This window comes from Pelophylax lessonae (assembly GCF_965119305.1).
Source record: "Pelophylax lessonae genome assembly, chromosome: 13".
NCBI classification, from domain to species: domain Eukaryota; kingdom Metazoa; phylum Chordata; class Amphibia; order Anura; family Ranidae; genus Pelophylax; species Pelophylax lessonae.
This window is the reverse complement of record NC_138780.1, coordinates 138,500,013-138,572,101: the sequence shown is the minus strand read 5'-3', so window position 1 is coordinate 138,572,101 and position 72,089 is coordinate 138,500,013. Positions and strand designations below refer to the sequence as shown.

The 72,089-nt window shown below is 43.2% G+C and overlaps 1 protein-coding gene across 1 annotated transcript; it reads right to left on the bottom strand.

The window, feature by feature from the left end:
* Positions 1-39,279: 39,279 nt before the first annotated feature.
* On the bottom strand, positions 39,280-71,889 carry PSMA3 (proteasome 20S subunit alpha 3). The gene is made up of 11 exons (XM_082242824.1): positions 71,757-71,889; positions 64,591-64,673; positions 62,336-62,459; positions 54,031-54,132; positions 53,859-53,932; positions 52,712-52,784; positions 52,157-52,222; positions 44,383-44,429; positions 42,368-42,435; positions 39,518-39,582; positions 39,280-39,433 (listed from the first exon to the last, which is right to left on the bottom strand). Exons 1-11 carry the CDS (start codon positions 71,775-71,777, stop codon positions 39,389-39,391), a joined length of 768 nt encoding a protein of 255 aa, XP_082098950.1. The 5' UTR covers positions 71,778-71,889; the 3' UTR covers positions 39,280-39,388.
* Between the last annotated feature and the right edge of the window lie 200 nt (positions 71,890-72,089).

The window sequence follows — 72,089 nt, the reverse complement described above, 5'->3', positions numbered from 1 at the left end:
ACTTTGGGGGTAGATTTACTAAAGGCGGATAGGCTGTTCACTTTGTAAGGGAATTAAGGGAAGCTTATTGAGAGTGGGGAAATTTTACTTTGCAAAGAATACATAGTCGTGCAAGGAAAATTAAAAAAAAAAAAAAAAAAACCTTTTTTTGGAAGTAAGGGAAGCCAAGTGAGAGTGGGGAAATGTTACTTTGCAAAGAATACACAGTTGTGCAAGGAAAATTAAAAAAGAAACAAAATATTTTTTGCTTGTACATGATTGGATGATGGAAGTCAGAGTTACCTCATGCACTTAGCTGTGGGGAAACTTCTCTTGCAAAGTAAACAGTGTATATGCCTTTAGTAATTCAGCCACCGTATGTGCAGATACTGCAGCACGAATCGCCAGGATTCCTTTGGTGAAGCTGAGATCTGCTGCTATGAAGCTGCTGCTGCCAAACAACTGAACTGTGATGCTGGAAAGAAGTAAATTATTAACAGCCAATTCCTGCTTTATTTTTTTTTCCATCCTTCACATTGAGTCCCGGTTCACGCTGATGCAATGCAGGAAACTCTGTGAATCAGTGCCGGTTACCGCATCTCACCAGAATCGTACAGTGGTTCACACTGAGATCTGCGAATCGCTGGGGGTGTCATTGTAAAGTTAATGACACCCCAGGTTGTTTCGCAGATCGCAGTGCGAACTGTGAAATGGTGTAGGAATCGGATCGCATAGGTGTGAACACCCATACGATCCGATTCTAGTGCGAACCAAAAGAGTGTCCTGCACCATTTTGGTGTGAATGCGATGCGATTTCAGCCATACATTGTGTATGGCTGAAATCACATTGCACAGACATCGCATGTGATCTGCACAGCAATGCAGTGTGAATCACATGCGATGTCTGGCATCGCACTAATGGGAATCGGCAGTGAGGGACCCTGCTTGGTGAAAGCATGGACAGCATGGCTTCAAACCAATGGTAGGATTCTAGTACAGTTTTTTACATGTTTTTTTTGAGTGATTTAACCACAACCATTTTCATACACAATGTCTAGTGTGAGATTGTTTTCCTGCAGACACTATAACCAGGTCTGAAATTAAAGTGGTATTAAACCCAAAACCAAAAAAGTAAAATATTGCAGCTTACCAGTCATTGGATGGGGTGGCTGCATTCGTTTTCTTTTTATAGGCTTTTCCCCTCTGTTTTCACTCGGTGATCTGGCCAGTAACATACCTCCTGTATTACGCCCCCACTCTGGATAATACCTCCTGTATTAGAGTGCCCCCACTCTGGATAATACCTCCTGTATTAGAGTGCCCCCACTCTGGATAATACCTCCTGTATTAGAGTGCCCCCACTCTGGATAAAGGTGCACAGCAGCATTGTTAATCGGGGGGGAGGGGAGTCTTAGAAATACTAGCAGATTTAGATACACTAACAAATTGGAGCCAAAGTCCAGCTCACAGTTGCTGCAGTTACACAAAAAGTTCTTTTGGGAGCTTCTACATTGTAAGCACCCCTGTCAGTGGTAAATTGTTTGTCTCAAAAATCCTAACTAAGGCCCCTTTCACACACGGAGTCCGTCAGGCGGACTTTGTTTTTCTCAGCAGGGGATCGACCCATGCGCATCACATTTGTCGTGCTATTTGACAGGTCGCAGTCTTTTGCCGGCAATGGCACCATTTTATTTGGTGCAATGCCCACTTTGCAGCGCCGCACCGATTTGTAAAAGTAGTTCCTGCACTATTTTTGGCGATTTTGGGTGCGACTTCAGTAGACCTCAGTAGACACGTCTTTCAAGTCGAACCCGAAGTCGCACAATTTCAAAGCTGTGTTTAATGTGAACGAGGGGTAAAACTTGGTGTCAGCAGGACACAGCATACTACAAATGAGAACCTCCCCACACTGGGGTTCCCACCTCATACCTTTAAACCAGGACGCCCGTTATCCTGTTCTGGCCCGGAAGGATTTTCCCCCTTAATAACCAGGCAATTTTTTGCCATTCGGCACTGCATTACTTTAAAGGAAAATGGGGCAGTCGTGCGTCACTGTACCAAAATAAAATTGATGTCCTTTTTTCCCAGAAATAGAGCTTTCTTTTGGTGGTATTTGATCACCTGTGCCTGTCCGGTTTTTATTTTTTGCACTATAAACAAAAAAAAGAGCGACAATTCTGGAAAAAAAATAACAATTTTTCACATTCTGCTATATAACATTCCCCAGAAAAAATTTTAATCAAATGTTTTAATCCTTTTAGGCCAATTTATATTCTACATATTTTTGGTAAAAAAAAAAAAAAATCGCAATAAGCTTATTTTGATTGGTTTGCGCAAAAGTTATCGCACCTACAAACTAGGAGAAAGATTTATGTCTTTTTTTTTTTTTTTTTTTTTACTAGTAATGGCGGTGAGCTGCAGCTTTTAGCGGGACTGCGACATTGCGGCGGACAGATCGGTCCCCTAACTCAGTGGTCCTCAACCCTGGTCCTCAGGGCCCACTAACAGGCCAGGTTTGCAAGATAACTGAAATACATCCCAGGTGATATCATTTTCTGCTCAGTGATTGCAGTATTCTAGTCTGCATCTCCCCAAGGTAATACTTAAAATCTGGCCTGTTAGTGGGCCCTGAGGACCAGAGTTGAGGATCACTGCTCTAACTGACATTTTTTACACTATTGGGGGGACCAGTGACATTACTACAGTAATCAGTGCTAAAAATGTACTGTAATAATGACATTGGCAGGGAAGGGGTTAACCTAAGGGTGATCAAAGGGTTAAATGTGAGCCTAGGGGAGTGTTTACTAGCTTTAGGGGGAGGGGCTTGTGAAATTCTCATAGAGATCTGTGATCCTATATAGAAGATATCATTTCAGAGAGAACGGTCAGCTGGGTTTACAACAGCTGACCGTTTATTCTCTCTCAGCGGGGAGAAGTGGCGGGTGGCAAAATCGTGGCCACCGGCCCCGTGCATCGGCATCCCCGCTGCCTAGTAGGGGTGGGAGCGCGGCGCCCCCCCAGCGCCATGCATGACAGACGTAGTACTACGTCGGTTCGCACAGCCGAGCCAGCCTGCTGCAGTAAAACTGCGTCGGGCGGTCGGCAAGTGGTTAATTACACAGGTTCTGTGGCTGATTAAGGTGGTAATTAAACTCGCTTAGTTCCTTATGTGCATTATATCAGCCTCAGAACCTGTGTAATGAATATGTGTCCTGGTTTAAAGGGATGACGTGGCAACCCTACCCCACACCTGCCAGGGTTCAGCTATTGTAGTTTCAGAGCGGCTCTTAAAGCATTGCTATGGAAATAATTGCTTTGTCACTACAGGGGGGCCGTTACAACTCCGCCCATCTGACTGCTTCCAGACGCATGACTAGCAGTAATCTTCAATACAGCGGGGAACATTTACATGCACAGACTGAAAACCCAGAAATTTCCGGGTGAAGGTTTTTAGATGTATGTGTATTTTGAGGCGTGTATATGACCAAGCCTTGTGTGCTTTCTTTTGCAAAGAATTAGCATTATCTTTGTAAAGTGGAAATATTGCCTGGTTTATGACGTGTTGTAGTTTTGTCTCTGTCTTGTGTACTATTCTCAGACTACACATAGAGGGATTGGATCATCAGAGCTGCTACTGGAAGGAGGTAAACACGGGGTCATGGGAGGATTCTTGTATACAGACAGAGAACAGCTGATTACTTGTGCCTCGTGCTGGAAGGTTGTCCTTCCTGTTCTTACTCACAAGTCATAGAAGCAGCTGGGTTTGTCTACGTGCGTGCAAGACACCACTATGTGTTCAGGCAATCAACACTGCAAATGTTACATGTACTTATATAATACCAACAGTTTGCACAGATCTTTTTTTATATATCTATTGTACATTCACATCAGTCCCTGCCCGCAAGGAGCTTACAATCTAAGGTTGCTAACTCACATTCATTCATACATACACATACTAGGGTCAAGTTAAACCCTATTACCTACCAACATATCTGTGGAGTGTGGGAGGAAACCCACGCAGGCAAAGGAAGAACATGCAAATTCCAGGCAGGTGGTGTCATGGTTGGGATTTGAACCGCCAGACCCTAGTGTTGCCATGTGCAACTGCTAACCATTTAGCCCCTATACTATCTAACTAATTTAAAACTCGTAGGCAAAGGATCAAAGTTGGGAGGAAATAATTTGTACCCGTTTGCGGGTGATATACGGACATAATGCTTGTCAATGGGATTGCGGATGACCATCCGCTGACATCCGATTTTCGTCCTTTCTGTTCCGTTTTTTGGAACGGAAGAGAACCCTATTTTTTCTCCGTTAAAAAAACGGAACTGATGCAAAATCGGATGTCAGCGGTGTCATCCGCTGACATCCGCAATCCCCATAGACTAACATTATGTCCGTATATCATCCGCAAACGGATGGGATGATATGCGGACATACGGAGCAGATGACACAAGTGTCATCCGTGTCCGTAAAAAAAAAAAAGTGCCGCAGCGGACAAAAAAAAAACGGAGCGGCCGTGTGAAAGAGGCCATCCTCCTTCAGTTCTGACCTCAAGTCGCTTGAGGGACAGTGTCAATTGAAAAATCTTTCTTTTTTTTTTTTTTCTTTCTTTTTTTTTTTTTTTTTAAAGGAGTGTCAAGGAAACATCACAAGAGGCGAAGGGTGAGTTAAGGCTCCGTACACACAATACGAAATTCGGAAGGAAAATTTCGTCCAACGAACAATCTGCCGATTTTCGGATCGTTAGTATGGTGCTTTCGACAGCCGATTACGGATTTTCGGTCGACAAAAACTGGCTGTGCAGGCTATAAAATTTTCATCCTACGTGAACACAACGTCCGATTTTCGTTTAGTTAGTACAGTTTTCGTCCAAAAAAAATCGTAAGAGCAAGACTAGGCATGCTCAGAAACGAAAGAACACATACAAAGCAATCCAACACATGACATCGCTTCTGAAGTTGAATTCTGTCGTACGAGAATTGTCGTATGAAAGTGACCTCTTCATTTTCCACATGAGACTAGCATGCCACAAAAAAACGGACAACAGATCGTTCGATAATCTGATCATGTGTATGAGGCTTTAAGCTGGATACACACCATACAACTTTTGTTGTTAGATTTCCTTTAGATTTACCTTCAACCTTGTAATGTAAGGGCCTGCCTGGTTGCATACAAACTGAAAGTGTTTAGGTTTGACCTCATATTATATGGTTTTGGTAAATCCAAAGGAAAAAGTCTAAAGATAATTTTACTGTGTGTATCCAGCTTTTGTCTGCTAATCAGTCTGTCTCACGTCTGACAGTCTGTTTCTTAAAATGAAAAGTAAAATTTAGTCCTACGAACGATCTGCCAATTTTCAGATCGTTAGTATAGTGCTTTGGACAGCTGATTACAAATTTTCGGACAAAAACTGGATGTGCAGGCTATAAAATTGTTATCAAAAATTGTAAATGAACACATTGTCCGATTTTCGTTTGAATTAGTACAGTTTTTGTCTGTAAAAAATTGTAAGAGCAAGACTACGCATGCTCGGAAACGAAAGAATACATACCCTTCAAATTCTTCAACCTCTGAAGTTAAATTCTGTCATACGAGAATATATTTTTGATACTCACACCAATCAGCGTGCAAAAATCACAATTGGGAGGAATAGTGCCCCATCATTGGTGTCTGTGAGAGCAATAGTGCCCCATTGTTGGTGTCAGTGGGAGGAATAGTGCCCCATCATTGGTGTCAGTGGGAGGAATAGTGCCCCATCATTGGTATCAGTGGGAGGAATAGTGTCCCATCATTCAGCTTCGGGTGTGGCTGCTGGAAGGTTCTCTGGCTGTGTGTCTGTTGCTGCTCCAGGTGATCTGTGTAAGAGGGTGTGAGGTGAAATCCCTCCCAGCTCTCCTGGCCCCCTTCTGGGGAAGCCATGGAGGCCAGCAGGGCCTCTCCTGCTGGAGGCTCTCAGACATCCCCTGGGCGGATGGATGGCACCCCTGCTCCTGTGCAGCCCGTGGTTGGTGATCTCTCTGCACCTGGTGAGGATGAAGATGCTGGATCCATTCGGGAGCGAGTGGTGGCCGGGATCAAAGTCCTCAATAAGGAGAGAGACAAGCTCTACAAGCTTAGAGCGGATTTAAAGCGCCTGAGAAAGCAGCGTGAAGGCTTGTTCAGCAAGAACCGTGGATCCATGGATTCAGAGGTCCAATTAGCGAAAGTCCGTGTGGATCATCAAGAAACTATCGTGGCCATGATGGAAGGCAGGGATGGTCCCTTCAGGGAGAAGTTTTGCAATGAACGGAGGTTTGCAAAGATGGAGGTGGAGGAGGAGACCCCCGGTTCTGACCCCCTTCCCCCTCAAGGTGAGGTAAGCAGCCCATTGCCATCTCAGGGCTCAGGAGGCATGTTGAAAGTTATACAGGTAATGGAGTCTCCAATGCAGGAAGATCAGCTGGTGTTTGGTGATGTGGAGGACTTACCTGAGAGTGTGCCTGATAAAGTAAAGTATATAAAGCCCCAGCTTACAGATAAAACAGTTTTTGTGCCTTTTAGCACCTTGCCTAGTGATGGGTTTCCTAATGACACTCAGGGTGATTCCCCTATGCTCAGCAATGTTGTGCCTGCTGCTGATGTCTCTAAACAGGAAAAGTTGTGTTTAAAAAATGACATTTCTGCTGAAGAACCACAAAACCCAGAAGAGCCGATTAACCCCCCTTCTGCTGAGCTTAAAACTATTTCAGTCACTGTTGAACAGGACTCTACAGCGCAGCAGCAGGAAACATCTGGTACTGCATCAGAAACAGTTATCCCTAATAACATTGCAGGCATGGTGGATCCCACCATTATATGTGGAACTGATAATGCTGCTTGTTTAGGCCAAGCTGGTAAAAATAATAATAGTAGTGTACCTGATAATGTGACATCAGTGTGGGGTCTTGGCCCTAAAAAACCTACATTTGCACAGGTGGTAAGCTGTGCTCCTGGCAATATCACCAAGCCAGGGTTACAATCAAGGAGGAGCTCTGCTTCTAATCAGGGTTTTCCCTCGCGGGCTGCCACTATGAGCACCATTGGATCTGGTATTGGATCTATGGCTTCTGCTGGGGGTCCAAGGCGGAACGTAGTCCTCCTTAAATGGGAAGGTGGTGCAGTCCCTCTAGCAAGGCGTATGGTGGTGGACCTGATCTTAGATATGGGTTTTGGGGCTAATGACCTATATGCCCTGATACATGTGGCTGGAAGCCGGGAATACACAGTTAGTTTCACCAGACCAGAGGGTCTTGACTTGTTCTGGGAACGATATATGGCTCGGTGCAGGTCAAGACCCGAATGGGAAGGTCTGGTGCCAGTGGCAGTTTCCCAAAGGTCAACAGTGAAGAAAATTACTATTGTCCTTACAAATGAGAGTGTTCCTGCTCGGGACTTAGAGGTCTGGTTGAGAAATTATGGGGATGTTTTGACCAGGCCGGATAAAATTCATGATGAGCGTGGCATCTAGACCAGGGGGTTGGTCGGTAACGGTCAGGTTGGCTAGGGATGGGAATGTTGTCCGTCACCTGCCCTCCTCTGCTTTTATAGGGAGGGATAGGATGACTATTTTTTATCCCGGTCAGCCAAAACTGTGTCACCGCTGTGGAGAAAAGGGGCATTTTAGCTCCTCTTGTTCAGCACTGATCTGTTCAGTGTGTCGGGGACAGGGTCATGTGGCCAGGGACTGCACCCAGGCGATAAGGTGCAACCTGTGCCTGCGCCTTGGCCACCCCTACAGCCGATGTCCTGAAGCCTGGCATAATATGGATAGAGAGGTGATAGATGATCTGTTAAGGCTGGACAGGATGGAGGATGAGGCCCCTGTTGTACCACCCTCCTCTGCGGTGACTGACCCCCCTGGTCTTGTGCAGGATCCCTCCCTAGTCCCTGTGCCCACCCCTCCTGTATCTGTAAGTTTTCCTTCTGTGTCTGTCTCTGTGTCCCCCCAGCCTACTGTACCGGCTCCTCTTGTGTCAGAATCTGCCAAGTCTGTGCCCCCTGAGTCAGTTATTCCCGATCAGTCTTCCCTTCCTAAGTGTGACCTTAAAGAAGCCCCCCACCCACCAGGAGTGGTAGAGGGTACCAAAAAGGGTGCTGCTGCGGCTTCCTCTGTAAAGAAGTCTTCTGTGAAGACTTCAAAGAAGAAGAAGAAAACAAGAGATAAAAGCATCTCTGAATCTGACCTTCAGTACCTGGAGGAGAGAAGGAAGGTTGTGAGGCGGAAGAGACAGACGGTGAGGACGGAACAGGGACAGGATGCCTCAGTGACTGTCTCCAACCGTTCTAGGGCTTCTGCTTGGGATATCTCCTCATCTGGGGATTCTTCTGAGCAGAATTCAGATATTGAAATGGAGTTGGAGGAGGCTTCAAGAAAGAGAGAGGCTTCTGGTGATGAGCAGCAGAGGGGAGCTAAGAAGCAATCCACCCAATAACCCAAATGGCGGTTCCCCCTCCGTTAAAAGTGGTGACAATAAATGTCGCCAGCATTAAGTCAGTAAGAGCTCGTTCTATGGCCTTCTTTTTGTTCAGCCAATTAGATGCTGAAATTTTATTTTTGCAGGAGACTAGGCTCACCTCCTTGGCAGATATTCATATGGCCAAGAGAGAGTGGAGGTATGGTCCATCCTACTGGTCTCTTGCGGCCGAGCCTTACGGCGGGGTGGCGGTGTTGTTTAAAACCGGCATGGTAACTGTCCGGCGGGTTATTGAGGTGGAGATTGGGAGATGTATGGTCTTAGACGTTCTTGTGGGAGGGCAGGACCTGCGCCTAATTAATATTTATGGGCCGCACACAAAGTGGGACAGGAAATGCCTTTTTACAAGGATCAAGCCATTTCTTTTTACATCCCGGCAAGTGGTTTTTGGAGGTGACTTTAATACTGTGACTAGGCCCAAGGACAGGAAGGACTTCAATGACCGGCTGGGATATGATAGCGTTTTTTTAAATAGTATGGTTAGGGATGCTGGTCTTGTGGATGTGCACATTAAGCACCTCCCGGATGACACAGGGTTCACCTTTCATCGAGGTAATAGTCAGAGTAGGATAGATAGGTTTTTTTTGAAGGAGGCCTCTGCTTTCTCACCCCCAGTGGTGCAGGCGGTGGAGTTCTCTGATCACTGTATGCTATCTGTGGTCTTGAATGCTTCAGATTTCCCTCAGAGGGGCAAAGGCATCTGGAGATTAAATTCGACTCTCCTTGAGGAAGAACATGTTAGACAATCCTTTGAGGAATTCTTTCAGGCACAGGTGACCATCCTGGACTTTTGTAGCAGCAAGGCTGAGTGGTGGGAGCTGACCAAAAAGAGGATTGCTGGATTCTTCAGGGGCCTAGCCAATAAAAAACATTTTAATAGATACATGACCTACCAACGTTTGCGGAGGAAGCTGGATATTCTTGTCTCGAGAGGAGGAGATCCTGGGGCAATCTCTGAAGTGAAAATCCTCCTCAGGAAGTGTCAATATGACCGGCATACCTCTTTGGTTCTGGAGCGGGACTATGGGAAATACCACTCGCCTGACCCTTACCAGAACTGCAAACAGGGTGTAGCTGTTAAGATGGTCGTTGGCCTTAAGGATAGTACAGGTTCCTTGACAAAATCCAGGTCAGGGATCCTGGAGGTCGTGAGGTCTTTTTATGCTGAACTTCTTGGGAGGAAAGAGCTTGACCGAGACAAGATGGAAAGCTTTTTGGACTCTATTCCAGGTCTAAATGGTGGAGATGTCCCTTTGATGAATTTGACAGAAGAGATCACAGTTGAAGAGGTGACGAGGGCAATTGAACAGCTTGCCATCAAGAAGTCACCTGGACCGGATGGTCTGATGGCTGAGTTTTACAAAGCCTTTAAGTCTATTCTGGCCCCACATTTGGTAGAGATTTTTAACAGTTGTCTTGCTGAGGGGGGTGCTTCCCACTTCCATGAGACACTCAGCTGTGATTCTTCTTTCAAAAGGTAAAGATCCTTCGATGATTGAGAATTGGCGCCCCATCAGCCTTCTCAATGTCGATAGAAAGGTGCTGGCGAAGATACTTTTCTGGCGCCTATCGGCAGTAGCAGAGTCTTTGCTTTCTCGCCATCAGCACTGTTCGATCCAGGGTAGGAGCACCTTCACAGCGGTTTTAGCTGTCCGGGAGGCCTTGGAGCAGTGCAGGGCTGCAGGCTGGGGAAAGTATCTACTGGCATTGGATCAGGCAAAGGCTTTCGATCGTGTCAACCATGAGTACCTGTGGTTGCTCTTTAGTAAGTACGGTCTGCCGGGTGGTTTTGTCGATTGGTTAAAAGTTTTGTATAAGGGGGCAGAAAGCTTCCCTCTTGTTAATGGTTGGGTTGGACAGTCCTTTGAGGTTGGTTCTGGGGTGCGCCAGGGTTGTCCGCTGAGTCCCCTGCTCTATGTGTTTGCAATCGACCCCTTCATCAGGAGGCTAGAGAGCAGCATGTTGTGTGGGGTACCAGTGGGAATCCCGGGTGAGCCGCCTTTGAGGGTTGTTGCCTATGCGGATGATGTGTCAGTGATTGTCACTGGGACAGATGAAGCGGAGGAGGTGGTCTCTCTGACATCACGGTACTCTGAAGCATCAGGCTCCAAGATCAATCAGGAAAAGAGTGAAGTTTTTTGGATGGGAAAGGAAGGTGAGGGGTTTGATCTCCCGGACACTTTTCCAGTGCCCCAGGAAAAAATTAAGATATTAGGCATTGAATTTGGACCTGGCGATTATGGCCTCAAAAACTGGGAAAGCAGGCTGGAAGTTGCCAATACTAAGGTGGTCAGCTGGAAGAGATGGAAGTTATCTCTGAGGGAAAGGGTTGATCTGATTAAGACCTGATACCGATCTTCTTGTATGTCAGCCCTGTCTGCATCTTGCCAGTGTCTCTCTATGCTAGGATCTATAGTGTGTTCTTCCAGATGCTGTGGGGGAACAGACTGAACCCCATCAAGAGGAATGTCACCTATCTATCCAGGAGGGAGGGTGGCTTAGGTATGGTCAACCCCGTTCTTTTCTTTTCACTGCTATTTCTCAAGTTTAACATTGGTAGTATGCTTGCAGTGAAACCTCCTGGATGGGCAGGCATGTTTAGATCTTGGTTTAGGCCTTTTCTGCGACTTTGGGAAGAAGGTGGCCAAGTGAAGAATCTCAGGGGTCATCGTGGTCAGCTCCCAGCCTATGTCGCTCCGTGTCTGAAGTTGCTGCGGCAGTGGCGACTGTCGGCTGAAGATCTCAGATCCGCTCCGAGGAAAGTCCTTATGAGCCGAGTCTTGAGCGAAGTCTTTCATGACCCACTGGCCTTAAGGGATTGCCCAGGCCCAATTTTGAGGGAAGGGTTAAGATTGATTAATTTGGCTAGAGTCCCCCTTAAATTCAGGGATCTGGCCTGGTTGTGCTTCCACGGGAGGCTCTATGTTCGGGGCAATTTGAAATTCCGCAGTGGGATGGATCGTGGTTGTCCTCGGGAGGAATGTGCAGGTGAGGAGGAGACTATGGACCATTTTCTGCTTCGTTGCCCTTTTAACATAGAGGTATACAAACAGGTTGGGCGGGCCCTCGGTGTTCCTTTCCTCTCCAGGCTGGGTTATGCTGAGTGGGTGTACGGAGCATTCAATACTGGTGGGGGCTTTTGTTTGGATACACTTTTTTTAGTTAGTTTAGTAGTCCGTTATTACACATGGAACGCACGGTGTCAGGTCACCCTTCGGCGTAAAATCCTTCCTGTTCAGGTGGTGGTGTGTGACATTCTGCATGAGGTGGGGAAGATTCGGGCGCTTGAGAGAGACAAGTGGGGTCAGAGGGCTTGGCTGAAGGTGTGGAGGGGTTTCAAGCCTCCCTGACTGCCAGGAGTCTCTTTCCCGGGTGTGGCTTTCTGTCTCTTATCACCCTAGATTTTTTCTTAATGCTCAGTTTTTGATAAATGGCTGCATACATAGGTGATGGGTTGTGCCTCTTAGGCCCTCTCTGCTGCTTTATGTAAATAGTTTTCTAAGAATGTTGGAAGTGGATTATGTATATATTGTATATATTCTGCACATGGATGTGAATTCCTTTGTTTTTTTTTTTTTTTTGTTGGAATATTGTACTATAGTTCTGTTTTTTACTTTTGTATAAAATATGTTGCTTGATTCTTTTCAATAAAAGATCAATAGTGCCCCATCATTGGTGTCAGTGGGAGGAATAGTGCCCCATCATTGGTGTCTGTGAGAGCAATACTGCCCCATCATTGGTGTCTGTGAGAGCAATACTGCCCTATCATTGGTGTCTGTGAGAGCAATAGTGCCCCATCATTGGTGTCTGTGAGAGCAATACTGCCCCATTATTGGTGTCTGTGAGAGCAATACTGCCCCATCATTGGTGTCCGTAAAAGCAACAGTGCCCCATCATTGGTGTCTGTGAGAGGAATAGCGTCCCCTTTATTAGTGTCCGCAAGACAAATAGTGCCTCATCATTGGTGTCCGTGAGAGCAACAGTGCCCCATCATTGGTGTATGTGAGAGGAATAGCGTCCCCTTATTAGTGTCCGCAAGACAAATAGTACCTCATCATTGGTGTCCGTGAGAGCAACAGTGCCCCATCATTGGTGTATGTGAGAGGAATAGCGTCCCCTTATTAGTGTCCGCAAGACAAATAGTGCCTCATCATTGGTGGAATTGCATCCCCTTATTGGTGTTCATGAGAAAAAAAGTGCCCCATCATCGGTGTTCATAAGAGGAATAGTGCCCCATCATCGGTGTCTGTGAGAAAAATAGCGCCCCTTTATTGGTGTCCACAAGAGCAGTAGCTCCCCTTACACGAGTTGCATATAGTGCCCCCTTATTGGTGTTAATGGGAGGAATAGTGCCATCCTTTTTGGTGTCCAGGAGAGGAATAGTGCCCCGTCATCGTGTCTATGAAAGGAATAGCGTCCCATCATTGGTGTTCATGAGAGGAATAGCGCCCTAGCATCTGTATCGTTGAGAGGAATAGTGCCCCATCTTCGGTGTCCATGAGAGGAATAGTGCCCCATTATTGGTGTCAGTGAGATGAATAGTACCCCATTATTGGTGTCAGTGGGAGGAATAGTGCCCCATCATTGGTGTCAGTGAGATGAATAGTACCCCATTATTGGTGTCAGTGGGAGGAATAGTGCCCCATTATTGGTGTCAGTGGAAGGAAACATTGTCCTATCATTGGTGTCAGTTGGGGGGAATAGTGGCCCATCATTGGTTTTAGTGGAAGGAATATTGCCCTATCATTGATGTTAGTGGAAAGAGTAGTGTCCCAAGGGCTGGATACAGCCCCAGGCTGCAGTTTGCAGACCACTGGTCTAAGAAAATGTTCTACAGAGGAATACTTGCCCTGTTACCCACAACCCTTCACAGCCGGTGCTCCTCCTCTGCATTGTTCAGGTGACATCATCATGGAAGCAGCCATGGGACAGGAGCAGAGCAGTGGCTTTGTAGGACTAGTTGTGAATCCCACAAATGGGAGTGGAAGCCTGTAGGACCCAGGAATATGGTGAGTAGTACTATATTTTATGTCCCTTTAGACTTTTAATATAGGGAGATGGAGGGGGCACCCAAATATGATTTCATTAGCTGACCAGAATTCAAGTTTAAAGCCCAAGTCCGTGCTTAAATAAAATACCTAGTATCTTTATTTTCCTGCTCCAAGTGCTACTCTAGTTCATACCTGTTCCTCTCTACATATCTGTAAATATTTTGCATGGCCTCCACAGTCCTCCTAGTCTTCCATCCAGAGGCAGCCTGTAGACAGAGTAAAGCAGTGCACACATTTCACACAGCAGTGACAAAGTATGTTGCTGCCAGAAGCTGAAAGCAAAACGTGATGACTGCGATGACACCAGAGCATATGCCTGTAAACTGAAAAGGCCATAGGAGCAGCTGCCCTTATGGTCCAGACTCCAGACGAGTACAGAGAGTGGGGCCATGACCAGGTCCCTAACATTTGGATTGAGTGCTGCTAGGTGTCCTGAAGAGGACTGTGAACACAGGTTGCCTGCACCTCATGTAGGCATTACCAATTAGGACTTGGGAAAATCTGTATTACACACAGTTGGGCTCATGCACTTAATGGGTTATGAATCCTCACACAATAAATCATGTGCAGATGTTAATAGGTAAACAGGAATTTGTTTTTTATGATTGGATAATTGAAGCAATTGTTCACACACTGTATTGTGACTCCTTTAGTAAATCAGTCCGGGTGGCCAAAGGTAAGTGTACTTTATATGGTTCTTCCCAAGGACACAGGTGAATGATTTTATTTATTTTTAAAAGCAAATTTGTTCTTTCAACTCCAGTCCCCCACCATCATGTCCCTAGTACCAGGGCTGGTGCAAGGATTTTTGTCTACTAATGCAAAAGTGCATTTTGCCACCGCCAGTGTGTAATGACATTATTGCAGGTTAAATGACATTATTGCAACGGTTTATGAAATGCTAAATTTCAGCAAAAACTACACTAAAGTTAATTTTCGGGCACATAAACATGATCTGTGTTCTATCAGCTACTTCATCGGGAACTGATCCCGGGGATTGACAGCTCAGGACCAGGAAGTGATGTCATACACCTCATTTCCTGGTCTGTGTACAGGAGGGAAGGCCGGGAGTATGTTAAAAGCACATGTCTGCAGCACTTAAAAATCTGAATCCCCAGCAAGTGGTTGGAGCTTCAGATTTTACCACCTCCCCATCCTGGCACCCTAAGGACCTGCCTAGTACTTACCTTTTACTTTGCTCCCCACTGCTCATTTCATTTTTTGCTCCCAGTGGCTGAACGGAGAAGTGGGAGAGATAAGGATAAGTAATTCTAAGTGACTGGAGAAGTCTACATTATAGTGAACCATTTGCTTTGCATGAGCAAACACAGGTTTATGCTAAAGTGGAACTCAAGCCAAAATATTTTATTTTGGATAGCATGGGGAAGGTTGGAACATCTGTCTGGTTTTTACTGCTGTCTGTGTCTCGATTGGTGAGACTTCCTCCTTATGGGTCAAGGAGTGAAAGAAAGTCTTCCCAGCATGAAACAGCAATCAAAACCTGAAAAACTCTTTAAGCATTTTGCTTATCCAAACCGGGAGTAGAGTGCTTATATTTGGGACTTAACCACTTGCCGACCACCTGCCGCCTATATACAGCAGCAGGTTGGCAGGTTCCCGCGAATCTCCGTACCTGTACAGGTGTCCGCGGGAGCGATCCTGGGGCCGCGTGCCCACTTGCCAACAGGGAAGCCGATCGACAGGGCTGGCAGCCCCGATTGCCGCCGGGCACCCGCGAACGCTCCCTGTGATGAGAGATCAGCAGTCTGCTGTTGTAAACAGAGCGGACCATTGTTCTCTCAGCAATCAATGCAGAGCTTCTGTGTTTCTCCTATTTAGAAACACAGCTCTCTGTATTGATTCCACAAGCCCACCCCCACGGTTAGAAAAACCCCCTAGGCTCACACTTAACCCTTTGATAGACCCTGGGTTAACTCCTTCCCTGCCAGTGTCATTATTACAGTAACAGTGCATATTTATAGCATTGATTACTGTAGTAATGTCACTGGTCCCCCCAAAAATGTCAAACAACCAAATTACCCAAATGCTCACTTTGATGGGGATGACAGGCGTGCCGCTCTCCTCAGGCCAGAAACTCCTGGGAGTGTGACTCCCGAAACACGTCAGCGGTCCAAATACAGGGACATGTTCATTTCCACATGTGGTGGATTCTCTATATGCGATTCTTGTTCATGTCTGGGAGTATGTCTTTGGCATTTTAATAAACTTTTTTTAAAGGTGTCTACGGGTAATGCACTAGGTCAGGGGTATTGAATTAAAATTTACAAAGGTCCAGTCAGTAAAATATTTTTCCAGCAGAGGTCCAAATCACATGTTTATGTGATAACCGCCCTGTATCCTCGCAACCAATCACCTGCTTGTTAATTTGTGTGGCCCCCGCCCTCTGTCTATAGCTGTTATGCCTCCAGCTGTTGGCTCTGTGAGACTGGCAGTGGTGATGGCAGTGGGCAGAACGACTCTAAAGGGTGGGGCCGCAGGGGTTCGGATGAGACATTAACTGGGTCCGGATCCGGACCGCGGTCTGCCATTTAGTGATGCCTGCACTAGGTGTTTGCGCCTCCTTTTTTCTTTCATGTCAAAAATGTCAGTTAGGGGTCTGATCTGTTCGCCACAACGCCGCAGTCCCACAAAAAATTGCTGACTGCCGCCATTACTAGTAAAAAAATATATATATAAAATTACATAAATCTTTCCTCTAGTTTTTGCGCATACCAAACAAAATACGCTTATTGGGATTTTTTTTTACCAAAAATATGTAGCAGAATACCAATTGACCTAAAATTATCAAAAAATTCGATTTTTAAGTTTTTTTTTCTTGTGGAATGTTATATAGCAGAAAGTGAAAAAAAAATGTTTTTTTCAGAATTGTTGCTGTTTTTGTTTATAGCGCAAAAAATAAAAATCACACAGGTGATCAAATACCACCAAAAGAAAGCTCTAATTGTGGGGGGGGGGGAAAAAAGGACATCAATTTTATTTGGGTACAGCGTTGCACGACCGCTCAATTGTCTGTTAAAATAACGCAGTGCCGAAATGCAAAAAAATGGTCGGGTCATTAGGAGGGAAAATCTTCCGGTCCTGAAGTGGTTAAGATTCTTTGTCTTTTGACTTTGTGTTTTATTAGTTGTTTTGTAGTGCTGCCACGTGCCAGCAAGCATTTCCTGTGCTGATGTGACTTTACAGCTAATGTTGGTATGTGGTTTGACCAGCAGTTACACAGAATATGATTTTCACATGTGAAGTGCTGTTTAGTGTTGCACTCATGCAGGGTGTATTCCCTAGACACCTCTGGGCACTATAGAGTAGAGTAGAGTAGAACTATGCACTTCAATAGCATCCACATGCTGCATTTGCTGTTTTCTGCTCAGCATTCCATGGGGAACCACGTGACCTGCACACAGTTTAGCCACAAGGTTCTCTGTTCAGTTCTAACATAGGACATGATCTTTATGTAGTTTGCTTGTGTCTCTGCCAGATTCTTTTTCCACAAACACAACAGTGCCATGTGTAACTGGTCCTACCACTATAGAAACAAAGAAAAAAGACAGCAATGTTTTGCTGCATGAAAATAAGAATTGTCAAAGGAATGCTTAGAAGTTTTGTATTTATTTTATTTTTATATTACTGTCAGGACTACATTTTTATTGTAGTCAGAGAATTATGACTTTTTTGCATAATAACCACTTCCAGTCCAGGACAATTCTGGCATTCCTCTCCTACATGGAAAAAACATCATTTTTTTGGTAGAAAAATTATATATATATTTTTTAAAGCAGAAGCCCTAGAGAATAAAATGGTGAACATTGCATATTTTGCACATCGGTTTTTCAAAAGCAACTTTTTGGACAAAATACACTTAATGAATTTGAATGCATAAAAAAAAAAAAACACAATATAATACCCAATTAATAAAATGTAAAAGATTATGATACGCCAAGTAAAAAGATACCAAACATGTCATGCTTTAAAATTGCATCTGCCCGCGGACGGCGCCAATTTACGGTACCTAAAATTCTCCATAGGCAACGCTTTAAAAGCTGTTTTAAGTTACCAGTTTAGAGTGACAGATAAGGTCTGGTGCTAAAATTATTGCTCTCACGCTGACATTCGCAGCGATACCTCACTTGTGTGGTGTGATCGCCGTTTACATATGCGTGCAAGACCTATGAGCGTGTTCGCATGAGCACGGAGGGAATGGGGGCACAATAACATTTTTTTGTTATTTCCAATTTTTTTGTTATTGCTGTAACTTTTATTTTTTTTTTTAATCAACTTTGTTGCTGTTACAAGGAATGACAAAACATCTCTTGTAATAGCATGGGCCGTGACAGGTTCTCTTTATGGAGAGATCTGGGGTCTGTTAGACCCTAGATCTCCCCTCTGGCCTCCAATGCAGCTGATTCGGACACAGATCAATCTGATCGGCTGCTTTACTTGGCCGTTAACAGCCAGGTTAACAAGGAACCAAAACTGGATGTGACAAAATCCTCATTGCTTCTGGTTTCTGATGTCACACAGATGTTCCCCCCCACTGTGTGCTCAGTGCTGAATGCCACCAATTGCATCCTTACCGGGCTCCCTGATAGCATAGGAGAGCCTGGTAAAGGTGGCAGTGGAATGGGGTTGGGACTGCCTTCCGCCGCCCGAAAAGTAATCCAGTAGATTTTTTTAGGATAACTTTTACTTTGTTGGGGATTGCCGGTCCTTAAAAGCAATATCTCGATCATTGCTGCAGCTGCACTGATGACTGTGATATCACCCAAGGACCTTTATAAACGTACAGCGGACAGGAAGTGGTTAAGGATCCATGCAGGCCATGAAGTCACTATGACCAGCCTGGGTTCACACAGGAGCAGTGAGGGAACTGCCATGCGATTCGGACAGGAATCGCACCACATACCTGTTCAAATCACAGTGCAATTTGAGCCCATTCATTTTGTATGGGCTGAAATCGCACTGCAAAGGTAAACCAACAAATAAAATTGGGCCCCCAGGTGCTTTTTGCCATAATGTGCTGTTATCACCTTCATATCATAATATGGCACAGTTACCTAGTGAAGCCAACTCCCACTTCATCAGCATTTCATCTTCTCCAGGGTTTGGAGTTTTTAGCCTCTTGCTGGGCTGGGCCGGGCCTGGATGATGTACCTTACATGTAGAGACTGTACACTGAGCTGTGCATATACTGCTCACTGTACAGTAAAATGTCCTGACAGGTAGGTAGAAGCATCTATGGCAGAAGAAATTTAAGCCCTGCACACACAGGCCGAATGTCGGGCGACATCGGCCGGTTCAATAAAACTCGTCTGACATTCGGCCTTCGCGTATGATAGCTGGTCTGAATGAAGCGGGCTGAGCATGCTGGAAAACCAGCAATCGACCAGCTCCTGATAAGTGCTCTGTCAGAGGGTGCCTCCTGTCAGAACACAGCAGCTCAGCGGGGGAGATCGCTGTACTAATGTCAGATCGTTAGTACAGCGGCTTCAACCGGAGCTGTCATTTTTTTTTTTTGGGTTAAACAAAAAAAAAATGTTAGTGTGTGCATGTCAGAGCACAAACCAAGCCATGAAGTCCAAGGAATTGTCTGTAGACCTCTGAGACAGGATTGTATCGAGGCACAGATCTGGGGAAGCGTACAGAAACATTTCTGCAGCATTGAAAGTCCCAATGAGCACAGTGGCCTCCATCATCCGTAAGTGGAAAACCACCAGGACTCTTCCTAGAGCAGGCCACCAAGCCAAACTGAGCAATCGGGGAATAAGAGCCTTAGTCAGGGAGGTGACCAAGAACCCGATGGTCACTCTGACAGAACTGGAAAGGGGAGAACATTCCTGCAGAACAACCATCTCTGCAGCACTCCACCAATCAGGCTTGTATGGTACAGTGACCAGACTGAAGCCACTCCTCGGTAAAAGGCAAATGACCGCCCACCTGAAATTTGCCAAAAGGCACCTGAAGGACTCTCAGACAATGATAAACAAAATTCCCTGGTCTGATGAAATCTGTAAAAAAGATCTCGTGAACCGAACAGTTTGTTGTTTACCGGGCGCCCGAGTTCGGCACATCGCAGATCTGGCAGACAGATTGTTGGGCGGGGCTGGGGATGACCCAGCGGTCATGGTGCATGTGGGCACTAATGACAAAGTTAAAGGTAGGTGGAGGATCCTTAAGAACGATTTCAGGGACTTAGGTAATAGATTGAGGAAAAGGACCTCCAAGGTGGTTTTCTCTGAAATACTGCCGGTACCTCGAGCCACACAGGAGAGGCAGAAGGAGCTTAGGGAAGTTAACAAGTGGCTGAGGAATTGGTGTAGGAAGGAGGGGTTTGGGTTCCTGGAGAACTGGGCTGACTTCTCAGTCGGCTACCGGCTCTTTAGTAAGGATGGGCTGCACCTTAATGGGGACGGTACAGCTCTTTTGGGGAGAAAGATGGCCACCGAGTTGGAGGGGCTTTTAAACTAGGAGACGGGGGGGAGGGCTCAGAAGTAGAATCAGTCAGGAGGGAGCAGAGGACTGAAGGCAGTTGTAGGGTCAACAGCGACAGTAGGTCAACAACATCAATTGGCGGGTCTGTGCGGGAGAACAGCAGACCAAACAGAAATAAACAAAACCGCCAATCACGTTTAACTTCCGTAAAACTAAGAGGGGTATATGCTAATGCCAGGAGCCTAGCTAATAAGATGGATGAGTTGGAAATGTTAGTACATGAGGAAGACATAGACCTTGTGGGAATAGCGGAGACTTGGTTCGACCCCTCACATGACTGGCTGGCCAATATCCAAGGGTATTCGGTGTACCGGAAGGACAGGGTTGGTAAAAGAGGGGGAGGGGTATGTCTCTATGTCAAGAACAATATAAAGGTGCTAGAAAGGAGTGACATTACGGATGGGATGAGCATGGATTTAGAATCTGTGTGGGTTGAACTCGATAGGGAAGAAGATAAGGGAAAAGTAGTTGTGGGGGTTTGCTATAGGCCACCTAACCAAGGGGAGGAGGTAGAGCTGGAATTTTTAGCACTAATAGGTAAAGCGGCAAAACTAGGATCAGTCATCATATTGGGGGACTTCAATTATCCCGACATTGACTGGGAAGAGGGGACTGCACACTCGCATAAGGCCCGGCTATTCACGGAAACCTTACAGGATAACTACATGTCGCAGTTGGTGGATTCCCCTACTAGAGAGAATGCTATCCTGGATCTATTGATCACTAATGACCCAGACATAATCTCGGAGGTAGGAGTCCAGGACAACCTGGGCTCTAGCGATCACAGGATGATCACATTTAGTATAAATAACAATATAAAAAGGCAAGTGGGGAACATAAGAACCCTAAACTTCAGAAGGGCAGACTTTCCAAAATTGTACTCATTGATGGAAAGGGTAAACTGGGACCAAACCCTGGGATCACTGACCACAGAGGAAAAATGGGAATGCTTTAGAACAATATTAAGCAAAGGCATCTTGCAGTGCATTCCTATGGGGAATAAATTTAGAAGAGACAAAGCCAAACCTGGCTGGCTAAACCGTAGCGTTAAAAAACTTATTAGGGGAAAAAAATTGGCCTTCAAGAAATATAAATCAGAGGGCACAGTATCGGCCTTCCAGCAATACAAGGAGGAAAATAAGAAGTGTAAACACGAAATCAAGATGGCTAAAATCAACTTTGAGAGACAAATAGCGGAGGATAGTAAAAAAAACCCAAAGAAATTCTTTAAATATATCAACAGCAAAAAAACTAGGGCAGTGCATATTGCACACATAATTAACGATGATGGGAGGATGGTTACAGAGGACACTGAAAAAGCAACCGTGCTGAATTCTTTTTTCTCGTCAGTTTTTACGCAGGAAAAGGAAGGGTACACTGACCATGACTGTATGGTTAGTAGTAATACACAGGACTTGCCACTATGGCTAACAGAGGGGGAAATCAGGGAAAGACTGGATAAACTTAACACAAACAAATCACCAGGCCCGGATGGCGTACATCCGAGAGTGCTCAAGGAACTCAGTATGGTTATATCTAGACCACTGTTCCTGATCTTTGCTGACAGTATTAGGACAGGAGATGTACCAGGGGATTGGAGGAAGGCTAACGTGATTCCGATATTCAAAAAGGGCCAGAGACATATCCCGGGAAATTATAGGCCTGTCAGTCTGACATCAATAATATGTAAACTTTTGGAGGGGATGATAAGGGACTATATCGTAGAGTATGCTAAAGACAACAACATCATCAGTAGTAACCAGCACGGGTTTACAAATGGGCGTTCTTGTCAAACCAATCTCTTAGCATTCTACGAGGAAGTGAGCTGTGAGCTAGATAGGGGGAGACCAGTGGATGTGGTGTACTTGGATTTCGCTAAGGCGTTTGATACAGTTCCCCACAAGCGCTTAATTTATAAAATAAGGTCTGCAGGTATCGACAGCAGGGTTTGCTCTTGGATACGGAATTGGCTAAAAGGCCGTGTCCAAAGGGTAGTAATAAACAGCGCATACTCAGACTGGTCTGAGGTAGTAAGCGGGGTGCCCCAGGGCTCAGTCCTGGGACCAACCTTGTTCAATTTATTCATAAACAGCATTGAGGAAGGGATCAGTAGTTCGTTATCAGTTTTTGCAGATGACACAAAATTGGCCAGGGCAATAACTGCACAGCATGAAGCAGATATCCTACAGAATGACCTGGACAAAATTACGGAGTGGGCAACGACATGGCAAATGAGGTTTAATGTGGAGAAGTGTAAGGTTTTGCACTTGGGGACCAAAAACATAAAAACACAATACACGTTAGGAGGGGAACCCTTGGGGGAATCAAAAATGGAGAAAGATTTGGGAGTCTTAGTTGATGATAGATTAGGCAACAGCATGCAATGCCAAGCGGCAGCTTCCAAAGCCAACAGAATATTAGCATGCATAAAGAAAGGGATGTATTCCAGAGATAAGATTATAATCCTTCCACTTTATAAAACTCTGGTCCGACCGCATCTGGAGTATTCTGTCCAGTTCTGGTCGCCAGTCCTCAGGAGGGATGTGTTGGAGCTGGAGAAAGTCCAGAGAAGGGCAACTAAACTGATTAGGGGGTTGGAGGACCTTACCTATGAAGAGCGGCTGCAATCGCTCGATTTATTTTCCCTGGAGAAAAGACGTCTGAGAGGGGACATGATAGCAATTTATAAATATCTTAATGGGGATCTCAGCTTAGAAGAAAAGCTGTTCATTCGAAGGAATTACATGAGGACTCGAGGACATACAATGCGATTAGAGGAGAAGCGTTTTAACCTCAGGCAACGTGGGGGGTTCTTTACTGTTAGGGCTACAAGATTGTGGAATTGTCTACCACAAGAGGTGGTTTCTGCGGGTAGTATGGTGACTTTCAAAAGACTCTTAGACTTACATCTCAAGGATCAGGAGATTGAGGGCTATGTTAGATGATTACAGTCACACACACCTACACAGGTTGAACTGGATGGACTATTGTCTTTATTCAACCTCGCCTACTATGTAACTATGTAACTATGAAACAAAAGATTGAACAATTTGGCCTGAACAGCAAGCTCCATGTCTGGAGGAAACCAGGCAACACTCATCACCTGGCCAATACCATCCCTACAGTGAAGCATGGCGGTGGTAGCATCATGCTGTGGGGATGTTTTTTAGTGGCAGGAACTGGGAGACTAGTCAGGATCGAGGGAAAGATAAATGCTGCAATTTACAGAGACATCTTTGATGAAAACCTGCTCCAGAGCGCTCTGGGCCTCAGACTGGGGCAAAGGTTCATCTTACAACTATGCACACAGCCAAGATAACAAAGAAGTAGCTACACTCCGAGACAACTCTGTGAATGTCCTTGAGTGGCCCAGTCAGAGCCCAGATTTGAATCCGATTGAACATCTCTGGATAGATCATAAATTGGCTGTGCACTAACGTTTCCCATCCAACCTGATGGAGCCTGAGAGGTCCTGCAAAGAAGAATGGGAGAAACTGCCCAAAAGTAGATGTGCCAAGCTTGTAGCATCATACTTAAAAATACCCGAGGCTGTAATTGGTGCCAAAGGTGCTTCAACGATGTATTGAGCAATGGCTGTGAATACTTACTGTATGTACATGGGATTTTTTTGATTTTAATAAATTTGCAAAGATTTCAAACCAACTTCTTTCACGCTGTCATTATGGGGTATTGTTTGTAGAATTTTGAGGAAAATATTGAATTTAATCCATTTTGGAATAAGGCTGTAACATAACAAAATATGGAAAAAGTTAAGCACTGTGAATACTTTCCGGATGCACTGTACATGCAACTTTAGATTTACCATAACTATGTATTCTCAAATTATAGAAAATGTCCAATCCAATTGTATCCCGGCCGGCAGGCCCCCCAGCACTGCAACATTGTTGATATAATATATTGTACAATCAGATTCTTTCATAAAAAAAGCCTGCCTGTTGGAACTTTATAATAAACAGACTTCAGCTGTTCATTCTTTCATTCTTGTGTCATGGTCTGTGATGTCAAGAGTGTGGCAAGTGCGTCCTTTTCTGAAATATTTTGTGTTGATCGGTGTTCCTCTTTTTCACATTAGAAGGTTGGGAAGTAATGTCATCGGTACACCAAAACTGCTCACTTTGCTATTGATGGTTTCAGGGCGCTGCTATCTCCTTGCTCCTTCAGGAATTGCCTTTCATTATACCAGGAACAATTGAGTACTGTCCGTGATACTTTTTTTATTTGCACTAACATACAATTTTTCACGACAAGCTTTCGGGGTATGTCCCCTTCATCAAGGTCCATAGCCGAAAGCTTGTCCTAAAAAAATGTATATAAATATATGTAGCACTGCCCCCTTGAGAGCTGCTGGATTTCCACACTTGAAGGTTCCCCTGGGTTACCCGTAGCAACTGCATGCAGAATCTTAACACTTTACTTCCTTGGCTCAGTCAATGAACAGTCTAGGGGTTGTTTTTGTTGTTTTATTTGATATTGGGATGGGAGAGTGGGATACTCCAACACTTGAACTAATCACAATGCTGAGGACTTCTGTCTGAGAATGCGGCCACTAGATGAATCTGAAGTGATGTTCCTTAGGCCCCCCCTTCCTGGTCAGGCCCTTATGCCTCATACACACGTTCAGATAATCGTACGACGTATCGTTCGAGTAAAGTAGCATGCTACAAAATGTTGAATTCAACCTGTATACTAACCATGTGATTTCTGTCGTACGATTGTGTGAAAGCAACCTGAATGCGTAGCTACGTCTTAGGTAAAATTAGGTAAAAAATATAAAAACCAGGCTTGATCATTATAGCTGGATTTTACTATTACTGACCGAGCGTTCGGGAAAACATTGGGAATAGGCTGCAATATTATTGTCGGGTCGTAACACCATTGTTTACATTCTCCAATCCCCTTCCGCGTTATTTTGGTGTTTCCGATCATGCGCGGTCTTTGTCGAACGATCTTTAGCGGACGCATAGTGTACTGATTACACGATTGTCATTCGCTAGGCTATCATACGACAGGAGTTTTGTCCTGTTTGTCCCTTCGGATTTTGTTGGACGAACTGTTGTGATCGGCTGTCGAAAGCTGTGTACTAACGATCAGATTATCGTGCAACCAGGTCGAAAGCGAGTTTTTTCGTATGATTATCTTAACGTGTGTACGAGGCATTAGGCACGATCCGCTGTACTCACAATACTGCTTTCCAGATTCTCCAGTGCCTCAACTCCTCAAGTCAGCTCTCCTGGACCTCTGGGTTCAACTCCACACCTCTGGCTTACCAGGCTGACTGCCTGTGACCAAGTGCTGCAGAGGAGGAGGCAGCCGCCACCCTCCTTCCGGGACTCTGCTTACCAGCCAAAGACCTTGAGCACACACGCCCCTGGCTTTTTATACTACACCCCACAATGCACCGAGACAGCAGTCTGTGCCAAATGCCAATCCCTTGGGCTGTATCAAAGCCTGTGTCCTCATTGGCCAGGTTTCCTCCACTGTCCAATGTGCCTCCCCATTGGGCACAGTGGGGGACACTCCCTCAGACCATATGAATCACACACTGGGCACATTATGCAGACCTAACTCACAGATCCTGCTCTCTGTTAAAGTGGTTGTAAACCCTCTCTTGTACCTATAGGTAAGCCTTTATTAAGGCTGACCTATAGGTACTGTAGGGGATATTTACTTTTAATGCAGCAGATGATGTCATCGGAGCATGCACTCTGAAGGAACTGCCACCCGTGTGCTGTTCCTTCGGAGCCCTGTGCTGTGAACTGCGGCTCCCGCACGCATGCGTGTGAGTGATGTAATCGCGGCTCCAGCCAATCGGATGGCCGAAGGACGCGAACCAGGAAGCAGGATGACCGAACATGTTGGCAGTCCTGTCGCTGAGCAGGCGGCACTGCGGGGGCTTTGTTGTAAAGTATTTCATAATGAGCTAGTATATTATGCCTTTGCCTTAAGGCTCTTTCACACGGTCCGCCTCCGTAGGCGGATCCGTGCTGCTCAGCGGGGATCGATCCCCGCTGAGCCGGCGGATGACAGCTCCGTCTCCGCTTGCAGTGCAGAGAGGGAGGTGTCACAGCTCCCGCTGCTCTCTATGGGGGATCGCATGAGAGCGGACCGCCTGTCCGCTCTCATCCGATCCCTGAACAGATGGAAAAATAGGGTTTCCATCTGTCCAGATTTCACAGACAGGATCGGATACGGATGGCAGCGCTGACATCCGCTGCCCCATAGAGCTGCATGGAGGATCCGATCAGATCCGCCTAAAAAACTGACAGGCGGATCTGATCGGATCGCTGTGTGAAAGAGCCCTTACAGGGGTTTTTTTTTTCATTTTTTTAGGAAGTGTTTGCTTCCTCTTTAAGCAGAGAGAATATAGAATTGACCTACTGCTCTTCTGAGCCAAAAACTATACTCACTCTCTAGCTTCTACATATAATATAGGTGCATATATTTATTTCCTTTGATCTTTTGTATACATTCAAAGATTGTGTCGGCTGTTTCTTTGATATTTAACTAGTTGAAGCCTAGAGCAGTATACTTATACATACATATATATATATATATATATATATATATATACATATATATATATATATATATATATATATATATATATATATATATATATATATAGTTCCTAAAAAATTGTATATTAGTGCAAATAAAAAAAGGTATCGCGGACAGTACTCAATTGTCTCTGTCACAAGTACAGTAATACGGCTACGATCACCCTAAGCGTTATAGCAGGAAAATAGAGGTCTGCTGCCAGTCACAGATCTTCATGGCTCTGGTTGTGGTTGTCAAACCGAAGCTCCAGATGATCTGACAATGTTCTTTTCCCTGAAGTAAATGGTGCATGAAACATGAAAAGGAGCTCAGCAGTGGATATTGAGTCAGTGTGTAATAGGGAGGGAGTCACACATCATTCATTAGTTTACAAGCTATAAAGTGTGCTACAGGCAGTGTCTCTGCTCTCAGTGCTTTTAGAGTTCAGCTCCTGTAATATGAAGCTACCATTCACTGGAGAGAGATCTGGTTGCAGAGAGAGGGTGTGTCTGAGCTGAAAACACAGAAAATAGTTTGAGGGCAAACACGCTGAGCTATGCATAATTGTGACGCATGACATGCTTGTACTCAATACAAAACAAATCTATTGCTTCATGAAGGAAGGTTGTATTCCCCTTGCTCTTGTTTGATCACATGGCTCTTGCCTGCAGATTTGCTTTCACAAGTAATCGCTCAGTACTTTGCTGCATTTCTATTGCCACAGAACAAAAGCAATATTCTTACTTGCCTCCCATGTTCTTTGTAAATAAATGCTAAAAAACTAAATAACCAGCTCATTAAAACCCCATGGCTGTCAGAATTGATGTCTTGTAAAGAGACTTGAATCTAAGCTATTGGAAATTTAGAACAATGAGCTACTGGTTCAAGCGCTGAACTTTCTGAGCTCACTGCAGCCACATCCCAGTGGTTACATAGCACACATATGCATGTGTAGATAAGCAAAGGAAACTGCTTGTTGTATTTGGCTACATTAGGGTTTTTTTTAAGGAGGGCCTTCCCTATTTTAAAAAAATGCATTTCAAAGCACAGAAAATTTAGCAATGTGCTTGGGAACTAGAACATCTGACTACTGCAGGAGATTCTCCAGGACAGCCCTGCCTCCTGCAAATCATAGCTCTCCCCTCTTCTGGGAATGTCTAATTACTGCCTGCCCTGCCCCTCACTTCTCTACTTTAAATTCTATGTAGCAGCCAGGGGAGGAGTGAAGGGGAATACAATAGAGCAGTGGTCGCCAACCAGTGGCCCATGGACCACTGATGGTCCACGAGAAAATGGTGGTGGTCCCGAGGGCTTCTACTGAAAAATCAACATTGTGGTGGATGTATACCACGCAATGTTGTTTCCAGTGTTGATCTCAATGTGCGCTGATAGTCAATACGGATACCTGATACCTCCTCTGTAGTTCTGGCTCCTGTGAACTTTTGGCACTTTTCCACTGCAAGTACCGGCTCGGCTCTACTCGGCCCTGCTTGCTTTTCCACTGCTGGTACCGCATGGTACGCTGTTGGAACGGTTCGGTACGGTTTGCTTTTCCACTGTTTATAGTACTGATAAGTAGTGGGCAGGATTACTCTGTGGTTGCACCGCCTCTACTGCCGCATAAACAATGACAGTGATGATTATTGACCAATCACTGCCTTGTAGTGAGGACCAATCAGGCTGCATGGGAGGGGTTGTGGAATTTAGTACCGGTACGGTACGCTTGGAACCACAATCGAGTAGGTACTGTTTTTCAGAGCCATTCGGTTCCATGCAGTGGAAAACCCCTGCCGTACCGTACTGAACCGTTCCTACACTATACCATGCGGTACCAGCAGTGGAAAAGCAAAAAAGCGAGCCGTACCGTTCGGTTCCATGCAGTGGAAAAGCGCCATTAGAGGGAGGTGCTGGGAGCAGTGCAGAGCCCGGGAGGTGAACAAGGAGAGGACTTCCAATGGCAACCCTGATCAGACTGTGGGAGAGAGCATAGAGCTCAAGGCTGGATAAGGAGGGGAGATCCAATGATGAGTCTGTATAAGACAGCAGTGCGATACAGAGGGCGGGAGCGGCACAGAGAGCCAGAGCATTTTGTGTATAACGCATGTAAAATTCATAAAGAGAAAGTGGCCGCACACCAAAAGTAGAAAAGGGTTTATTGTACAAAAATGGATGCAAGGTACAACAGAATGGAAGTGGTAGAGGCGTTTCACACAACCAATGGCGTGCTTGTTGGTGTGCGGCCACATTCTCTTCATGTTCCTGTTTCCGGTAGCGATCCAAGGTCCAGCACCCACGACTGATTGTGGATATAGATCCATCTGAGCGATGTACATCTTCCTTCATGTAAAATTCATGTTAGTGCTCTGCAAGATTCAAAATTGTGAGTTTAGTGATCCATGAGGTCTGAAAGGTTGGCAACCACTGTAATAGAGCTGCATTTTTCAACCAGGGGGTCTTTAGGGGTGCCTTGGCAAAATGGCTAAAAATGTGTAGATTGTATACAAGCCAGTGGGTGGATCAAGCCTGCCTTTTAGGTACACAAAGCCACAGGTTTTTATTGCGTACTCTTACAACCTTTTAGTTGCCATTCTCCTAACAACCAATGATGTCGGTGGATAAGGAGGACATTGGGCACCTGCTTAACATCCTTGTATGCTCCTTGTCTGATCCTCTCCGTCAGCACTGGGGTCACATTAGCTGGGTGAGGGAAAGCAACAAAGTGAGAAGAGAAATACTAGTCAGTACCAGTGTGTGCAAAGGTGTATTTACATTCCAAGAATAAGTCACCTCTAACGTTGGGTCTTCTAGATGTGTGAATGTCGCTGTGGTATTTAAAACTTAGTTTCATTTTTTTACATTTAGAATGGAGTTCCTCAAGATTGTGTAGAATTGTAAAGGGTGCTTTCTGGTATCGTACGAGAAAAATTTTCGGGTTTGTCCAATCGGATAATCTGTCAAGATCAGCTCTCAAAAGCTGTGTGCTAATGATCAGATTATCATAGATCGCTTTGAAAATCTGTATTTTTCGTAAGATTTTCTCATCATGTGTACTAGGCTTAAGTGCTGCTTGAAGGACCTTTTGTCCATCAGATGAGGCAGAGGAAAATCCACCTGGTATTAGTATGAATACACGACCAGGTGGCAGCCTTACAAATGTGGGGAATAGTTGCCTGATGCCTAAAAGCAAAGAAACACTCACAGTTCTAGGAGTGTGCACCTTGACAGGAAAATATGGAACCTTATGGAGTTCATGGGGACCAAGCTGGCACAAACCATTTCCTTTACTAAAAAAATGCAGCCCCTACCAGGGCTGGATAAACTGTGTGTGTGTGTGTGTGTGTGTGTGTGTGTGTACTGAATGGAGACATCCGGTCTTGTTCCTAGACCAAAAATGAGGTGGGCTGAACGCTGGTCAGTCATTCACAAGAAGCTTTTTATTTTTATGAATGAATACAAGGCTTCCTCTGATTGGCTGAGACCGAGATAATGATGTAATTTGCCCATCTCTCCCCCTCAGCCAATCAAGGAAAGCCTTGGCTTGGGTTTCATACTTCAGCTACCGTATTTATCAGCGTGTAACACGCCAGTGCCCATGAATGCAGCCTCATCAGCAGTGTCCAGCAATGCAACCCCGCCAGCGCAGTCTCCAGCAATGCAGGCTCGCAAGCGCCATTGACACAATCCGAATCAGTTTTTAAAAAGGCCGGGAAACAGAGCCGAGAGCAGAAGGGGGTAGGTCAGGCCGAGGAGAAGGGAGAACGAGCGCTTGTTGTCATAGGAAGTCCCGCCTATGATAGACGTCACACGTCTCGGGCGAGGAAGCGGAACTTCCTATGACAGCTCGTCCTTCCTTCTCCTCGGCCGGGCCTGCCCCCTTCTGCTTTTGGCGCTGCTTCCTGCCCTTTTTTTTTTTTTTTTTTTTAAATATCAGCGTATAACATGCTTGCTGCTTTTTCCTCCATTTTTAGGAGGAAAAAGTGCGTGTTATACGCCAATACGGTAACTACAAGTTTTACAAAAGGTCTGTGAAGCTCCACAAGTAGGGTCCAGTGCCCCAAAAATCCCATTCAGGCAAGCCCTCCCTGCAACCTTAAAATGGTTGTAAAGGTACAATGTTTTTATGCATGAAGGTAAAATCCTTCTGTGTGCACCAGCCTATACTTTACCTGAGCCCCATCTCGATCCAGCAATGTCCACGAGAGCCTTGCCTCTGAGGACTCACACTGCTGTCAGTTACAGCCAGTGAGACAATCAGGAGATGGAGAGTTGCTGAGCCACAGTTCCATGTGTGAATGATTACGCACAGGAGTAAGAAACGTGTTTGCTGACTTTTCAAGGGCTGTATGTGCATGTCTTGTCTCTGCTTTAAATGGACTTTCAAAAAAGCCAGGGATTTTTATGCTGGAAATTCCCACCATCTCTTTTTTCTTTGTGCAACATGGGACTGCTCCCTTCTTTGGAGCTTGACTCCCGAAATGCATTAGTGGTCCTATCTACAGGGACATGTTCCATTTCACATGTGGTGGATTCTTGTAATGCCATTTTATTCTTCATGTCTGTGAATGTTTTTGGCATTTTATTAAAACATTTTTAAGGTGGTCACAGGTAATGCACTAGGTGTTTGCACCTCCTTTATTTTCTTTCATGTGCTTATGTTGGAGTTCCCTACCTGAGGAGAGCGGCACGCCTGTCATCCCCATTGGAGTGCGCGATTGGCTGAATTGATTGATGGGACTGCGCCTGCTTAGGTGTCACCACAGCAAGCTTGCTTGCTGTGGGGGCACCTGGCAAGAGCCCCAGTGTGGTACTCTAGGTCTAGGAGGATTCAGGCTACTCCTTGCAAAACTATTACACAGAGCAGGTATGTATAACATGTTTGTTATTTAAAAAAAAAAAGGCTTTAATATCACTTTAAATTCCCCAAGTCCGAGTACTGCCTGCCTGCCTGGCTGGCTGCAGTCGCTGATCAAGACTAATTTTCCAACAGGCTTGTTTGACAGAAATCGAATAGGAACCATACACCGTTTTTTCTGAGTCAGCCACGTTTAGTTCACATGTTAAAGCGGAGCTCCACCCAAAAGTGGAACTTCCGCTTTAAATACTCCTGACATGTAATTTTTTTTTGGGGGGGGGGGTACCTAGATTTGACAGGTACACGCTCCCACTTCTGCTCGGGCCGCCTCGATGGCTGGAGTGGAAGTTCTCCTCTCCCCCTCCCTGCAATCTTCTGGGACACGTCACAGGTCTTAGAAGATTGCCCGTCCCCTCAGGACGCACAGCGCGACTCACGCATGTGCAGTGTGCACCTGGCTGTAAAGCCAAAAGCTGTCACAGCCGGGTGCCCACACTTGCAATGCTGGCGCCGCCAAGATGAGAGGAGCAAGGGTTCAGGTGGCTGCATCGCTGGACCATGGGCCAGGTGAGTGTGTTTATTAAAAGTCAGCAGCTACACTTTTTGTAGCTGCTGACTTAATAAACACAAAACTGGCTAAAACTCCGCTTTAATGTGCCCTGCATTAGGCAGCCCCCTTTAAATGGATGTTTTCTTTGTTCAGCCAGCAAGCTTCCTAATAAAATACATATTCGCTAGGATTCTATTCAGAACTATGAAAGACAGCATCGCATCACGTCTAAATATTTTGGTCTCCTAGGCTAGTTGATTTTTTTGTCTTGCCATAGTTACACAGTGATTATTCAGCCTTTGGGAGGAATAACCAGAGGTGACCCCTACAGTAGGAAAGCAATGGACTATCTCGGTACCCTAATAGTAAACAAAAAACATATACATTTTATTTATACAGAACTGTTTAATAGACATAGATGCACAATTGTGATAAAACAGCAATTCATGAGAACCTCGTGATTCTTCCCCCCCCCCCACAACCACCCTTTCCTTTCTGTACTCCTCTACTCCCCCCCCTTTTTTTTTTTTTTGGTCTTTCTTGTCCCGTTTTTTACACCTCAACCTCTCCCCCACTTTCTAACACCAATTCACCCCCCCCCCCTTTCTTCTCCTACTCCCCTCCCAATTGTTCCCTTTAGGTCCCAAGGTTCCCCCATTTGTCCACCCCCTGCCCCTCAGTTTTGCTATAGATTACTACCAAGCAAGCAGTTGGCATATTATATCTCCTCTTTTATTTTAGCATTTGTTACATTGACATACTTACAAGTCTTGCCCCCCGTGTCCATGGGGTGAGGGAGCCCCTGTGGCATCCCTACCTTTACTGGTCTTTCTTGTGTAATCATTGACTCCTTTCCCCCCCGGCTACAATTTGATTCATTAGTATAATTAAATTTTTGCTTTGTTGTAGATGATACTATATACACAACACCTGAAGAAGCGGCTCTGGCCACAAAACATGTAGAGCAGTGGTCCTCAACTCCGGTCCTCAGGGCCCACTAACAGGCCAGATTTTAAGTATTACCTTGGGGAGATGCAGACTAGAATACTGCAATCACTGAGCAGCAAATGATATCACCTGGGATGTATTTCAGTTATCTTGCAAATCTGGCCTGTTAGTGGGCCCTGTAGGCCAGGGTTGGGGACCACTGATGTAGAGGATGTATAGTACATTGTAAAATGATATGCCCTCAGCATTCATCTGAGGCTACTATGTGACCGGTTAGACAGGTTTCTATAACGTAAGGTCTGTTGGAGTGATCAAGAATTGGTGTTTTATCACAATTGTGCATCAATGTCTTAATTTTGTATAAATAAAATGTATATATTTATGTTTTTAATAATTGGGTCATGAGATAGTCCACTACTCTCCCTACTAGGTGTTTTGTAGGGGGTCACGCCTGGTTATTCCTCCAAAATATCCATTTTAGGATGATGGTACCTCTATGGACAGAGGCTCACATGGTTATTATTCAGCCTTTGATATATATATATATATATATATATATATTCCAAATTCAAACTCAGCAGTATACATGTGACATGTACAGCTTGGCTTGACGCCGACGTCAGTGCAATGCCAGCAGAAAGTAACCTAGTCAGAGAAAGGAATTGCTGGGAGGAGCAGAACCAATTGTCAGCTGTGCTTGGACTGGGAACAAGAAATTTCCCTGAAATCCTCCTGTCCAAGAAGTGTTGTGCTAGGGTGAAAACACTGATACCTGGCACTTTGAGTAATCAGAATGGCAAAATTAAATTAGAAACCTAGAAAATACCAAGATCTTTCAAAAACATTTCCATAGGATTTCAAACAGCTTGTGCTTCAGGACCCGTTGGCACCTTGAGTGGCCCCGGGTGGCTGCTACTAACTTGTTTTTCTGGTCTTTCAACCCTGTGACATGAAATTAAAAAAATAAATCGGATCCAACGTTGGTACAGCGATCTCCCTCACTGTGCTGTTGTGTTCTGACATGGAGACCCCCCCCCCCCCCCAGAACACTCCGATCAGCGCTCTCAGCCATTGGGGGCAGCAAAGCATCTCAAAAGTTGAGACAGGGCAACAAAAAGTTGTCAAAGTACAACCCCAAATCCAAAAAAGTTAGGGCATGGCCAAATTTACCACAGTGTAGAATTCTCTATTCTTTTAAAACTACTGTATACGTGTGGAGACCAGTTGCTTGAGTTTTAAGAGGAATGTTGTCCCATTCTTGCCTGAGCATTCACTGCTCTAAAACCTGGATATATCTTTTATACACACAAATGTCTCCCCCCCCCCCCCCCCCCCCATACCATTAGAGACGCAGGCTTTACTGATAATACGATGGAAGGTCCCTTTCCTCTTTAGTCCAGAGGATACAGTGCCCATGGTTGCCAAAAAGAATGTCAAACTTGCTTCATCTAACCACAGAACAGTTTTTCACTTTGCAAAAGACCATTGTAAATGAGATTTGGCCCAGAGAAGACGGGGGCCGTGCTGGTCAATGCTCAGATATAGCTTCTTGGCATGACAGAGGTTTACCTTGCATTTTTGAATGACACAGTGAACTGTGTTCACAGACAATGATTTTTGGAAGTATATCTGAGCCCATGCAGTGATGTCCATCACAGAATCATGCATGTTTTTAATGCAGCGCCATCTGAAGGCCCGAAGACCAAAGGCATCAAAATATTGCATTTCAGTCTTGTCCCTTGCCAACAGAGATTTCTCCAGATTCTTTGAATCGTTTGATATTGTGTACTGTCAATGATATATTTAAAGTATTTGCAATTTTACGTTGAGAAACATTATTCTGAAATTGTGGAAATTTCTAGAGGCAGCTTTTCACAGATTGGGGAACCTCTGCCCTTCTTTAGTTTTAGGTACAATGGGGAGATTTACTAAAACTAGCGCACTGAATCTGGTGCAGCTGTGCATAGTAACCAATCGGCTTGTTCAATTATGCATTGACAATAAAACCTGGAAGCTAATTGGTTGCTATGCATAGCTGCACCCGATTTTTTGTGCATCGGTTTTAGTAAATCCTCCCCTCTGACTCTCTTAAGATGTCCTTTTTATACCCAATCATGTTACTAACCTCTTGCCAATAAATCTAATGAGTTGCAAAATGTTCTTCCAGCTCTTCTTTGTTAGTTCCACTTTGCCAGCTTTTTGTTGCCCTGTCCCAACTTTTTTGAAACGTGTTGCTGCCATCAATTACAAAATGACCTTATTTTTTTCTTAAAATGGTACATTTTCTCAGTTAAAACATTTGATGTGTTTTCTATTGTGAATAGGATATGGATTTAGGAGATTTGCAAATCATTGCATTTTGTTTTTATGTAGATTTTACACCAAGTTCCAACTTTTTTAGAATTGGGGTTATATTATACTAGTATAAATAGTATAATATAATAGTATTATAAAACCGACTGCAGTTAAGTCTTTTGAATCCCCTTCTTTGTACAGCAGTCATTTACAGCTAAAAGAGACAAGGAAATATTCACTTTAATAGACATCACTGGATAATATTAAATCTTAAAGGCATACTCTACTTTTTGCAGAAATAAGTAAATGAAAATTGCACTCAAAAGGATAAAATGTGCATTTATTTTATTATATTGGAGCAGTGCAGGCTACTCTTCCAGCTCCAAGTCAATACAGAGATATGGCCTTTTGGTTATGGGCGTGGAGAAAGTAATCAATGGACTACAAGAACATGATGCAACTGCACATATACTGCATTGAGATTCACAAGCCTCGCTCCTATAGTGATAGACAGGGCTTATTAAATTTCTGCATGAAAGCCTTCAGAGCATTGCAGGTACAATGCACACCAGACTACAAGTGCAGTGATTTCACTACACTTGCTCTCATGCAAACTGAGTCCCCGAGCTGCAGTGGCACATGGTACTTGTAGTCTTCCATTTACAGATCCAAGTGAATGCATGGGGCAGCAGAGCCACACCACATTGAAAACAAATGTGCTGCAGGAAGAAGAAACCCACGATTCAGTTAAGAGGTGCTTGTGTGTGTGAGGGAGGGACTGCATAATGTGACCATGTTACACCCTGAACAAGTTCAACATGAAACATGGTCAAAAAGGTGGATTAGGATTTAAAGTGTAATTCCAGTCAAATTCTAAGGCTTGACCAACCTACTCCAACCCCCATTCTAACACTATTCTATCTACACTGTGAAAGAAAAGATGTATATACTTCCCTATTCCGAAGCCACTCTACTCCGGTCACATGATCGGGTCCCAGTCTTCAGTGTAGAGGAGAGGCAGTGACAATGGCTTCAGAGCCTGGGTGATGCCTCTCCCATAGACTTACTGTAGGGAAGCCGTTGTCGGCTGTCCCTCCTCTACACTGAAGCCAGCGATGGGACCCGATCATGTGACTGGGCCATAATAGCTTCAATATAGGCAAGTATAGACTTCTTTTCTTTCACAAGGTAGATAGAATAGGCTTAGAATGGGGGTGGGAGCAGGTTTAGTATTAGTTAGAATTTGACTGGAATTGCACTTTAAAAATACTATGGACTGTCTTACCTTTACAACCTGAACAAATCTCTCACCTGGGAGATTATTTTGTTGGCTATAGCTCACATATTACTATTTACAAAGGCTTTGTTTAGGTAAGTCTTATTTAGTAGCAGTTCTATAAATTACATCCTCGTGCTAAAGTTACCCATGCAAACTGAGGCCAATATTTCACAGTCGCTGCTCTAATATGAAGTGCCAATTTTTTTTTTTTTTTTTAAATATGTACTTTGCAAGCACAAACCAAACAGCATAATGAGCCACATGGAAGCTTGCCTGTAACGTGCCGGGTTGCAGCAGATCTCGCAAAGCAGCATTTTCCTTGTAGTCACGTGTTTATTATTTGTATTGTGAAACCCGATAAATGAAAGGATCAATAAAAGCTGCTAAGTGGCTGGGAGGTGGTTTTCAGTTGGGAAAGAGCAGTGTGAATAGAGAATGAATCCTATTGCATTTGTACCAGCAGCTAAGAGTGCAAGTTCTCTACGTCTGGCACTGCGATAACACTGCATTTATAAAAGAAAAAGAGAAAAGCAATCAATAAAACAAAAGCAACCCTTAGAAAACATCTTTAACAAGCTTGACTTTTGCAAGCTTACTGTTTATGTTTTTAGCTAGTTTTAGCCCAATGCTAAATTGTAAAAAGAAAAAAATAAAACCTGTTAGAAGGTAGCAGGCCCAGGGATTTAAACACCAGGGTCTTACTACAATTCCCGATTGTTTAATTAAATGCAAAGGAATGATCCCTCGTCTCCTTCTTTTAGAGTAATGACCTGCTTTTCCTCTTCTTCCCCCACTACTGTAGAATAAACCTCAACAATGGCATGCAGCCAACTGCTTTTGACAGCAGTTCGATGTGCCTTCCACACCCACACATCTTTCCCACAGTAAATTTTCAAGCAGCATACTGCCACCTAGTGGCCTTTCCACTCTTCGCTGGTCAAGTCATTTCAAACATAGCTCCAAACAGATCATAAATAATATGAAAAAACTTGAATCGTTCTTATCTGCCTACTGAATGACTAAATGAATAGGAGTTGTGCTTGTTTACATTTAAAATTTTAAGGATTAATCATTAAAATCCAATTAGTAGATGGAAGTCAGAAAAAAAAAAAATACTGCCTCAGTAGATTAAGAATCAGTTTGACAAGTTCATTTTTATACAATTGCCTACTCTCATATGTAGTTTCACACCCCTTTAGAGATTACCAATATGAACAACCCGCATTAGTGACTATTCGCTAAGTGTTTACTTTTTCAGGAAAAAAAGAAGTGAACGCGTTAAGAAGCCAATGGTAAATGTTTCAAATCCATTTCAATCATTTATCATCGCATGAAAAAGGGTCACCCAACCCAAAATTGGTGTTGACATTTCTAACAATACATTTCAAATCAAGCCCAAGTTATTAAAAAACAAACCTATGGGTTAATTCCATTAAATTCATCTCACACAAATGGAGAGCAAGAGAGAACTAAAAACTGGAAATTCCCCAACTCTCAAAACCACACTAGGTATCCTTTAGGTCCCTCATTAAATCCGAACCCCAGGTACAGTATGACCTTGATTGCATTCCCTGAGGAAGCTGACAATCTAGTAATAGTAGTAGTAGTAAGAATACTACAGTGATAGCTACAATCTTTCTGCTCAAGTTCTATGCGAGTGACCTAGAACCCCCCCCCCCCCCCCACACTGTACACGGACCACTGGGGGTTGCTTGCTCAGCACCGCTGCCATTCATAGAACACCTTGTATTTTTTTTAAATGAAAAACAAATTGTTCTCCGATTATAGGAGAGGAGAGGCAGTGACACCGCAATCTCCACCTTGTTCAATCAGAGAATGCCTTCTACAGTTACAAACATCCGACTTACAAACTACTCCTACTTACAAACGGAGAGAGACAACAGGAAGTGAGGAGAAATCTCCCCCTAGGAAGGGAAATTTACTCCTGTAAGAGTTCTCATGGGAAAAAGGTGTCTCCACTGAAGCTTTATCACTAATCTAAGTGTCTACAACAACCCAAAATTTTGAAAATCCAGTTGTCATAGGGACATAAAGCGAGATGAAATCTTCTGAAAGGGGCACAGACATCAAAACAAATGGTACAGGGGGGGGGGGGGGGTTAACCCTTCCCTATGCCATCCAAAAAAAAAAAAAAAAAAAAAACTTAAAAATTATTCATTTGGCTGGAGTTAAACCTAAAAAATTTACCTGTTCCGACTTACAAACAAATTTGACTTAAGAACAAACCTACAGTCCACATGTTGTTTGCAACCTGGGGACTGCCTGTATTCATTATATAAAAAAAAAAAAAAGGCGTTCTATTAATGGCAGCAGTGCTGATTGAGCGACCCCCTGGGATCCGTGTGCAGCTGCCTGCATAGAACCTGAAAAGAACCAAAGCTGACTAATACAATGATTGCCAGCTTCCTCAAGAGTCCATCAGGTATGAGATACAATTAAATTGTGCCAAACTGGATCACAGTATGCAAAATAATTCCTGGAGTTTAGCTTTAATATGTACCACCAACCTATATAGTTATTGCTGCCTCCATTCCATCTGCATCCGAGAGCCAAGTGATAAGCCTCGCAGAGCCCCTAACCAAACAACTTTGCATATACTGTGTGGGTACTAGAATTCATTCATACTGAAACCATTAGAAAATTAATTCTGTAATGTATGATTGGATGAAGTCTGTAACGCAGAAAAGACCATTGTACATCACACAGAGATCCTAGAATACTGTACATTTCAGCCATTCAACAAGTTGTGTAAACAGTGGTTTTATTGCCAGTTGCCACACAAAAGGTATTCAGGTCCATACATACATATAAAAACAGCAATTGGAAATAAATTTGACATAATCAAAAATTAAGTTACATGTTGTCATCATCAGAGTCGTCTTCTTCTTCTAAAGATTCCTGTTATGGGAAAAACAAATTTGTTAGAGGTCTAGATAAAAATATAAATAAAAAGATCGGACTGGTTTTAAGCAATCCATTTACCTTTGCATATTTTTCAGCTTCTTCTCGGATGTCTTTCGGTACAATTTCATGTCTTCCATTAGTAACTGTTCAAAAAGAAAATGTCATGCTTTATTCAGAAGTGAAGTTCCATTTCTGTAGAACACCGTTTTTCTACTGCGTGAAATTTTATACTCCTTTCTAAATACTCGAGTTTCCATAAGTAATCTTGATGTGGGTTAGAAGATTTTAGGTGCATACTTGTTCCAGGTCTGTGTTTCTGAATGTACTGAAGCCAGTGAGCCAGCTTAGCAGCCAAGCAACTAGCTTTTTCAAAAGGAGATGGGAACGACAGCCACCATTGCCCTGATCCTTTAACTAAAATAATTAGGTCGGTTTATAGCTCTAACTGGTTATGTTGAACGTTGAATATCTGTGTGGGCATGCATGAAAATTGCATGAAACAAAACATGGTACTTTAAAGAAAATGTGTGGGGATGTGAGTAACTCCTAATGGCAACCCCCATACACTAAGAAAAAAAAAATAAACACTGTGCAGTTTGCCAAACTCAGAAACCCATATTGATTTCTGTGCTGCCGAGGATTGTTTCCTCAACAGTAGATCATACATTAAACAATTTTCTTATTAAATTGTATTTAGATTTACCTTCATCTATATAGGGTCAAGGGTCTGCCTGATTGCATACATATTGGAAGTGTTTAGATTTGACTGAATATTCTATGGATTTTGGTAAATCTAAAGGAAAGCTGTACAAGAAAATTGTATAATGTATGGTCAGCTATCCCACACCACCTAAGGTGCAAATGAGAGGCTGAAGGGCAGGGCCAAGAAATAGGGGCCCCACAGCGAAACATTGGAAAATATACTGTGCTGGAAAGATGGGGACATGCAGGTACACATCCTGATGTCCACAGCCAGAAATCATCCCTGGTGAAGGAAGGCGATGACCAATCTAGTGAATTCCATGTAGACTTTCTGGACTCAAAGAAGTTAACATCTTTGAGATCCAAAATGGAGAAAAATGCCACCAGAAGATTTAAGAGGACACGACCTCCTAATCCAAAAGTTTGGAAGTGAAAAACAGAGTAGGGGGTCAAGGAGCACTTCAGTGTGTAGCCCTGGGATTATGCCTTCTGAACCCAAGCATCAGGTATACAAGTTGTCCATGTGCCCAAAGGTTAGCAAATGTCGGCCACTTTGGAAAGTGTCAATGCAACTTCATGCAGAGGAAAGCTTATAGCCCCGTACACACGTACCGATCGTCGGCTGAACGATCGGCCGTCTTTTGTCCAGGGCTGTCATGTCTGTTGAAAACTGCAAGACTGCACATGAATTTTGCCGGCCAACAACAGCCGACTGCAGAAGTGATGTCATGTGATAGTTAACTTTCCGTGTGTTTTGTCTTTTCTGAGCATGCCCAGTCTTGCAAATCTGCTGTTTGTCGGCCGAATTCTGTACTGACTGGCGAACAATCGGCCGTACTGGTGTCGGCATACAAAAATTTTAATGCTTGCACGACAGATTCTGTTCGGCCGAAAGTGCGCTGTCGGCTGTTGGAAGCATCATACTAATAAGCCGAAAATCGGCCGAGCGTTCGGCGGCCGAACATTTTCGGCCAACAATCGGTACGTGTGTACGGGCCTTATCTGAGGATTTTGTCAGAGTGCCAGACTTGAGATGGCTGCACTGTATAGCTGCAAACAAAAGCACCAAGCTCTATGCAGAGAAGATTCCTGAATAAAGAACTTTCAAATGAAACTAACTTTTTTTCTTAGGGCTCGTTCAAGCGTGTTGATTATGAAGAATGAAGCAATGCTCATTAACACGCCTATAGCAATTATGATTTGTTTTGTTGTGTTTTTGAAGCATTGAAAAAGTATCAAAAATGCATGCTTTTCTATTGGGAGGTGCTTAAGCGGGAAATGATGTAGAGGAAATTATCAAGTTAGGTTGTCATGTGATAGCAGGCATTTTTGTGAATTCTCTATAAGATGGATTCATATACTTTGATCTCTAACATTTGGCTTGGTCCAGCTCAACTGTGCTGAAACAAAAAGCTTGGCCACTGGCAATAATTCCCAATGCCTCTGCCCCTGCCTGGAACTGTCAGTATTGCTGGCTTAAGGCTTTTGTCTTAAGGCCTAGATCTCTTATTTCCAAGTGCATTCTGGGATATGGGAACCTCCACTGCCTCTCCCCCTGTGCCCAGCTAACACTATAAATGCTAATTGTGCTGTTAAAGTGCAGTTATAGAGCGTTACCGTTAAAATCAATGGAGGTGACTAACAAGCGTTGAGTCAAGAAAGACATGCTGCTTAATTAACTCCTGCTCCTGTGTGTACAGTCACAGGTGTTGAAGGGCGGGTATGAGGCTTTAAAAAGGCTGAACAAATGCAGCTTAAAAAACACATGGTATTGATGCATGTGTGAACCAGCTCTTACTCTAACACAACAGAGCTGAAGAAAAGACAACAACCCTCCTAGGACGCTAGCAAAATTCTGAGGCATGCTAATAGTAGAAGGGGTTATCCTGGGCAGGTCTACAGTTTTTTGCCTGCCAGTGTCTAATCTCTCTGTAGGCGGCAATATAACCTGAAGATTTAAGACTTCCTGTGTCCCTTAATAGGAGGGGAAGAAACTGATTTATGTGGCAAAAATTACTATAAGAAGCTTAACCTTCCTGGCAATATATGATAACCTATAAACACCTATCAAGAGCGAAATAATGTGTCTGTGCTGTGATCACCCAACTATGACATGAATGGCAGGCTTGACCCTCTCTTGATGTGTCTAATAGAAAACATAAAAAATATATCATGATGCTGAAGTCAAACATATTGACCAGCTTTATAACAAATACATGTCCTTACCTTCTCCAACCCAGCTCAGTTCCAGTTCAAAAGATTTATCTTTTACTTCATCATGGACAATGTAGATTCTGCAAAAAGAAAAACAAAAAAAAGGTTTGTCAACAGAATAGCTAGATTTTTTTATAGCCAGATCTTTAAAAAAAAAAAAAAACGTTTGTATACAAATACCTGTCTTACCCAGTTCTATTCAAAGTAAAATCTAACCAATAGGGCAATGTACTCTCTCATTATACTCCTCTAATAGGCTCCAATTGTAAGAGATTGTACTCTGACCTGTTATGGTTTTAAAAGAGCACATTCTGACATCAGAACTTTTTACAGCCTGAACATTGTAATTGTAAAGCTAAGTGCTAAAAATATAAAACTATGTGTTGATGTAATGTCAAACGTGAACTTCAATCTTTTTTTTTATCTGCAGCTTTCATTAAAATAATATTTGGTAATCATTCCACAAAAGGTCCTTCTTCAGGCACTTCTTATTAGAAGGTGACGAGGCTGTTCCTGTCTTCTTATTTTGCTCCAGGTTTGTCACCAAGGATGAAAAAGCTTCCTTGCTCCATGATCCCCCCACGCCTTCCAATATTCCACCAGTCTTACGCTAACTTGTCTCTGATCCAGCAAGACATCTTCTGAATCAAACCCACGCACAACTACCGCACATTTATAATGAGTGGTGTGCTTCACAAGTATGCATTGTGCGCCACTAGCTTCGGAAGTCTAAAATGCAGTGGAGAGCAAAAAACATGAATGGGCAGACTAAGAAGAAGAAAAAAAAAAAAAAACAGATGGAAAGGCCAGCCATGTGTCCCGTAAAAGTCATATAGTACCAGCTCTCACCCAATCATGGAACGCTTTCAGCTGTATTAAGAAAACTCTGTGGGGCAACACAGGCTACACACCCTGGTCTGCTTTTTTAAATTGATCAAAAAATGCAGTCTACAGTTTGCATACCGCAGTGGAGTATTAGAAGTGCAGATAGGAAAAAACACTGTTGGTTATAAATGAGCCCCTAAGAATCATTAAATCTTTGATGTGCATGCTTATTCCAGGTCCATGTCTAAAATATTGAAGCTAGGGGCAGTCCGGAAACCAGCTTTTTTTTTTTTTTTTAAAGAGATAAAGAAAGGTAGCCCTGTATTTCTCCCATTTTCCTTTAGTGGTCTTAAAATTAATGCAAGCATTAAGGTATGCCTGATACAACTGTGTGAATTGTAACCCATACATTTCAGGTACACCCATTCAATATATTTAAAGTGGATGTAAACCCTCACAGTATACCCAGTGAAGTGAACAGCCTAAGATAATACACAGAGATGAAACAAATCTCTTTACATAGGGTTTACAAGTATATCTGCTGTCATCAGCTTCCTATATGCTTTAGAAAGTGCAGATTGTGTAACACATTTTCTTTTCTTGTTTAGCACTAGGAGTGTTGTCTTGGTATATAACACTGTGTCCCCACTGATTGGAGGAAAGGCACACACCCCCACTCCACATAGGCAGAGGAAGGATTGTGTTGTGAATAGACCAGCTCTCTGCTAATTGATTTATAGCACCCACCTGACAAAAAATTAAGCTTGGTTTTATCTCAGCTGATGGAGAGCTTGTCAGAAGTTATCATGCTGATAACAGAAGAATGGAGTAGGAGAAAGCCACCGGCTTTGGAGAGCGATAAAAAAAATAAAAAACACTGCAGATATATGTGCCTAGGCCAAATTTCATGAATCAGGTTTACATCCACTTTAATCTTGGTCTGATAACAGTGATTATCCATTGGGTTTATTTGACTATATGTATAGAAAAAGCAAAGCCTGCACCTCCAAAACATCCAGTCTGAACTCACTTTATTATTCATTAATTTATTCATTCAGTCACAATGCTTTACATCTATAGTTTCATACAATTAGAAACACTCTTATCTGGCATACATTAAAAAAAAAAAAAAAAAAATAGAAAGTACTTCAGGTTAACATTTTTGTTTACATCTATGATGTCCCTAGTGTGTTTATACTCACATTTTTGCTACTTCTTTTACCACCTCCCGACAGGTCATATCCTTCATCTGTCAAACACAAAACATAAGAAGGGGATTAGTGTACATAGTACATGCAATGGAACAGACATGTCAGTAAGTATTTCAGGGTATCAAAGAATTAATTCTTAAAGTTTAAAGTGATTGTAAACCATTTTTTTTGCTCTCTTGATTGATCTCTGAGCCTATGAGAAGGGAGAGTGCCACTGCTCTCATGCATATCGCTTGATTGAGATTGGGCTCAGGTAATTATAAGGTTGGGGGGGAGCTTTTTTTTTTTTTTTTTTTTTTCAGCCATTAGAACCACTTTCATTTCATTATTCTGTATTGGAAAGGATGGAGCAGACTTTCAAAATCACTTGAAAAATGTCATGTGTTCCACTTTATTTTCTAGCTGGAGCACATGCACCATCATCTAGGCCTTTCCTTCCCAGTCATGCTGGCTCTGATCCACCCCCCTTATGTTAGCTGAGGCTTGGCATCAGATGTAGTCATTAGCTGGGCTATCTGAATGCAAATACAGCTTGCCCAGGGACACCCACTACTATAAACTGACATCCCGCCAAGGAACACCTACCCATCAGGGCATTTTGATATTTGTACACGCTCTCCTAAGAGCCCGCCCATTGCTTACATCAGGGCTGAGGGTTTTTGAGGTTTTAGGAGTACCAAGGCAGGACATTCTGTAATGTTTTAAGATGCCTAGAAACAGCACCGTGCTACGATCTGTCTGCATTGCACAGGGAAGCAGAGAGACCTTGTGATGATGGAACAGTCTCCAAAATAAGGTATGTAATTACTGATTTTATTTAAAAATGTCATTAGCATGTTGATGGGGAAGAAGGGGAGGGGGGGGGGCGTGACCAGGAAGGCAACATTTAAACAGGTAACCTTAAGTTTGTAAATAGATCTCAACACCAGTCAAACGGCTATATAAAAGAAAGGAACTACACACAAACTCATCATCTTTTTTGAAAATTCAGTAGCACAGCCAGGAATAGAACACAAAATGAATCTAAATTCTGGGGAAAGTAAAAAAAAATATCCTCCATTGCAGTGGGCTACCCCTGCACTATGAAGGAGTAAATGCTCATTTAGGTCTAGGGGACCGGAAACTGCAGCTTTACTGCACAACTATTAACCACTTTAAGACTAAACCTTCTTCTGACACTTTGTTAACTAGCTAAAATCTGTATTTTTTTTTTGCTAGAAAATTACTTTATTTTTTTTTTTTTAGCAGAGATGCTAGAGAATAAAATGGTGGTCATTGTGATTTTTTATGTCACACGGTATTTTTGCGCAGCGTTTTTTTAAATGAAATTTTTTGGGGGAAATTGTGTTTTACCAATTTTTTTTTCCTGTATATTTAATTTCCTTTTTTTTATTACATTGACTTCCATATCAGCCTAGCCTTCATCACATGCAAGTTAATAACTTGTTCTATTTTGTTGAATTGTAAAGAAATAGGCATCTACTAAATCTGACTAGATTATATAATAATTATATATAATTGTGTTTTTTTTTGTATAAGGGGATTTCAACTATGCAATTTATATGAGTGCCTGTGTAGCAATGCCACAACTGTAAGTATGTAAAACTTTGGAAAGTGTTACGTGCAATGTTCCCTTTTCTTGCTGTTTATTCTTCTTTTGCCAAAATAAAACAGATTATAAAAATATATATGTGTGTGTGTTTTTATATTTGCCTCAGTACAGCTTTAAAAAATGTTCAGTTAAGCAGAAGATAAGAGTGTGACACAAAATAAATCTGAATTCTGGTGAAAGTCAGAATTCTCCATTGTAGAAGGCTTCCCTGCACCGCAAAGGTTAAAAAATAAAGTTCACCTTTTGGAACATGTTACATGTTCTATCCAAATTTAGGATGGAACATTTAACATGTTCCAGTAGCTGCAGCCTTTACCTTTCTTCTCCCCAGTGACAGCGGGTGGGCATCTTCTCGAGGCGCCTGCTGTCACTGTTTGAAAGACATTTACAGTCTTCTGTGAATGGGAAACTACAAGTCCTGACAGCCTTGCAGCTGTCGGCTTGTAGTTTCAATGAATTACCATGGCGCTGTTGAGCGCTCTGGTAGTTCATTCATTCTGTCAGTGAGCATCAGTCTGCCTGTACATGGTACGAGCAGACACATAGAAGTCTGCAGGAGTGCAATGCTTTCCAGGCTCCAAGTAAAAGGAGCCAGGGGTCTGAAGCCTGCCACTCACATGCATGCATATGTGTGTGTGTATATATATATATATATATATATATATATATATATATATATATATATATATATATATACATATACATATACATATACATATATATATATATATATATATATATATATATATATATATATATATATATATATACACACATACATACATACATACATACATACATACATACATACATACACACACACACACACACACACATATATACACACACACACACACATATACTGAGAGACATGACCACAAAGAGGGAAGGGAGTGGTATTGCTGGGAGAAGGGGAGCGGATGCCCTCTGGTGGAGGGAGGGTGGCAGTGCACTAGACCCACACTAGGATCCAGATCCCCCCACATGCGCAGCCCACATCAGGGCCCCTGCCGCCACTGACTAGATAAGAGTTGGAGCCCAGGTGGCAACGCAAGTGGCCACCAATGCAAATTGAGCCTCGCTCGCTCTCTGTCCACCCCTCGCTGCATGGCCTGGCCCCAAACAACCCATACCGGGGGGTTGGGGACCTCTGGTCTAGGGGACTGGAAAATTAAGTTTTACTGTACAACTCTAACAAAATAGGTTGTTATATTTGCCTGGAGCACAGTTTTAAATGAATTGTGGGAAAAAACACACATACTCACCTAGATGGCCTATTTCTGTGACATCGGCTGTATGTGGGCTTGAACCTGCTGTCAGCTGAATCTGGGTCACAGGAATGCAGAACTAAGTGCACTTTTTTTATTGGGAGAGTGCATGTGATCAGCACAGGGCCTATAAGCACTGTCCAGACAGAGGGTCAGGGGAGAATGAAATATCCTCTTACAAGCTTTACTAGGACGTGATATCAGTAATATATAGCAGTCTTGTGACTTGTGAGGAAAGTTATTTACAGTGGATATAAAAAGTCTACACACCCCCTGTTAAAATGTCAGCTTTCTCTGATGTAAAAAAATGAGACAAAGAAAAAAATCTCAGAACGTTTTCCACCTTTAATGTGACCTATAAACTGTACAACTCATTGAAAATCAAACTGAAATCTTTTAAGGGGAAGGGGGGGGGGGGGGCAGGGGTTGAGTAAAAAAACTAAATAATGTGGTTGCATAAGTGTGCACACCATCTTAAAACTGGGGAAGTAGCTGTGTTCAGTATTAAGCAATCACATTCAAACTCATGTTAAATAGGAGTCAGTGCACACCTGCCATCATTCAAAGTGCCTCTGATTAATCCCAATTAAAGTTCAGCTGTTCTAGCAGGTCTTTCCTGACATTTTCTTAGTCGCATCCTACAGCAAAAGCCATGGTCCGCAGAGAGCTTTCAAAGCATCAGAGGGATCTTATTAAAAAGGTAACAGTCAGGAGAAGGGTACAAAAACATTTCCAAGGCATTCGATTTACCATGGAACACAGTGAAGACCATCATCATCAAGTGGAGAAAATATGGCACAACAGTGACATTACCAAGAACTGGACATCCCTCCAAAATTGATGAAAAGATGAGAAGAAAAATGGTCAGGGAGGCTGTCAAGAGGACTACAGCAACATTAACCACTTTACCACCGGAGGATTTTGCTGTCTTCCGTCCAGGCCACTTTTTGCGATTCGGCGCTGTGCGAATTTAACTGACAATTGCGCGGTCGTGCGACACCGTACCCAAACGAAATTTACGTCCTTTTTTTTCCCACAAACAGAGCTTTCTTTTGGTGGTATTTGATCACCTCTGCGATTTTTACTTTTTGCGCTATACACAAAAAAAGAGCGTTTATTTTGAAAAAACAACAATATATTTAACTTTTTTTTATTTGAAATTCCCCCCCAAAAAAATGTAAAAATCTAATTTTTTTTACATTTTTGGCCAATTTGTTTTCTGCTACATATGTTTGGTAAAAAAAAAAAAATCGCAATAAGCGTATTTTGATTGGTTTGCACAAAAGTTATTGCGTTTACTAACTAAGGGAAAGATTTCTGTCATTTTTGGTGGGTTTTTTTAACGCGTAATGGCGGTGATCTGCGATTTTTTTTGCGGGACTGCGACATTGCGGCGGACAGATCGGACCCTTGACTGACATTTTTGACACTTTTGGGGGTACCAGTGACATTACTGCAGTAATCAGTGCTATATATATGCACTGTTACTGTAAAAATGACACTGGCAGTGAAGGGGTTAATTTTATTGGAGAGGGAGGGGTTAATGTATGCCTGGTGCTTACTGACGTGTAGGGGGGGAGGTGACTTTGTGAGACAGGGACAGATCGGATGTCCAGCTATGCTGAACACTCCGATCTGTCAGTCCCTGTCACTTAGGAGATCCGCCCGCTCTGTTTACACAGGCGGGCGGATCTCCTCACTCGATTCCCCGACGATCGGGGCAGAGCAGCGGCGATCGCCGCTGCTCCTCCCCTGGCCCGACTCCCGCTGTGAATGAAAACAGCGGGAGCGCGCCTCCGGCGGCGCGCGAGCGCCGCCTACAGGGGGAGGAGTCCAGCGACGTAGGTCTACGTCGCTGGACGGGATCGTGCCACTTTGCCGCAGTACGCTCAATGTGAGCGGTGGGCAAGTGGTTAAAGAAGCTGCAGGAATATGTGCAAAGTACTGGCTGTGTGGTATGAGTGACATTAATCTCCCGTATTCCTCATGTCTGAGCTTTGGGGTAGAGTGGCAAGATGGAAGCCTTTTCTTACGGAAAAAAATATCCAAGCCCGGCTAAATTATGCAAAAACACATCTGAAGTCTCCCAAACGCATGTGGGAAAATGTATTATGGTTTGATGAAACCAAGGTTGAACTTTTTGGTCATAATTCCAAAAGATATGTTTGGTGCAAAATAGGCTTGTGACGGTATCAGATTTTCATGCTGCGATTAATTGATTAAGGTTTTGCCACGGTATACGGTATTATCACGGTATTCTGTTATTAAATTTAAATTATTAAATTTCCACCTCACTTCAATTTCATTGCTGAATTTAGGGGCTTTGGTTCACTTATGCACATTATTATATAGTCAGTCAGTACAGACTCTGTGAACCAGGCCTAAAATAGGTCATCAAGCAGTGTCTGGCCTAACTGGTGATAACTGGTCCTGGCGCTCGGCTCCGATCCGATGGCCTGGTCATTAAGAGGGCAAATCCTTGTGGTCAAGAAGTGGTTAAACCTGAAGGAGGTGTGGTTTATAAATGACTTTACTATTGCTTTAGGCCTGGTTCACATGTATGCGGGTTGGTGGTTCACATGTATGCGGGTTGGCGGCCCACATTTGCACAGGCATAGCAGCCCATTGATTTGAACGGGCTGCTATGCCCTCATTTTCCGCAGAAAAAAAGGTGCATGCAGCATTTTTTTAAAATTCAGTGGCCTTGAAATCCATCCTGCTTTTGCACCATGCGACTAACCTGCAGTTCCTGCTCTGGCAAGCTTTCTGCATTTTTTGTATACGTGGGCACGGCATTTAAAAACAGTTTGCGTGTGCAGCAACGGCAGGTAAGTCGCATGGTGCAAAAGGATGGATTTCATGGCCACTGCATTTTTTTAAATTCTGCATGCACCTTTTTTCAGCTGAAAACGCAGGCATAGCAGCTCAAGCCCATTCACATCAATGGGCTGCTATGCCTGTGCAAATGTGGGCCGCCAACCCGCATACATGTGAACCGCCAACCCGCATACATGTGAACCACCAACCCGCATACATGTGAACCAGGCCTAAAGCAATAGTAAAGTCATTAATAGATAAAAACACCGGTCCTCCTGCAGGTTTAACCACTTCTGGATCGCAAGGATTTGCCCCTTTAAAGACCAGGCCATCGGATCAGAGCGCCAGGACCAGTCATCACCAGGTAGGCCAGACACTGCTTGATGGCTATATAATAATGTAATGTGGGCTGCTATGCGCGTGTGTGTGTGTGTGTGTGTGTGTGTGTGTGTGTGTGTGTGTGTGTGTGTGTGTGTGTGTGTGTGTGTGTGTGTGTGTGTGTGTGTATATATATATATATATATATATATATTAGAGCTGCACGATTCTGGCCAAAATGAGAATCACGATTTTTTAGCTTGGAATAAAGATCACGATTCTCTCACGATTCTCTGTGTAACAAAAAAAAAAAATTGGGATAACTTTACTGTTACTTTTTTTTTTTTTTTTTTATTCATTAAAGTCTAATCATTGCGTTTGAAAGACTGCTGCGCAAATACAGTGTGACATAAAATATTACAACAATCGCCATTTTATTCTGTAGGGTCTCTGCTAAAAAAATATATAAAATGTTTGGGGGTTCTAAGTACTTTTCTAGCAAAAAAAAAACTGATTTTAACTTGCAAGCAACAAGTGTCAGAAAAAGATCCAGTCTTTAAGAGGTTAAACTTCCTTTCTCCCTGGCAGAGGGAAGGAAAAGATACAAATGTAATCATTTTTGTTTATAGTTAGGAGACTTAATGCTGAAAGGCTTAGCTGTGTGAGTGAATGAGTCATCCAGCTCACTGAAATGTATCAATTCACAAGTCAGGCAGACTTGACAGAGAAACTCGGTATTTTAAAAATGCCACAATAACAATACCGTGGCTATGCAATACCGCGATATATCGAATTACCGAAAACCGGCATATGTCTAGTGCAAAAACAACACTGCACATCACCAAAAGAACACCATACCCACAGTGAAGCATGGTGGTGGTAGCATCATGCTTTGGGGCGGTTTTTCTTCAGCTGGAACAGGGGCCTTAGTTGGGTAGAGGGAATTATAAACCGTTCCAAATTCCAATCAATATTGGCACAAAACCTTCAGGCTTCTGCTAGAAAGCTGAATATGAAGAGGAACTTCATCTTTCAGCATGACAATGACCCAAAGCATACATCCAAATCAACAAAGGAATGGCTTCACCAGGAGAACATTAAAGTTTTGGAATGGCCCAGCCAGAGCCCAGACCTGAATCCGATTGAAAATCTGTGGGGTGATCTGAAGAGGGCTGTGCACAGGAGATGCCACCACAATCTGACAGATTTGGAGTGTTTTTGAAAAAAAGAGTGGGCAAATATTGCTTAAGTCAAGATGTGCCATGCTGATAGACTCATACCCAAAAACACTAAGTGCTGTAATAAAATCAAAAGGTGCTTCAACAAAGTATTAGTTTAAGGGTGTGCACACTAATGCAACCATATTATTTTCGTTTTTTTATATTTACTTCCCCTCCACCTAAAAGATTTCAGTTTGTTCAACTGAGTTGTACAGTTTATAGTTACATTAAAAGGTGAAAAAGTTCTGAAATGATTTATCTTTGTCTCTTTTTTACATCACAGAAATCTGACATTTTAACAGGGGTGTGTAGACTTTTTATATCCACTGTAGCAGTTTAGATTTACTAAAATAATTGCATTTCCATGTTCTGTGTACTGTGGGAGACCAGATATAGTGAATGCAGGTTCTGGGTTTAGTAACACTTTAATCAATAGATACCTTGATTGACAGCTCTAACAAGTTATGAACTTTTCCTATATTGCTTGTTTTATTCCTTGCTCCCCTGACCGTACATAATGTCACACTCACCTGAAGTTTCTCAATTTCTGTCTTGGCTGCTTGTTTGGCTTTACCAATAGAACATCCCCAATACCCCTGCAGTGTACAAAAAAGCACACAATTATTTTACAATAATTTCCTGTATAGAGACACAGAACGAGGAGTTCCAAAAAGAAAAAAATGCATATACAACTATATGTCATCCAGTCATCCACGATTAGACTATGCCGAAAAAAGGGGTGACTCACCTGAAAATCATTAATGCTGTTTTGGCTCTCAACATCTACATTAACAATCATGAGTATATTTTCCATTCTAAACACAAGAGTTCCTCTCACCAGTCTTACTTTCCAGCAAGATTGAGAACCAGAGCTGACTCCAGTAATAAATTCTGAGCACTATACCACACAAAACTGCCTAATAGATAATTGTCTGATCATTCTACACATGATGTGACACTGGATGACAAAAAAAAAAAAAAAAAAACACTATAATCCTAGATATAGTTTGACCTGCTGCACTACAGTAACCTACACTCTAGTTAAAAGTAGTAAGTAGAAAGAAAAAAAAAAAAAACTAACTTACATAGGATATACCTGAAGGGTCAACCATATACAGCTGAGCTCCATCATCTTCATTGTAGGATCCCAACATAAAACTGGCAATGAAATAAAGAAAATTGTTGCAGTGAATGTGGTTCTGAGATTTTGAGCAGTTAGAATAAGCTATTATGTGCAAAATATGTTCTAAAGGAGAAATAGTAACGACAAGCAAGTATCCTGCTAACGCCTCAAAACCCAAAGTGCTCCAATATTCAAGTTTTCTTCCTAAAGTCATGGGATGGCCTGTCTGCTCCATCACTGAGCTGTTGGTTATGGAGCCGCCTATCATACTCAAGTATCAATAGGTAAAAGCGGAATGCAGCCCAGTCAAAGAAGGAAAAAGTCTATGCCTACAAATACAAGGAGCTTTACGCAGTGGTAATCCACCTATGAGGTGTAGGGAACCTCAAATTCAGTCCCCGACTATAGGCTAATGCCCACACAATCTTTAGTTATGCATAGACAACAATGTCAGACTGTTGACATATTACAAGTTTGGTTAGAAACTGGAAATACACTGAAGACAGTGAGAATGGGAATGTTACATGAGATTAGTAGAGATCACAGCTTTTACCCCTTAAAGATGAATTCCAGGCATGGTGTATTTTTACATCGAGTTTGGACCAATGTAACTTTGTGCAGTATATACCATACCTGGCCGATCTCCCTTGAAGCAGGAAATCAATGAAGTAGACACTGATATTCCAGTGATTTCCATCTGCTTCTAGGTCCTGTGATGAGCAGCCCACCTGATGCACTTTGAATACAGGATATTGGCTGCCCATGCCAAGCATGTGAAAACGAAAGCACATCCCCACTGTAGACCAGCATGAGACAATTCGAAAGATGGCAGGTAAGGTAAAGTTCTCAATTTGGACATCCCTTTTTGTAATATACTTTCATGACTTGTAACTGACAACATCTGAAGTGCCTGACACTACCACAGAGGATGAAACAGTACAAGAAAGATTTGTGTGCAGCCTCTGTACTTCAGGCTGGACTACAGAAAGATTTCCGAGAATAGAGGAAACTGGGATTTACATTTTACAAAGAAGCCTTGCTAATCTAAAGTGGAGTTTTATGCCTTATATATAAGTGGTGAATTTTGAAAGTTAATGCTCATCACATACCTGCAACCAAAAGGTCTGACAGCACTGTACAGTGTATATGCATGTACATACATGGCCACTCTGTCTGCGAGATGCTGCAAAGGGGGTATAAAATAAAAAATAAAAAAAGATTAGCCATGGTCACAAAACAAAAAAAAAAAAAAAGGGGGAATTACTACAAATGTAAGCATACCTTTAATGGAATATCATAACCGTAGTTGGATCTGAAGTTGGAGGCCTCCTCTCTAGCAATGTCAGCTAAGGAACGTGCATCAGCCAATAGTCCAGCTACAGCCTGCAATTCACACATAATTATTGCATAGTTACATGGATCCCTTCCAAATCACATAAGGTTTGGGTAGTTCTACTCATTACTACTGCACAGCTTACAAAATTAATTTACGACCAAAGAAAATCAACATACAAAAACTTTCCCATACACAAATATAAACTAGAGCAGAGTAGAGATGCTCTTTCGCTGCCACAGCTGCTTTTGCATTTTTGTATTAAAATTGTGTTAAAATGCACATTTCAGGCATGAAGATCAGTTAACACCCCAAATATGATATAGTTTCTAAAGCAGGAGAATAAAATGGAGGTAGCTGCATATTTTTAAGAAATCTGATATTAGCACAACACCTTATCAACACATATCAGTAAAAAGTACACCAAGTTAACTTTAGTGCTGACAAACTAAATAGAATACCCATTTTTTGATAAAACATTAAAAAAAAAAAAAAAAAACTTTTGTATGTACATGTATCTAAGGGTGGGGCGCTTACAATTTTCTTTTTTTTTTGTGATAGCATATTTAGTGTGACAAGTTTTCTTTAAAGCGCAAGTTCACCTTCAGGACTAAAAATCTAATTCCTTCATAAATCATGCCTAACATTGATGACAATCTCAATGTCCATAATTTTTATTTCAAAATAGCTTACCTCAGTATTATGAACAGCTCACTATTTGTGTGATTTAAAAAAAAATACATTCAGAGCTTTAATTTCAGCTTACTGCTTCTTTCTGGCAATGCCCTCTGGGACTGTAGTTCACTTAGCTTATAATAAACTACAATTCCCATTAGTCATTACATTCACTCTGTGCCTGTGTAGGAGGTGCCGATCTGGCACATGAACTAGCAGCTTTCTCCTCCCCGTCAGCTTCACATTACTTTGACTGAGTGAGGAAGAGTGGAATGAGACGCATACATCTCTCTATCTAATATCTTTTTCGATTATATCGCTCACTGCTGCATCTGTCAATCTCTGTAGCACTTGGAGGTGCCATCCACTGTTTCTGATGCCATGTGACGAGGAAAAGCAGGGAACAGCGACATTGCACATAAGCACCCATTCCCCCATATACGCTGCTCTCACCCATTTACACCTATTGATTGTCTCTGTGTTTACAGCTGCACCTGAGAACAGATATTTACAGCCGTCAGCACTGTTAACTATAATGACAGGCTGTGGGCAGCCGCAGCTATTCTCGGCCATCCACACATTCTGTGGTAATTGCTGCTGGACACACAACACATTGTAAACTGTCAATATTGCGGTTTTGTGACACTGTACCCAAATAAAATTAAGGGTGAAGAAATGTCATCAGCACACCAAGGATTCCTCGGAAGGGTCCAAAGCTTTGTTCACACGGTACACATATGGCAATACTTCAGAGCCACACAAGGTCCCTTCGTTAGGCAAGTGTAAGGGGAAAAAAAAAAAATGTATGTCCCCCCCCCCCCCCCCCCCCCCAAGAAGAGCTTTCTTTTGGTGGTATTTGACCACCTCTGCGGTTTTTAATTTTTTGCGCTATAAAAAAAGAAAAGAAAAAAAAAAAAAAAAAAAGACCTACAATTATGAAAAGAAAAAAAAAAATTAATATATTTTATTTTTTACTTTCTGCTATAAAACCTATCCAATATAAAATATCTAATTTCTTCATAAATGTAGGCCAATATGTATTCTGCTACAGATTATTGGTAAAAAAAGAAAAAAAATCAGAATAAGCGTATATTGGTTGGTTTGCACAAACGTTAGAGCGTCTACAAACTATGGGATATTTTTATATATTTACTACTAAAGGCAGCAAAAACTATCAAAATAAAACGGTGCCCCCAACGTGCAATTTCTGATAATATTTAACCACTGCCTTCAAGTTCGGGCCAAAAAATATTTGAACAACTACATAGAGCTGCACAATTAATCGTTAAAAAAAAAAAAAAAAAATAGATCTCGATTCACTCCCCCCCTCACAATCTTCAAACGGCATGTCCTTGATTCTTACAAAGCTGTTTTCTGCTCACTAACAGCTTAAGGCCCCTTTCACACAGGCAGTCCGTTCTCATCCGATTCTCCCATAGAGCACACAGAACGGAGACGGAGCGGTCATCCGCCTGCTCAGCGGATCGATCCCCGCTGAGCAGAACGGCTCAGTCGATGGAACGGAGACGCAAGAAAGGGGCCTAAAAAAAAAAAAAAACAAAGAGCCTCCAGCAAATGTTTATCAACATTGCTAAGGCTTCTAGAGAAGAATAAACACAATGTTCTACAATGTATCATTTCATTCTCATGAACTTCCTTCTATAAGTGAGGAAAGTTTAACCTCTTAAAGACTAAGCCTTTTTCTGATACTTGTTGCTTACAAGTTAAAATCAGTATTTTTTGCTAGAAAATTACTTAGAACCCCCAAACACACACAAATATATATATATATATATATATATATATATATATATATATATATATATATATATATATATATATATATATATATATATATATATATATATATATATATATATATATATATATATATATATATTTTTTTTTTTTTTTTTTTTTTTTAGAAGAACCCGCAGAGAATAAAATGACGATTGTTGCAATCTTATGTCACACTGTATTTGTGCGCCAAAGTCTTTCAAACGCAGTTTTTTGGGAAAAAATATATGTTAATTTAAAAGAAATATAAACAGTAAAGTTAGCCCATTTTTTGTATAATGTAAAAGATGGTGTTACTCTGAGAATCCTGATCTTTATTCTAAGCAAAATAAATTCGGATTCTCATTTTATCCAGAATTGTGCAGCTCCAATACTACAAATATTGAGGTGCTGGCTATGTGTTAATTTTTTAAAAACATCATTGGTGTGTGTAAATTCATGCAGCATGGATCTACACACACACACACACACCTATGACATGTTTAAAAATGAACACCTAGCCAACGCATTAATATTTGTAGTATTCTAATAATGGCAGCGATCAGTGACTTATAGCAGGACTGCAATATTTCAGCGGCCATTCAAACACTGACACTTTTTTGTGCACCAGTGACACTAATACAGTGATCAGTGCTAAAAATATGCCACTGTACTAATAACCCTGGCTGGGAAGGGGTTAACATCAGTGGCAATCAAAGGGTTAACTGTGCCTTGCCTAGGTTTTACTACAGTGTGGGATGTGCTTTTACTAGGGGAAGGCATGGATCCATGTCCTTGCTTTGCAGAGACACAGGATTCATGCCTTCCGCCCTGTCAGACCGCCGTTCTGCCTCTGTGCTGGATGACTGGCGGATGTCGGCGGACACAGAGTCAGCGGTACCCACAGATCAGCTCCTGCTGTGTAGAAAAATGTGCGCCCCTACCTGGAAGTGTCAGCTTGCCGCCGTATTTGTAAGCTATACAGTCGGCAAGTTAAACCACCAGGATTATGAACACAGCATTTTGCACATAGTGATCCAACCAACCATGGTATGCAGTTCTCAGGGTTACATATTGCATTCAGAAGTTGCTAAGCTGCTGTTCACATTGACTGCGGCTTTGAAATCTAGCGACTTCACCTGAAATCACAAGATTTCAAAGCCTCATCTCAGTGCAACTTTGAAGACATCTGGGCTCTATGCACAGATGACTATTGAAGCCGCCAAAAGTAGTGACTGTATTACTTTTTAAAAACAATGCGGCAACGGAAAAGTCGGCGTCACATCAATTTGAACACTGCCATTGCCAGCAATAGGGTGCTAACTGTCAATGTGAACGGAGGCTAAGAAACGTCAAGAATTTAACTGAAATAAACATTCGTTTCCAAGCCAGGAGATATGTCACAGTAAGCCATGCATAGAAAGCATTTATGCTCTGTAAAGCCAGAACATTATAAATCAGTGGATTCCATTCAGTAGTGAGCTCTTTCTTGATGGACTTCCATAGAACACGGCACTTATAAGCATTCCTTAGACTAGCTTTTGCTGTGTTTAGAGAAGGTGCTCCATAAACTTGTTTACTAGAGAGCACTGGCATCTACCTACCTACCTACCTACACACACACACACACACACACACACATACAGTATCTCACAAAAGTGAGTACACCCCTCACATTTTTGTAAATATTTTATTATATCTTTTTATATGTGACAACACTGAAGAAATGACACTTTCCTACAATGTAAAGTAGTGAGTGTACAGCTTGGATAACAGTGTAAATTTGCTGTCATCTCAAAATAACTCAACACACAGCCATTAATGTCTAAACCACTAACAAAAGTGAGTACACCCCTAAGTGAAAATGTGCAAACTGGGCCCAATTAGCCATTTTTCCTCCCCAATGTAATGCGACTCGTTAGTGTTACAGGGTCTCAGGCAGTGCTGTATTTTGGCCTAGGCCAACAAGGCCCAGGCCTAGGGCAGCACTTTGCAGGAGGGCAGCAAAAACAGTTGCCCCCCCTCCACCTGAGACTCTATTGGCCACTCTCATTCCCCCTCTCTCTTTCTCTCTCACCCCCCCCTTTCTCTCTCATCCCCCCCCCTCTCTCTCATCCCCCTCTCACTCTCCCTCACCCACCCCCCTCTCTCTCCCTCCCTCCCTCAACCACCCCCCTTTCTCTCCCACCCCCTCTCACCCCCCCTCTCGTGAGATCTCAGGGGTTCATGCTGGGACTTGTAGTGCTTACGTTTTGGAGGGGGTCACATCCGTTAAAAAGGAAGGAGTGGGGCAAATTTACAAAGGAGGGGGGCGCCCAATTTTAGTCTTGCCTAGGGCAGCACAAAACCAAAATACACCACTGGTCTCAGGTGTGAATGGGGAGCAGGTGTGGTAAATTTGGCGTTATTGCTCTCACTCTCTCATACTGTTTACTGGAAGTTCAACATGGCACCTCATGGCAAAGAAGTTGAGTGAACGTGTTTAGTGTCATATCCAGAAGTTGTCTTTGGGAAATAGACGTATGAGTGCTGCCAGCATTGCTGCAGAGGTTGAAGGGGTGGGGGGGGGGTCAGCCTGTCAGTGCTCAGTCCATAAGCCGCACACTGCATCAAATTGGTCTGCATGGCTGTCATCACAGAAGGAAGCCTCTTTTAAAAAGATGATGCACAAGGAGCCTGCAAACAGTTTGCTGAAGACAAGTAGACTAAGGACATGGATTACTGGAACCATGTCCTGTGGTCTGATGAGACCAAGATAAACGTATTTGGTTCAGATGGTGTCAAGCGTGTGTAGCGGCAACCAGGTGAGGAGTACAAAGACGAGTGTGTCTTGCCTACAGTCAAGCATGGTGGTGGGAGTGTCATGGTCTGGGGCTGCATGAGTGCTGCCGGCACTGGGGAGCTACATTTCATTGAAGGAACCATGAATGCCAACATGTACTGTGACATATTGAAGCAGAGCATGATCCACTCCCTTCGGAGACTGGGCCACAGGGCAGTATTCCAACATGATAATGACCCCAAATACAACTCCAAGATGACCCCTGCCTTGCTAAAGAAGCTGAGGGTAAGGTTACAGACTGGCCAAGCAGGTTTCCAGACCTAATTGAGCATCTGTGGGGCATCCTCAAATGGAAGGTGGAGGAGCGCAAGGTCTGTAACATCCACCAGCTCCGTGAAGTCGTCACAGAGGAGTGGAAGAGGACTCCAGTGGCAACATGTGAAGCTCTGGTGAACTCCATGCCCTAGAGGGTTAAGGCAGTGCTGGAAAATAATGGTGGCCACACAAAATATTGACACTTTGGGCCCAATTTGGACATTGTCACTTAGGGGTGTACTCACTTTTGTTGCCAGTGGTTTAGACATTAATGGCCATACACTCAATACTTTACATTGTAGCAAAATGTCATTTCTTCAGTGTTGTCACATGAAAAAATATAACAAAATATTTACAAAAATGTGAGGGGTGTACTCACTTTTGGGAGATACATTATCTATCTTATCAGCACCTCTGTTTATTTAATCACTGGCTCAAGGAGGGTGTAAGTTTCTCAGTCTTCTGTGATATGACAGGGGCTGCCTGTGTGAAACCATGAGGAGGAATCTAAACCAGAGAAAACCCAGATACACAGCACGGAAAAAAATACATAAGGATCACGTGACCACTTACTCATAAGCGAGCTCTGCGAGCGCCACTGCTCTGGGGGTGGGACAAAATGACTACAGGGTGTAAGCAGAGAAAGGCAGGATAGCTGCTATGAATTATGGGACACAGGAAATCAGTGAGAGGATATTCTTAAACGTACTGCCTAAAGGTACAGATAGAGAAAGTTTGTGCAGCTTTTGAATTTCAGAAAACAGTGCACATACAATCTCCCGACTCATAAAACACAGAAGTTTTGCTTGCACGCAGTCGGATGAATAAAGTCACCACAGCTTCACCTCATTAGCTACCTGAGGTTGTACAATGCATTTTTTTTAGCTCATTGAATAAGACGATTGGGCATTCTTCTGCAAAGTGTATTTTCAGTTAGCTTTGTTTCTTTTGACAAGCTAGGTGAAAAATCAATATGCAGACTGAGCACACTCTTCTCCTTTAGCTTGCTGGTGCTCTTTGCACTTTTCAAAGCAATTGTGACATAAAGTAGAACTATAGGCCATACTTATTTTTTTCCATTTTGGATAGAGTAAGGGAAGGTTATAATCCCTCAGATCTTTTTTTTCGCTGTCTGTCCTATTGCGGAGATTTCCCTTCACTTCCTGTCCCATAGCCAAATAGGAAGTGAGAGGAAATCCCTAAAAATTAATGGAATTCCTTGAGGACACCCAGCTCACCAGAACTTATTTTTCTGGTGACAACTCAAAATTGGGGATTTTCTTTTACTTTCACAATCAAGGATAATGGTAAACAGGAGAAATAAAGAGGATGAATCACCCCAACGGGGCCACAGACAGCAATAAAAACTGACAGGTCTTGTAATCCCTCTCCACTCTATCCAAAACTAAAAATAAAAAGTTATGGCTTTAGTTAAACTTTAAGTAAAGAAACATTCACTATATTAATGCAGAATATAAAAGCCATATTACCAGTGCATGTTCTTAATGTTCACACACCCCCTGAAAGTAGAAATTTATTCAGGTCCCCTGGTTTCAGAACAGTGCACTAGCCTTATACACCAAGCTATAAATTATTTTAGGAAGAAGACAACTACTCCCATGCTATGCAAAAGTCAGATCCTACTTGCACTTATTTTCTTCAGCATGTAAAGCAATAACAATTCCCTCACTTTGAGGCAGATTTACTAAAGTCAAATAGACTGTGCACTTTGCAAAGTGTAGTTGCTCCAGAGCTTAGTTAACGAGCAGAAGCTCTGCTGACTTCCATCATCCAATCATGTCCAAGCAAAATGCGTTTTTTTTTTTTTTTTCCTTGCATGTCATTGGGTATTCTTTTCAAAGTGAAGCTCTGCCTAATTTACTAAGCTCTGGAGCAACTGCACTTTGCAAAGTCTATTATCCTTTTTTTTTTTTTAAATCAATATTTTATTGGGTTTTCAAAGTGTACAATAAGTATATGAAAACAAAACAACTTGAACAATGCAAGGAAGCAGGTACAGGACCCAGCAGGTCTATTGAAAACCTATAGCTGAAGGTTAGAAATAAAAGTAGACACTGTAGGGGTTAAGCCCTAGAAATCTAGGGGGGGGGGGAGGGGTTGGTATAGGAAGGCAGGGGATACAAGGGAGATTGAAAGGGAATAAGGGAATAGGGAATAGGGGAGGGGAGGCCGGGAAGGGTGAGGGTGGGGAGGGGTATGAGAGGAGGGTAGGACTGGGGAAAGATGGAAAGACAAAAAGAGAGAGATGGAGTAAGGGGAACCAGCGTCACAGGGGGAAGTAGTTAGTCATATCACAAGTGCCATTGACCCCCCTCCCATCTAGAAGGGTCAGATGGCTTAGATAGGCATAGTGAGGAGGTAGAGAGAGGAAGAGCTAGAGCAACAGATAAAGAACAGGTGGAAGAACACAGTAAGGTATCTCTATTGGTCAATGAGGCATCCAAGAGGTAACAGTATGCTTAATCAAGGGTATCAGTCCACAAATGCGGATGTGTTCGGGGGGTTCCCGCTAGGATGTGTGCGTAGTAGTGTAGAAGGCTTCAGAGGCATCCCCCTATTATCCTTTAGTAAATCAACCCCTTTGGTTACATTATTAGAAAACAAATCAGAAAACTAACTAGATTTTCTTGCATTTTTAAAAAGACCTTTACTTTAGAAACTATTGCCAGTTCCAAGGTTCTTACCATTCCAACATGCCGATCCACATTAAAAATACGCTTATTAGAACCTTCTTCATAAAGCTTGGAAAGGACAAGCTTCTCTACTCCAAACACAACTCCGTCTTTGCATCGGATGCCAATGGCTGTGCTGGAAACAAAGAAGCAAATTCAAAACAGTTTAAAGAGCCGACTACACAGGTCATTTTTTATAACTCCTAAAATACCATTGCTGATTAGAACAGATTTTGTAAATGCAGAGCAAGGAAAACAGCTCACGGACTGCCCCAGAAATCACATTAACTGCTTGTCTGATTTGCTTTCAGTTAACCAAAAATCTGCACAGAGTCTGTGGTAGACTTTGACATCCCTTAGCCATGTCTTCCTCAGCAGAGAGCCATTAAACTTGACCTCTGGGAGATTTATCCCCCCCCCCCCCCCTTCCTGACCAGGCCATTTGTTTACGATACAGCACTGCGTTAACTGACAATTTCACGGTCGTGCAACGCTGTATCCAAATTAAATTTATATCCTTTTTTCCCCCCACAGATTAGGTTTCTTTTGGTGGTATTTAATCACCTCAGTGGTTTTTATTTTTTGCACTATCAACAAAAAAAAAAAAAAAAAAGAAGAAGAACAACAATTTTGAAAAAGAAACAATGTTTATTACTTTCTGCTCTAAAACATATTGAATAAAAAATGCACAAAAAGAAAAATCTAAATCTCTTCATCACTTCAGGCCAAAATGTATTCTGCTACATATCTTTGGGGAAAAAAATCCTAATAAGTGTATGTTGATTGGTTTGCGCTAAAGTAATAGGGTCTACAAACTATGGGATATAGTTATGTTTTATTACTAGTAATTGCGGCGATCAGCGACTTAAAGCGGGACTGCGATATTACAAATTGGACAACTGACACTTAAAACTTTTTTGGGGGACAAGTGACACTAATCAGTGCTAAAAATATGCACTGTCACTGTACTGACACTGGCTGGGAAGGTGTTAACATCAGGGGCAATCAAAGAGTTAAATGTGTGCCTAGCTGGTGATTCAGTGTAGTGGGGGAGGTGCTTTTACTAGTGGAAGACATGGACTGGTGCTTCGGCTTTACAGGAACACAGGATCCATGCCTTCTGTAATGACAGAACAGCAATCTGCCTTGTTTACATAGGCAGACTGCTATTGTGCCTGCATAACGAATGATCGGCAGGTCTGGGGGACCTGCTGATCAGCTCTGGCTGTGAAGACTCATAGCGGGAGTGAGCTGCCGGCGGCACGCACTCGTGCCTGATACCCGAAAGTGCAGGATCACGTATATATACACACGATCCTGTGCAGAGCGGCCTCCCTGTAGCAGTAAATGTGCTATAGGGCGGTCAGCAAACCATTAATTTTTGGTGAAAATTACCACAATTTTCCCGGGGTGCTTGAGATGCCATTTGTATTCCAATACTGCGACAGTTCAAAGGATTAAAGCCCATAGACCTTCCAATCAGCAGCAAGTTTGAGAAAATGCTTGGAGTGGCATGTCTTAGTATCCATAGACAGGAGCGGGTAAGAATCTGCCTATACACCATATAGCCATAACATTATGACCACTGCCAGCTAAAATGAACAACATTTACCTCATTACAATGGCACCTGAAAGTGGGAGGGATATATTAGTCAGCAAGTGAACATGCTGTCCCTGAAGTACATGTTGAAAGCAGAAAAAAAAACCCAGCATCACAGTTTGTTGTGTATGGGGCTGTGTAGCTGTTTGTTGTGTATGGGGCTGTGTAGCTGCAGACTGGTCAGGGTGACTATGCTGAATCGTCTCCACAGCCAAAAGAACCTACAATGGGCACATTAGCATCAGAACTCGAACACAGAGCAATGGAAGAAGGTGGCCTGGTCTGATTAATCCCATTTTCTTTCACCTACTGACAGCTTGGTGCCAGAAACCACAGCATACTTTCAGAGTGGATTTCATGCTTTAATGGGTCAGGGCTGTTTCAGCAGCAAAAAGTCCTATTCAGTATTAGGTAGGTGGTCAAAGTTATGGCTGATCAGTGTAATTGGTCAAAAAAGGTCAACTTTACCTTATAGGGCTCAAATATACATACCTGGACATACTGTAATGTCTTTAAACTATTTCTGTGATACACAAACCCTGATAATAAGTACGAATAAGATGGCTAATCTCTTTCTAACCAGTATCAAAATTAGACATTTTGGGATGAGGACAGATATAAACAAAATACAAAAAACATTCATTGTTTTAACGATAAAATCACCTACCTACTATTTTCCACTGCTTTAGCTGCATATTCAACCTGAAATACTCTGCCATCCGGAGAAAATGTGGATGCTGAAAGATCATACTGTGGGGAGAAAAAAAAGAAAGAAATTTAAACAGCCAATTATTATAACAATGGACCCTTTCACCCAAATCCCACCTGCAGGCACAGAGATTTTTCATAAAATCTGAACAAATGCAGCATATGCTCTGGTGTAAAATATGGCTGGATTCCTGTGCTGTAAAATCAATACCTGTTTTTCTGCCCGATAGTACAGCCTCACTGTAGTTCCATCCCGCTCCAGACAGGAGAGCTGGGGGTCTCACAGACTACAGCATTGGTGTCCTTTGTCCATCCCCATCTCCTCTTGGCCATTTACTGAATACCTGGTACTCTGTAAATGGCCAAGGGTACAGGAGACACAGAAATGACACCAACACTGCAGTTGTACTACTGTACGCTATCAAGAAGAGAACTGATTTTGAAGTACAGTGCAGCTACATAACCATGTATTACACCTCAGCAGAGGTAACATTGGAAACTTAATGTTTCTGTGCCTAAAGTTCTGGTTTAGGATAAGATTAATGAAGAATACCCAATCAGAAAAATGCTGACTGGTGGTGTTGCAAAGAGCAGCTATGCGGATTCCAGAGGTAAATTTTCAAATTCACATTTGAAAAGGAACTATGTGACTTCCCTAAGTAGAATACTACCACTGGCTTTGGAAGCTGGTACATATTATTGTCTTGCTTCTGCTGTATGAAGGAGATGGTTGTAGCTGACTAGTAAAAATAAGAACATATACTACATGCCTGTTGCTAACTATTTTTGATCCAACAGATCAAATCAAACAAAACCCAGGCACTGGCCATGCAGGACAATGCAGCAGGATCACCTATATGTGCACAACTCTGCATACCAACCTTCCCTTTACTACCCTCTCCACTCCATCAGGACACCCAGAATTGAATAAAATACTCATACTTAGAGGTATTGGGAGAATGCGACTCCCCCCTTCCTTCTATGATACAATCTCTAAAGGCCAATCTCTAAATCACTTGGAATCAGAGCTGTCATGTGGAGAAAGTCCTTAGGCTTGTTTATGGTCCATCCAGAGTGATCTGGTGCTTGCACAGGGCTTTTTTCCTTGCTCCTACTTGTGAACAAAGATGGTGAAAGTTAATAAGCAGCATTGATTTTTGGGGGCATTTATCCAAAACTGTTGCTTTGGCCTGCATGGGAAAAGTCAAGGCTAAATTTCAAGTGGTTGTAAATGCTCAAGGTTTTTTTTTTACCTATTCTATGTATGAAGGTAAAAAAAATCTTCAGTGTGCAGCAGCACCCCTAGCCTTCCTTAAAACTTACCTGACCCGATACATATCCAGCGATGTGCAAGAGAGCCTCGGCTCTCTCTCTCTTCATTGGCTGAGACAGCAGTGGTAGCCACTGGCTTCTGCTACTGTCAATCACAGCCAGTGAGCCAATAAGGAGAGAGCGGTGGGGTAGGGCAGAGCCATGCTCCCTGTGTGAATAGACACGGAGAAGCGGCTAAGAAGCCAGCCTGCTCGGGACCCCCCATTGCATCTGCTTGCTATAGTGGCACTAAGCAGAAGGGAGGGGCCTGGGGCGGCACAGAGCAGCTAAGTATAACATGTTTGCTATTTAAAAAAAATAAAAACCAAACCTTTAATGTCATTTAAAGCTACCAGTCACATACAATAAAATGTTTTGGCTTACGAGAACAGCTTCTAGTTTTTGGATTGTGTACGGCTTCATACTGTTGAGTGACCCACACTAGTTGTATAATATTGCCTTAACTAAACAGATTGACTAGGGCTGGGCAAAAAATCGATTTATCGATTTTTTAGTGTGAAACACTTTTTTTTTTGCAAACTCGAGTTTTTTTCTACAATTGTTTTTTCCGCCTTGTGCAGCCAGCCCCCGCGTAACTGACAGTACACACACCCTGGGCTCCAGCCAGCTCCTAGTACCTATCCTATCACAGCCCCTGTACAGACACACCGCCCGCTTCCTCTCCCGGCAGCTGACTTCACATCCAGGCGCGGCGGTGGCCGGTTACTGGGGAGTTCTCTGTACCTATCACAGCCCCTGGACAATCACCAAGCACACTATTTACTGCTCTCTCCAGCAGGACAGTCAGTCACTTAGATCTCTATACTGCTCTCTCCAGCAGACAGTCAGTCACTTAGCACTCTATACTGCTCTCTCCAGCAGGACAGTCAGTCACTTAGCACTCTATACTGCTCTCTCCAGCAGGACAGTCAGTCACTTAGCACTCTATACTGCTTTCTTGAACAGAATTATATTCTGCTTTCTCCAGCAAGAGTCAACAAGTACGTTATACCACTCTCTCCAGCAGGACAGTCACTAAGAACTGTATTCTGCTCTCTCCACAAAGTCGGTCTACAGACTCTCTATACTGCTCTCTCCAGCAAGACAGTCAAACATTCTACATTGCTTAGGACAGTCAACAAGCACTCTATTTACTACTCACTCCAATAGAACTCTACTATGCTTTCTTCAGCAAGACAGTCTACAAGCACTTTATAAAGTTGCACTTTTGACACTATATCTGATGTCTGCAGTCATTTTTTAAGTGCATTGAAAAAAAAAAAAAATCAAAAATCGAATCGAAACTCGAATTTTTCTTTAAAAATCGAAGATATTTTTTTTTTAGGCAAAATCGCCCAGCCCTACTGGTGACGTTGGCGATTAGGACAGTTAAAGAGAGTGAATCTTCCCAACAGGGACACAGGAGCAATACATAATAGACAGCGTTCTATCTTGAGTTATACTTTAGGGGCCTGTGTTGATGAGCTGTCTTTTGACATCAGTTTGAGATGCTTCTGAGAATATTTTGAATGTATTGACAGGCAGAACTGACCTCCCTCAGACTTGCATTTGACCGGCTTCTAGCTGCTTTTGCTTTCCCATAGACTTGTATAAGGAGAGAAGCAGTTCTGAAGCAAGCAAAAGCCTCTTCCACCAAAATACCTGATGTACGGGCTTGACTGGCAACCCCCCTATTTAATAAAGAAATACTCACTAACAATGAGAGGTAAAGCTGCTTCTTTAAAAAAACAAACTATTTTTATTGTACAATACAAAATATAGAAGAAAAATTCCCCTGTAAACTTATTTATAAAATTATAACAATAACACAAATGCCATTCTAAATACACCTGCTTCTGGAATTTCCCATGGTATATGGGTTAGGGTTACCATAGGAAAGTCTGGGTGTGAACTCCCCCATGGTGACCTACGTTCAGGGTCCCTAATCCTATCAAGTTCTGCAAGTATTGCTCACAGCAGTAAACAAAAGCAACATTAATGGGTACTATTGCATCTCATATGCAGGTACATAGACATGCAAACCAGGTTCAATGCTATTGTCCATTATTCGCCCACACATCTGCATACTCAAAGTGGCACATGTGTATATCTTTACCATTTAAGCAGAGCTCCACCCAAAAGTGAAAGCTCCGCTTATCTGCCTCCACCCCACTCCAGTGCCACATTTGGCACCTTTCAGGGTGGAGCAGGTACCAGCTCCCACTTCCTCACTCCCCTGCCGTCGTGGCATTTACAGAGCACAGTGCGCTTCGCGCATGCGCAGTAGGGAATCAGCTGTGAAGCCACAAGGCTTCACAGTCAGCTTCCCTTACAAACAATGGCCATGGCAGCACCTGAGAGCCAATGGATAAATCAGCTGGGGTGAAGCACCATGGAATCCCTGGGCAGGTCAGTATCCTAATAAAAAAAAAAGTCAGCAGCCACAGTATTTGTAGTATTTTTTCTGAAGGAGGCCGGACCTTCTCTTTAAAGTGGAACAGACCAAGAAGCAATAATAAAAAGGCAGGCTACTGCTTCCTCTGAACTCCAAGGAAGGCCTCTTAAGCATACCGTTCTCTGATCAAACATATATATAATTCTCACAAGTGATCCGCACGCACTGCCCACTATTAGGTACACCTTGCTAGCACCGGGTTGGACCCTTTTTGCCTCCAGAACGGCCTTAATTCTTCATGGCATAGATTCAACAAAGTGTTGGAAACATTCCTCAGAGATTTTGGTCCATATTGACATCATAGCATCACGCAGTTGCTGCAGATTTGTCGGCTGCACATCCATGATGCAAATCTCTTCCACCACATCCCAAAGGTGCTCTATTGGATGAGATCTGGTGAGTGTGGAGGCCATTGGAGTACATTGACCTCATTGTCATGTTCAAGAAACCAGTGGTGAGATGATTTGAGTTTTTTGACATGGTACATTATCCTGCTGGAAGGAAACATCAGAAGATGTGGTCATAAAGGGATGGACATGGTCAGCAACAATACTCAGGTAGGCCGTGGTGTTTAAACAATGCTCAATTGGTACTAAAGGGCCCAAAGTGTGCCAAGAAAATATCCCCCACATCATTACACCACCAGCCTAAACCGTTGATACAAGGCAGGATGGATTCATGTTTTCATGTTTTTTACACCAAATTCTGACCCTACCATCTGAATATTGCAGCTAAAACCGAGACTCCTCAGACCAGGCAACGTTTTTCCAATCTTCTATTGTCCAATTTTGGTGAGCCTGTGTGAATTGTAGCCTCAATTTCCTGTTCTTAGCTGACAGGAGTGGCACCCGGGATGTGCTGCTGTAGCCCATTTGCTTCAAGGTTCGATGTGTTATGCGTTCAGAGATGGTATTCTGCATACCTTTGTTGTAACAAGTTGCTATTTGAGTTACTGTTGCATTTCTATCATCTCTAACCAGTTTGCGCATTCTCCTCTGACAAGGCATTTTCATCCACACAACTGCCGCTCACGGGATATTTTCTCTTTTTTGGACCATTCTCTTTAAACCCCAGAGATGGTTGTGTGTGGAAATCCCAGTAAATCAGCAGTTTTTGAAATACTCAAACCAGTTGGTCTGGCACCAACAACCATGGCACGTTCAAAGTCACTTAAATCCCCTTTCTTCCCCATTCTGATGCTCGGTTTGAACTTCAGCAAGTCGTCTTGATCACATCTACATGCCTAAATGAATTGAGTCACTGCCATGTGATTGGCTGATTAGCAATTTGTTACACCAAGCAATTGAACAGGTGTACCTAATAAAGTGGCAGTTGAGAGTGCATATATATATATCCCCCCAATCAGTCATAACCTGTAAAAACATGGACTCCACTAGACCTCTGAACGTATGTTGTGGTATCTGGCACCAAGCCGCCATCAGTAGCAGATCCTTAAAGTCCTGTAAATTGTGAGGTGGGGCCTTCATGGATCTGACTTGTTTTTCCAGCACATCTGAAGATGCTCAAATGGATTGCGATCTAGAGAATTTGGAGGCCAAGTCAACCCCTTGAACTCATTCTGTTTCTCAAACCATTTTTGAATTCATCAGCTCAGGCCACCTTCTTTCATTGCTCCATGGTCCAGTTCTGATGCTCACATTCCCAGTGTAGGCAGGGATCAGCATGGACACCCTGACTTGTCTGTGGCTATGCAGCCCCATACAGAATAAAGTGTGATAGAAAGGTGTCACAACACAGTGTATCAGAACCAACATTAAAGTGATATTAAAAAGCCTTCTTTTTTTTTTTTAAATAACAAACATGTTATACTTACCTGCTCTGTGTAATGGTTTAGTTCAGCCCAGATCCTCCTCTTCTCAGGTCCCTCGCTGGCACTCCTGGCTCCTCCCTCCTGTAGGGTGCCCCCACAGCAAGCAGCTTGCACTGGGGTCACCCAAGCCCATGGCTCTGTGTGTCCAATCACACACTGAGTTGCGGCTCGGCCCTGCCCGCTTCGTCTCCCATTTGGCTCATTGGCTGTGATTGACAGCAGTAGGAGCTAATGGCTCCCGCTGCTACCAAAAGCCAATCAGGAGTTCAAGTCGCCAGAGACGCGAGGCTCTTATGGACATCACTGGATCGAGAGGGGCCAAGGTAAGTATTAGGGGATGCTGCTGCACACAGAATGCATGAAGGTAAAAAAACTTTTGCCTTTAAAACCCTGTTAACTTTTTCAGCAATCTGAGCAGTGGCGGCTGGTGGGTGCTCCATGGACTGGGGGGCAGCAGACAGAACGCACAATAACCCCCCCCCCCCCCCACTCACCCTGCCTGGACATGTGGAGGGCAGGCAGCAGCAAACGACGGCGGCGGCTTCGGCTTCTTCCACCTCAGTCTTCTGCGTCTCCTCCCTCCTCCTCCTCGGCCAATAGCATGTCTTCTTCTTTCTGCCAATTGGGAAACGGGTCTCAGGACCCGCTTCCTGATTGGCCAGGAAGAACATCCGTGTGACAATAGCGAATATTCATTCGCTATTGTCACACAACTGGGTGGGCTCGGGCGCAGAGACCACCCTTTTTTTTAGCCTATTAGAGCCTCTGGCTCTAATCACATGGTTAAAAAAAAAAAGCCCTATTGAACTCCATTAGATTAGGGGGCCGGACGCATGGATGGGGGGGGCGGCACCCCTGTGCCCCAATGCACCAGAAGCCACTGAATCTGAGCTACAGCATCCCTTCTATTGGATTGAACTACACAGGGGTCGGCCTTCACTCCCTACGTAGATCACTGAGCCTTGGCCGCCCATGACCCTGACACCGGTTCACCAGTTATTCTTCTTTGGACCCTTTCTGGTAGGCCTGACCACTGCAGACCGGGAACTTCACACAAGAGCTGCAGTCCAACCATTAGAATTCGGCCCTTATTTGAGCTTTCAACACCAACTTCAGGGACAACATGTTCACTTGCCGCCTAATATATCCCACCCACATTCAGGTTCCATTGTAATGAGATAATCCATGGTTTTCCCTTTACCGGTCAGTGGTCATTATGTTATGGCTGGTCTGTGATTTCTTTATACATACAGTATATTCAGCCTCTATAGGGCTGTAATTCTAGTGAATATGTATATATTACAGCTCCCCTCAGTCACAGGTCTCCCCGGCCCAGTCACACACTATGGGGAGCCCAATGGAGGACTTTCGGTTTCAGTCAGCACACCGCTCCCCCCCCCCCCCCCCCCTCTCTCACAGGCCGGGTTTAGTTACACACAATGAGCCTCGTCATTGAGCCCTGACACAGCCGGAAAGGCTCGCACTAAAGGCGGCAGGCCAGGACTCTCGGCTCGGCCTCCACACTCACCCCGGTCCCGATGGAACTCATAGCTGGCAGCGTTCACTCTACACAGGCGGTGAGACTGCACTTTCACTCCTGACTTCCTCCAGGCTATCTCCACCCAGTATCCCGCTACCTGATTGCCCCGCACCAGACAAATCAGCGAGCGCCTTCCTGGGCAAAGCACGCCAATCAGAGAGCTCCTTCTTGGACGCAGAAAGCCAACCAGCGTGTTCCTAACATGGAGAATCAGGCCAATCAGCGAAGTCCTTCTTTGGTACAGCAGGCCAATCAGCGAGTTTCTAGCAGATGGAATCAGGCCAATCAGCGGTTCTCTTCCCGGGTGCATGCGCAGTACAG

Excerpts from the sequence above, each read along its gene's own strand:
- PSMA3 (XM_082242824.1), bottom strand. The coding sequence starts at position 71,777 with ATGAGTTCCATCGGGACCGGG. Across the intron at positions 52,223-52,711 it reads ACCCTTCAGGTATATCCTAT|GGGTATTGGGGATGTTCTAT; the intron begins GTAAGTTAGTTT and ends TGTACACTGCAG. Across the intron at positions 44,430-52,156 it reads CAGAAATTGAGAAACTTCAG|ATGAAGGATATGACCTGTCG; the intron begins GTGAGTGTGACA and ends TGTGTTTGACAG.